The sequence below is a fragment of the Nannospalax galili genome, unplaced genomic scaffold (assembly GCF_000622305.1).
Source record: "Nannospalax galili isolate Female #2095 unplaced genomic scaffold, S.galili_v1.0 scaffold1299, whole genome shotgun sequence".
Taxonomy (NCBI): domain Eukaryota; kingdom Metazoa; phylum Chordata; class Mammalia; order Rodentia; family Spalacidae; genus Nannospalax; species Nannospalax galili.
Genome location: NW_008343660.1, coordinates 790,238 through 846,241, shown reverse-complemented (window position 1 = coordinate 846,241; position 56,004 = coordinate 790,238). Strand labels below are relative to the sequence as shown.

The 56,004-nt window shown below is 42.1% G+C and overlaps 1 pseudogene; it reads right to left on the bottom strand.

Moving 5' to 3' along the window:
• Positions 1-13,601: 13,601 nt before the first annotated feature.
• Positions 13,602-20,132, bottom strand: LOC103739551 (annotated as a pseudogene).
• Positions 20,133-56,004: the final 35,872 nt, after the last annotated feature.

Here is a 56,004-nt window from a genome sequence, read left to right as displayed (position 1 = left end):
TAGGTTGCTTCCATCTCTTAGCTATTGTGAAGAGAGCAGCAACAAACGTGCATGTACAAGTGTCTGTGCAATAGGATGAGTTCTTTGGTATATGCCAAGGAGTGGTATAACTGGGTCAAATGGTAGGTTCATTTGTAGTTTTTTAAGAGTTCTCCACACTGCTTTCCATAGGGGCTGAACCAGTTTGCAACCCCACCAGCAGTGGATGAGTGTTCCCCTTTCCCCACATCCCCTCCAACATTTGGTATCATTTGATTTCTTGATCTTAGCCAGTCTGACTGGGGTAAGGTTAAACCTTAAAGTGGATTTAATTTGCATTTCCCTGATTATTAGTGATGTTGAACACCTTTTAAGATGTTTCATAGCCATGTTTATTTCTTCTTTTGAAAACGTTCTGTTCAGCTCCTTAGCCCATCTTTCAATTGGGTTGCTTCTTGTTTGAGGTGAGGGCGGGGCCAGGACCAGAAGTGGTGCTCCTGGAGCCCAAGAAAGGGACTGAGTTGCTCTGGGTGAGAAGGGTCAGGAAGCAGTATTGGTTCCCCAGGTGTCTGGGGCCCCAAGACTAGGAATGGCGCAGGGCTCAAACTAGGAGTATAGAACGGCGAGCGGGGGTGATGGAAGGGTGAATGTGGCTTAGGGAGTCCCGACGCGGGCACGGAGAGCTGCGCTATAGACTTACCCCAAGAGGCCTGAGGATAGTAGTGCAGGCTCTGATTAAGTTTTTAAGTAGTTTTGTCTGTGGGTATAAACATAGATACTTAGAGAAGAATTTAATGCAGTGTCAGTTTAACTAAATAACAGTAGTACGTTCCCACTTGGGCCTATGACCTTCCCCAGTTATGAGTTGTTTAACCAGGCTTTAATACCATACATGGGTTCCTTCCAAAGGAGGAGGCCTGTAATCCAGTGAGAGGGCAGTTGTTTACTCCCACAGCAGTCATGCCAATATTGCACAAAGGGACACATCTTGATCCATAGTTTTATTTGGTAGGATTCATTTATGCCTTTTTTTTTTTTTTTTTTTTTTTTTTTTTTTTGAGACAGGGTCTCCCTGTAGCCCCAGGTGGCCTGGAACTCACTATGACTCACTAATCTCACTAACGTAGACCAAGCTGACCTTGAACTCACAGAAATCTGCCTGCTTCTGCCTCTCTAGTGCTGGGATTAAAAGCATGCACCACCATGTGTGGCTCATCTATGCCCTTTCTTCCCAGCAGCCCACATACTACCTTCCAACACTTTGAAAGTTAGCCAACAGGGAGGACTTTTCCAGCTCAGTACCAGCTTGATTTCTTTATATCTTGGAACCAAGCTGTGTGCAGGATCTTCTGGTTTTGGTGGATAGCCAAAAAGACTGACAAGAGCCTGTATTGCTTCAGGGGTGGGGGTAGTTGTCTCTGGGGCCTCCCTGTCCAAGTCCTACAGAGGTATCCCACGTCTTAAGAGACTGAGTACTTGGACCAGGCCAAGGGTCCACATGGAGCAGCAGTGAGTGGTGCAGGCGTCCGGAGGCAGAGTGGACTGCCAGTTTATGCATTTTAAAATTTCTGCACCTATGTGCTGTTTTAAAAAATATATTTGCCTAGCCCAAGATAATCATTTTTCTTCTGTTTTCCTAGAAATTAGTTAGTTTGGGTTTTAAATTTAGGTGTAAACTTAAATAATATGGTGTAAGGCAAGGATCAATGTGGGCTTTTTCCTCCACAGCTGTGCAGTTGTGTTTCAGCACCATTTATTGAAAGACTGATAGCCTTTTAGCAGAAATTTATTGATCCTATATATGTGATTGACAGATTGGCTCAAGGAATTCCTTTTTTCTGGAAACTTCAGTTCATGCAGTCTGTCACAGGACTTAAGCAGTATGGACTCAGCCACACATATACGAATCATAAGTCTTCCCACATCTCAGAAAGGACGTATTTGATCATTGGAAGAAAGCTAAGAAATACTTCAAGAGTTGTATTGTGTCCTGGGGGAGGGAAATGGAGGGAAATTTGATAGTCTCTGAGGGATAAATTTCAATTTCTTCTGCCCCTGAGACAGTAAGCATTTACAAGATGTGTACACACACTCATCAACAGAATGCACACGTGGACTGGAAATTCATGTACCTCTGTGTGTGATCTAGGAGTAGAAGCACAGAAGTTGTCTTCATGCTTGCCTGCTCTGTCTTCAACATTGCTCACTGTTCCCATAAGTAGCGAGCCACCTCAGCCCAAGTCAGCAGAAACTTAGACTCGTTTTAAAGCAGGCTTCGCTGATTCTCGCACTTAGGAGCCATCAGATGAGTCTGCTTTTTGCAATATTAGCCGTTTCAACAATCACAATTAAAACTGCATACTGACTCTGTGACTTCAGATCAACAAAACACTCTTGGGAAAGGTCTATAAAGCAAAAAATACACATTTTTTTTCTTGCCCAGAAGAACTGGAACCTGAGCCCGTGTTGCTCATGAAGTTTGTCTTGCTGCTGTTGCTTCTTGGAGCTTCATTGATCTGAGGACCTGCCACTCTGCTCTCTGGATATAATAACCTGTCACAATGACAGATGTGGAGGTGGCTGGTCTAAAATGTGAAGTATTCAAGCTTGTTGTATTTTCCAGACTTCATATGCAAGCAAGAGTCAGGTTCATGAGATGAAACTGCCCCAGCTTAGACCTGATTCTCTGCTTATTTGAGGGTGTTAGGTTCTCTAATTTTAATATTTTTAAAGCCTAATGGAATGTAGAAATGTTAAATATTTGTTACTTAAGACTTCTTGGGGGCTGGAGAGATGGCTCAGCAGTTAAGAGCACTAGCTGTACTTGCAGAGAACCTGGGTTTGATTCCCAGCACCCACATAGCCACTAACAACTGTCCTAACTCCAGTTCCAGGAGATCCGATGCCCTCCCCTGACCTCAGTGCACATGGGTGCACTTAAGTACATGTAAACTATACATTTATGTACATAAAAATTTTTTAAAGATTTTTTTTTAAAAAGACCTCTTACCTTTGTTCTAATTTCTCTTATTTTGCTGACTATTGGAAGCAGAGAAACTTATTTGTGAAAATGCATTCCACCTCCCAAGACTGCCCTCTCAAGCTGATTTGGAGAGTACGTGGATGCTCTTTTCATTTTTTTCTTGCTGAGTAACTATCATTTATTTTATTTGCGATTTGTGGGTGTGTGGTCAGAAAAAAGAAAAGTGAAAGAAGCCGGACAATGGGGATGTGATGACACCCTCTCCGGGCTTCATGGTTTGCAATCAGAAGAGCTAGACTGCTGGTGCTTTCCTTTCCGTCAGCATTCAGGAAGTTGCTCCAGGATGCCCAGACGTGGCTAGCCTAGCTGAAGCTTGCTTTACTAGCAGACAGCCAGGAATGACAAAGACAAGGGAAGCAGATGTGCTCTGGCCCCACCTCAGCCAGCCCTTGTCATAAGCCCAGCTTAATTACCTCAATTTACAATAGATGCAGAGTGGTGGGTTAGATCTGACTATATTGTCCAGGGGCTGGGAATATAGCTCAGTTGGTGGAGTGCTTGGCTAGCACGCACAAAGCCCTGGGATCCATCACCAGCACGAAATAAACCAGGAGTCGTGGTACACGCCTGTAATCCCAGCATTCAGGAAAAGGAAAGCAGGAAGACTAAAAGTTCAAGGTCTTCCTTAACTACATGAGTTCAGGCCAGCCTGGGTGTACTAGCTTCTTTTCTGTTGCTGTGATAAACACTGACCAAAGCAACTTATGGAAGCAAGAATTTATTTGGCTTACGGTTCCAGAGGGATTAGAGTTCATCATGGTGGGGAGGTGTGGTAGCAGGAGGTGTCCACTTCAAGCATGCACAGGAAATGGACTGGAAATCTGGTGTTGTACCTCATCCACTGGACCCCAAAAAGACCACCGAGGACCCAACACACCAAAATGCAAAAGCAAAGGTTTATGGTTTATTCGGGCTTAAGCTCGGGCTCTCAGACCTCACCAACTCAACAGATCTGTGCTGAGAGCCCAGAGTAAGGGAGAGTGGAGCCTTTTTTAGGTTTTAGACAAAGAGAAGAGGGGGGATACCGAAGATACATTTTGGTTGGTTCAAGGAGCCCGTGCCCACCAACATAATTTTAAACTGATTGGATGTATAGTTTCTTATTGGTAGGTGCTATTCTCAGGGCTGTGGAACGTGCTGACTGTTACGTGTGGGGCCAAGGAGTCTCCGTTTTTACCTTATAGGGCAGTTTTTATGCTCGGGCTTGCTTAATCTATAGCTTCCTGGAAGGGGGGTGGGGAATAGCAGGCGGGGGTCAGGGCATGCCAGGGTATGTCTAGGCATGTCTAAAGCAGCAGCCAAGCATTTTACAGAAGCTAAAAGAGCAATTAGTGGGGGTCTGGAGGGATTGGGGGGTAGCGGGTGAATGAAGAGGGTCTCAGGGTTCTACACTGGTAAGGCTTAAGAAGTCTCAAAGCTGGCCCCCAGTGATGTACATCCGCTCAGCAAGGCTGCACCTCCTAACACCTCCCAAAACAGTGCCACCAACTGGGAACAAAATATCCAAAACTTGGAGCGATGGGGACATCCTCTTTGAAACCACCACACTGGGTTACATGAGAACCTGTCAAAGCAAAACCCTGCCAGTTATGTCTCTAATTTCTCGGTATTTCCAGTGTCACCTTCATTCTCCACTAGGCCTGTCAAATGAAGTCAGGTCTGGATGATAAGAATGTATCAACGGGGAAGTAGAATTAGTGTAGGTCTGTTGATTCCTCCTTCAGAACAATCCAAAGTCTCTGACACTTACAGGTAAGTTAGCATGAATTCTTCATGGTCCTTTTGAAAGTCCTGTCTTGATTCAGAATCAGTAAAGCTTGCAGAAGTCTAGCACTGTAAGGAGAGCTGTTATGCTGCTCTGGGCCAAGAGAAAGCCACAGGGTACAATCCCAGGTACCCCATCAGAGCACCAAAGTCTTGCTGTATTAAACCTGAATGACACAAAAGAAACAGCTGCAGAGATGCTCAGCAGTTAAGAGCACTAGCTGCTCTTGCAGAAGACCCAGGTTTAGCACCCACATGGTGACTAACAACTGTCCTTAACTAACTACAGTTCCAGGGGATCCAACCCCCCTTCTGGGCTCTACAGGCATTGCATGACATGGGTGCACTTACATACATGCAGGTAAAACACTCATATACATAAAAAAATTTTTGAAAAAGAAACAGCTGCAGAGATGCTCAGCAGTTAAGAGCACTAGCTGCTCTTGCAGAAGACCCAGGTTTAGCACCCACATGGTGACTAACAACTGTCCTTAACTAACTACAGTTCCAGGGGATCCAACCCCCCTTCTGGGCTCTACAGGCATTGCATGACATGGGTGCACTTACATACATGCAGGTAAAACACTCATATACATAAAAAAATTTTTGAAAAAGAAACAGCTGCTTCCAATCCAGTAGAAATTGAAAGTAATACTCTAATCACCATAAATTATAGTGATTATTTGTATAAAACCATAAATATACACTATATTACAAAATATCCTTTCAGTTCTCTAGGTGTTTCCTAGTCCCCAAAGATTACAGTGAACACGAATCAATCGCCTTGCACAAGGTCCTTTTTGTGATCCTGTGTTTCATATTTACATATGGTAATTTCCCCCTGGTGGCTAGGTAGGGGTGTATCACTGCCTGCTGTAAGTGAGCGTGCATGATACGATGTGTTGTGACAAGGGACAGGCTTTCATCACTTCCCCTTACTTGCTTCCCAAAGTGAGCTTAATTAAAACGCCTCAGAACAAGCAGGGAATTGCTGGCTCTTCCTTCTGCCCCAGGGGCCAGCCTGTTAACTGGGTATGGTTTTAGAACACATCCAGGGTAGCCTGGCCATCCAGTGCCACCTCAGCCAGTAAATCAGTTTGGTTTTTCACATGTTTTAAGAATGAATTTTCATTTTTAAAGTAATGTGTGTACTTAGCTTTTAAATAAAATTTGCTCTCTACAGAATGAAGTGCCCCGCCCTGTCCGTACTCTCAATCTTCAGCCCATATTCATAGATGCTAGGCTTATGCTCTTCGTTGACTCCTGTTTTTGCACATCAAAGATTTTACTGTCACCATAGTAGAAGGTGTAGTTTACACGTCTCCCATTTCCTTTACCACTTTGTCCCATTATAACTAAATCACAGCTCTGAATTAAATCATAGTATTATGCAATATAGTATTCACTGTTAATCCAAGTAATGTGTCACTATAACTGCTGGGGTCTGAATGTGTCTTCCCAAAGTTCTTGTTGAACCTAATTCCCAAGGTGATGGGGATTTCAGAGGCGGGCCCTTTCCAGGTGATTTAGATCCTGAGGAGTGGAGCCTTTGAAAATGGGATCAGTGCTTTTATAAAGACAGTTGGGTGAGCTCCCGCATCCCTCTGCCACTTGCAGACACAGTCAACCAGAAATCTGTTGTCAGACTCATAGCCTGTGATGCTTTGTGACAGCAGTCCAGAATAAGAAGTCTCAATTGGGGAATTTCCTCCATGAGAGTGACCTGTAGGCAAGTCTTCAAAGCATTTTCTTGATTGTTGAATGATGTGGAAGGGCCCAGCCCACTATGGTTGATGCTACCCCTGGGCCGGTGGTCCTGGGTTGTATAAGAAAGCAGGCTGCCCACAGAGGAGAGAAGCAAGCTAGTAAGCAGTGCTCCTCCATAGTCTCTGCTTCAGCTTCTGCCACCATGCCCCCCCATCTCTGTCTGCCCCCTGTTTGCCATCCATTAGAGATGTGAGGCAACCACCTGCCGCCATGCTTTCCTCATCGTTATGAACTCTTTCTGGAACCATAAGCCCAAATAAACTGTTCCTTTTGTAAGTTACCTTGGACATGATGTTTTATCACAGTAACAGAAAAGTAACTAATATAGATGTTGGAACCAGGAGTAGGATATTGCTGTGAAGGTCCTGACTGTGTTGTTTTGGGGAGGATTGTGGAAATGTTTGGAGCTTTGGGCTGGAAAATCCATTAAGTGCTTAGAGTTTGATGGGCTGTTTTATGGGAGCTTGGAAGATAAGAATTCTGAGAGCAGTGCAGATGATGAAGACCTAGCTTGTTAATTTCTGAGAGTCCTAGACTCCATTTGGGTCACTCATGATATTTTGAATTTGGAATCTGTGGTTTCTATTTGGATGGAGCTGAGGAATCAGCTGTGATTAATAAGAGATCAGCAGCGCTGAGGTGAAATCTTATGGGAAGTATTTCCTCAGGGTCAGCACAAAGAATTCACAATGACCAAGGCTACATCTCAAGCTGGATGCCCAAGGTGGTAATATGTGTCTTCCACATGCTACTGGTTTTGAAGGCATGAAATGGTTGTGAAGAACAGTTGAGGCATGGCACCATTTGGCAGAGTTGAAGTCCCTGTAGAGAAGAGGCCATTGATGAAGGTGTGGCCTTTGCTGCAGTGGAGACCCCAGCATATTAGAGATGCCAAGACTATGAGATGGCCACCAAGGTCAGGAGTAGGCATGGAGTAGAGATGGCCTAAGCCTATAAGAAAAGTTTCATGTGCTGTAGATGGCAGAGCCAGAGAAATGGAGCTACCCAAGGCCTCTAGAGCCAGAAAATCATGGTTGAGTCCCAGATGTCAGACATTGAGCTACATTGCTGGGCTTTAGTTTTGTTTAATTGTGCCTGATTCTTCTCATTTGAAATAAGAAAGTATTTGACTTGCTTTTGATTTTACAAGAGCCCATAGTTGAGTCTTTGGATTATTTTAAAGAGGCATTGCACTTTTAGGTGATAGAATTTTTGAAGACTGGGATTTTTAAAGTTATACTGTGTTTTAAATTGTGATATTAATGTGAGATCTTTGAGACAGACAAAAAACAGGAAAGGTTATAGTTTAAAGTGATTGTGTGTCAAGATTGACAAAGGTAAAATGACATGGTTGGCTTTTGATGTCAACTTGATACACCTGGTAAGAGGGGACCTCAATTGGGGAAATTCCTCTATCAGACTGGCCTGTGGGCATATCTCTGAGGCATTTTGTTGTTGTTGTTGTTGTTATTATTATTATTATTATTATTATTTTATTATTATTATTGAGTGATGTAGTAGGATTCAGGTCACTGTGGGTGATGCCACTCCTCAACAGGTGGTCCTGAATTGTATTAAGAAAGCAGGCTGACGACAGGCCAGGGGAGCAAGCCAGTAAGCAGTGTTCCTCTGTGATCTGTGCTTCATTTCCTGCCTCCAGGTTTCTGCTTTGAGTTCTTGCTCTGGCTTCCCCCAGTGATGAACTGATCAGGAAGTATAAGCCAAATGAATCTTTTCTACCTCAAGTTGGTTTTGGTCAGAGTAGGGTCTTTAAAAATATTTTAATGATTTTTTTTTTAATTTACGTGTACAAGTGTATTGACTGTATATATTTAAATGTACCTGTGTCATGCAATGCCAGTGGAGGTCAGAAGAGGATTTGGATCCCCTGGAAGTGAAGTTACAGATAGTTGTTAGATGCCATGTGGGTGCTGGGAACCCAACCCAGGTTCTCTGCAGGAGCAGCCAGTGCTCTTAACTGCTGAGTCATCTCTTCAGTCTCTGGTTAGAGTGTGCTATTACAATAGAAAGCTAACTAGGACAGGCCACTTCCTCCTAGCACTAAATTCTTTTAAATTCCAGGTCCCTTTAATAAGATGATGCTATACAGCAGTTCCTTCTGCATGAAATAACTACCATCATCATGACTTCGGCTGAGCCTGATCACTAAACATAGTCACAATTGGGCTTGTTGACGGTTGTGCTCATTCATTAAAGGAGTGCCAAGCAGGGTCACTGGACCCTCACCTGAGTATCCAGACACTCTTCCCAGCCAACTAGTCCAGCCTTGGAAGACAAAAGGAAAATTAGGAAGAACCCAATAGAGGAATGCTTTTGGAAGCCCTTGTCAAGAAACTCCAATGGACTCTCATATGAACATTTGAAAATTGCCCTGTTCTGACTTCTTTCTAGTTCCCTGTCTAGAACTTGTAATGCTAATTACTCTTGCCTTTATTTCTCCTTCACATCTCCTATTCATGATTCAAGGACTTACTTTTCCCCTTAGAGACAAGAGTTATGCAATTTGGGAGTCTTTTAGATAGACCCACTGAAGGGGTACTCCAACTGCCTCACGCTGCATCCCTGTTCAACATGAGAGAAACCAGAGAGGTGTGCGTCCCTCTTCCCTATTGGCAATTTGGGTAACCCCTTCAGAGGATGGTGTGATAAGAATAGGAATTTGTTATGCAGTTAGGGTAGAAAGACCCCAAAGGAAAGTAGCCAGTTTCTTGGCTAAAACTCACAGTGTCCTTGGGCCTCTTAGCAACCTACTCTGTTCCAAAGGCCAAAAATGTTGAAAACATTTGGGCGCTTTTATCTATTCCTTAAAAGATTTTAGGGTTACCTTTTCAGAGGGGGGAATGTTGGAGAGGAGGGAGTGGGCATGGATTTGATCAAAACACCTTATATACATATATGAAATTCTCAATAAAGTTTTTGTAAAAGTTAAAAAAAATCTGACCAAAAGAAACCACAAAAATATTATTTTATGTGTATGAGTGTTTTGCCTGTATGTATGTAACTAAGTGTCCCATGTGTGTACAAAACCCATGGAGGCCATAAGAGGGTGTCAGATCCCTTGGAACTACAGTTATGGACCATTGTTATCCACTATGTGGGCACTGGGAATTGAACCCAGTTCATTTGTAAGAGCTGCCAGTGCTCTTAACTGCTGTGCCATCTCTCCAACCCCCTTGCCATGTTTTTTTTTTTAATACTAATTGAAGTAAAATTCACACAACTGAAAATTAGTAATCTTGATATGCACTATTGAGTAGCACATCGTGTAGTCATTGGGTTAGGCAACTACCAGCACCAGGTAGTTCCAATACATTTTTACACCCCAAGAAAATATCGCTTGTGCATTAAGTTCCCATTTGTCCTACCTCAGCACCTGGAATCCATAATCTTTCTATATCTATAGGTTTGCCTACTTAGGATATTTCTTTTTCTTTTTTTTCTTTCTTTCTTTTTTTTTTTTTTTTTTACTTATTTTGCCTGCATATATTTAAGTGCACCTGTATCATGTAATACCTGCAAAGGCCAGAAGAGGGTGACATATTCCCTGGAACTGGAATGTTAGCTGCCGTGTACTGGGAACCAAACCCAGGTCCTCTACAAAAGCAGCTAATGCTCTTAACCATTGAGCAATCTCTCCTTTCCCTCAGGATATTTCTTATTAAAGGAATCATAAAATGTAGAACCTTTTGTGTATAGCTTCTTTCACTTAGCATAATGTTTTCAGATTCCCTCATTTCCTAGCATTTACCAGATGTTAAGTTTTGAATGGTTTGTCAAAAAGTTAAGCACAGAATCACCAAGTGAGTGAGCAAGTCTACTCCTGGGTATACATGTAAAGGAACTGAAAATAAGCACTCCAACCCTCCGCTGTGAATGTTCACAGCAGTTCTATTCAGAACAGCCAGAGGTAGAAACAACCCAGATGCCCATCAATGGTGAATGAATTGGAAAAATGCAGTGTATGTTACCAACAGGATGGTACTAAATCCTACAAAGGAAACAAGGAAGGAAGGGAGTTCAATAACAATAGTCATTTCCAACAGCAGCTGCCATCTGTGTCTTCTCCAGCAAACTTCACAGCACATCTTCAGTCCAGCATTGAGAGCTTTGAGAGTAGACTCTATGGAGCCAGGGTCCAACAGCTCTTGTCTCACTCAGAAGACACACTACATACATAGTCAGCTTCATATTGTTTATTCAACTCAATACATTAGAAGCAAAATTGCAGAACCAAAAGATTACTAGGCAGTAAAGGTGAATGAAGTCAACAGCTAGAATCAAACCCTGTTTCAAAAGCAGCTGACTGCCTGGCTGAGCCTTCAATAGAATTTTCTGGTTTACATTGAAGATGAAAGCAAGTTACCATGGAAACAGTCTCATAAAGGGAAATAGGTCCCTCCCTTTGTCAGTTCTTTCCAGAAGGGCAGAGGGTGAGTCAGGAAAAGGCAGGCCAAGGGTCTGCGACTAGTGCAATGAAGTTTCTTCTCAACATTCAAAATTTAACAGTGAAATGGTGTGTTTCACCTCATAAGGAGGGCATTTTGGGTATTTTATTATAAAATCATAAGGGAGCTGTTTGGGGATACTTAAGCAAAATGTCATTTATTGATTTTTTTTTCTTTAATTAGTGGCATGCAAGACTCTCTGGTACAATGACTATGACAGGCAGTCTTCCTGGTCTTGCACCCCAGGGCTCATCCTCTGAGTTAACAGCCTGTTTCTTCTATACCTCTACCTCTACCCTCTCAAGAAAATGGGCAAAGGACTTTCTCCAAAGAAAATACACAAATGGTCAATAAGAACATGAAAAAAGTTTTATATCACTAATCATTAGAAAGAAAGCTGGAGATGGAGTTCAGGCTCCATCTACTCAGGTAGAGTACTTGCCTAGCATCTACAAGGTCCTGAATTCAATCCCTAGCACCATATAAACAAGGCAAGGTGTTGCAAACCTATAATCCCAGCATTCAAGAGGTAGAGGGAGTGTAAGTTCAAAGTCATCCTCAGCTTCAGAGTAAGTTTGAGACCAGCGTGGGCTACATGAGACCCTGCCTCAAAGGAAATAGGAAGGAAGAAAGGAAGGAAGGAAGGAAGGAAGGAAGGAAGGAAGGAAGGAAGGAAGGAAGGAAGGGGGAAAAGTATAAATCAAAATGAAACAGCACAATGAGATGGCAAAGCAGTTCCATTAGGTTCTTAACTAAAACCAGAATTGTTTCAAAAGATTACAAGAGAATGGCCATATAATTCAGAATTCCATTTATGGATATAGACCCAAAAGAATGGAGAGAGACTTAAATACTAGTTTATATACCCACATTCATAGCAGCCAGAGGTATCATCAGCCCACTTATATAAGAAAGGGTAAAACAGGTGGTATGTGTGTATCATGCATATTATTCAGCCTTTAAAAAGAAGGAAACTCTTCGTGCTCCTACAGGGATGAACCTGTAAAATGCTGTAAAGTCTAGGGAAAATAATCAGTTGGAAGAGGACAGATGCCACGTGATCTCATTCAAATGACAGGAGTCAGATTCTATCTCTTTGAGACAGAGAGCAGCAGTTTGTGATAAGAATGAGATTCTGTGACTCAAGAGTTTGATCTAGGGACAAAGGGGCAGTTGTTTCTGCTCAGGACTTCTGAGACCTCCTCTGGGACAACAAAGCCCAGAGGTGACTTCCTTATCACGTCACTGCCCAAGCATCTCTCACCCTCCTGCCTCTCTCCATCTTCCTCCTCCTCCCTCTCCCTCCTCCCCTATGTCTCTCTCTCTCTCTCTCTCTCTCTCTCTCTCTCTCTCTCTCTCTCTCTCTCCACCTCTCTCTCTCACTCTCCTTCTTCCCCTCCTTATCTCTCTCTCCTCTCCCTCCGTTCACTGGCTACTCTGAGCTTCATCTAGGCCTCTACATTCTTCTCCATTCCCAGCCCATCTCGGCCTCCAGGCCCACTACCTTGTTTCCTTCTACTTTGGCTCCTACTGGCTGGTCACACACCACATTGCAGAACCTCTCCTAACTCGTTTTTGCTCGCTCGAAATCACACTATCTCTCTCTCTCTCTCTCTCTCTCTCTCTCTCTCTCTCTCTCTCTCTCTCCTCCCCTCCTTCCTCTATCACCTCACTCTGTTGCTCTCCTTGTTTCTCAGATCAGATCAACCACTTTGGTTCTGCTTGGTATTTGGAACTTTGGCCTGGCAAGGGCCTCATGTAGGAGCTCAACTGTGCCAGTTAGTCTAGGCAGATGCAAAGGTTTGTGCAGGTTCAGGAGCTCATGAAGGAGAGTTAGTCAAATGTGCTAAGAGGGGAGGCAGGGAGGAGCAAGAGTTTTGGAAGACACCTGCCATAATCCCTTAGTTTTTGACTTGCTTTTACAATATTTTATGTATATCTCTAGAAGCCAGTAGGAATGTCATTCTTCAATTTTCTTGTTTATTTAAATTATAAAATTTAAATTCTGAAAGTAATATGAAATACAGAAAACAGAGAACGAAAGAAAAATTAACAATAGTCTTCCTTAAAGCCACAACAATTATTTCCTGTCTTTTTACCCCATAATTTCCTCAAAATGGACATAGTTTTGTGTTTGCTTTTCTTTTGCCCTTAACACAGTAAGCCTGCCAGATTCACATCTCAATATAAATAGCTTTTAAATTTTTTTTTTCTGTATGAACAAAACAAGAATAAAAGCAGATAAAAATCCTCAGTGTACAACTTTAGCTCCACTTAATCCTACCTGTAGCTAGGAAAGGTCACAAGCAGGTTTTCCTGTCGCTGTTCTTTCTCTCTCTCACTCTCTGTCTCTGGGAGACAGAAAGTAGAGCCATCGACTAAATCACAAGTCCTGTCCCTAGTGAGTGGCATGGTTTTCAAGCTACAGAGGAGGAGAAACCACGCTGCAAGGGACCACAAGCAGGTGAGGTTAGCTCACTTTTCCGTGACAAGAACCAGGCTTTGGATATTTAGGAGAATACGCGGATCGAACATATTAGAGGTCATTAAAGCCAGAGGTTCCCAAGCATAATTCCAAACTGTTACTGGTTTTCATTGATCTGTGGCGAATTGAGAAAAATAATTAGTGAGTTTTTCATAAAGCTTAAGTGTATTCAATTGTTAAAACCTGAGTTTCAGCCAGGAGTGGTGGTTCCTGCTTCTGAGGCAGAAAAATCATCAGCCTAATGAGAAATCAGCCAGTGAGAAATCATCTCACAAAAGAAGCTGAGACAGTTCCTTGTTTTTGGTGTAAGATATTTTTGTGCGATTGTGTGATTCTGGCCATGGATTTTTAATTATTTTAGTATTGCTCATTAGCAAGGTAAAAAGATAAATTCTGAAAGCAAGGTTTCAGTTGCACGGAATTCAGCAAGCTTAGTCTCAGAGTCACTAACATCAACCAGCAAATCCTGTCCAAAATGTGGGCTTTTACCCCTACAGGGCCAGGAGGAGATAAAGACTGACCCTCTTGGAGCAGAGTGGCCTGGGTGCTGAGTGCCTATTGTGCTCATCCTAGGAGCTCCCCTTCACAAGGTTTCTCAGCAGGTCCTGAAACAGCTAGAGGAAAGATGTGAGGAGGGACACTCTAATGTCTCAAGTATTTCCCTGGGAGTTCTTCATTTCAATGAGTGGGATATTCTCTAATTAAAATGCCACTACATTTTTTTTAAACAAATTGCCATCTAATTTCCCTTTGATCCATTTTTTCCACTTGGGTTGCAAGGTTTTACAGAAATTTCCCAAATGCTTTGAGTCTGCAGTAATTTTCTTTCATTCTAATTAAACTTCAAAGGATAAAACTGAAAGCCTCATACCAAGCTAAGCCTGTTTTCCCCTACTCAATAAACATTTTGGGTGGCATTTACAAGGTGTCTGAAATTGTGTTGGGCGTTAGAGATCAAAAGATGGATAAACACAACACATCTTCTCTACGGCTTCAGTGTGGCCAGATGAACACACCGGAAGCACAGCTCTGCTTCAGTGGCAGAAGTGTCACCACAAGTCCATTTCACTTGGGGCTACTGGGAATGAGATGGAGCTTACACATGCTTCCACAGTAAAGGTTCGGAGAAGGGGCCTCATTGACTAGTGTGGGGATGGGTAAGCTTGGCTGACGCAAGGAGGAAATGTCCTATATTACATGTGGATCTTGGGATTCAAAGGTTTACTTTAACCATGTACAAAGAAAACAACATCTCTATGCAAATAAGTTTGAATTTAGTGTGTGTGTTGAACACACACACACACACACACACACACACACACACCTACCCTTAAAGGGGAGAGCTAGGGTTATCTGAAGTTCTAGGCAGTGGCTCGGGACCCCTGGCCCTCTGAGGACACTGTCCACAGCTTCTCAAGCTTCAATGTCCATAGAAATCACTGGCCATCTTGTAAAAATCCATACTCTGATTCAGTGGCTATAGAGTATTATTAACAAGTTCCAGGGCGGCATTTGCATTGCTGGCCCACATGACACTTATCCACTTATCCACTTGCTCTACATCTCCTCCTCCTCCATACACACACACACACACACACACACACACACACATACACACACACACCTTGATAGAAACCATCAAGGATTTGATTTCAGCTCACTAGTCAGTGCAGGGGCTGCTGGAGGACCACACTCAGAACCTCCCAATACCTGAAGTGCAGGGTCTCAGCTGTGGAGTCTAGGCAGGCCCTGCAGGGGCAGCAGAGAGGACTGATAATACCTGACTGGGTCCACTGAGTGGGCAGGTGGAGTGGGAAAGGAGGATGTAGAAATGGTGTGATGGGGCTACATGCTGCAGGGCAGAAGCTAAGCACAATATCAAGGGGCATGAGAAGGACCTGGGCACTTGAGCAAGAGCAAGGCACAGTCGCTAAGGACACTGAGCAACGACTATATGCAAGAGACTGAATTTATTATTCACCCAGGTGACACATACCATTTTTAAAGTCCTTACAAACAGACTAGACTCTCACCAGCAACTAGAAGCTTAAAGCGTTGAGCTGTTTGGTAAGCAGCCCAATCTCCCAGCTGGTGTAACCACACTTCATCCCACATCTGCAAGCTCTGACAGCTCTGGTCTTTCAGGTCCTTTCTATGTGTGCTTTTTTTTTTCAGGTTTGCATATATGTGACATATAGAAAGCTAAGGAAAGGACCCCAAATTTAACAGAAATGTCTGTACAATTGACACAGTGGGCTGATGAGGACAGGGGAAGAGGCTGGAAAACCCATACCCAACAGGTACAAAAAAACTTACACAGTAGCTTTTGCAAGGATGGCATAGCTCTCTGCCCAGGGCTGGGAGGCACTCCCGGGAGCTCAGTAGCATAGGCCTAGGGCTAACAGAGTGAAGGGGCACCAGTTTAAGTGGAGGGAGGCCTAGGAGGAGGCCTTGAGACCAGCTGTAGGCTGAGCAGGAGCTCGGCAGCTTGTCCTTGCAGCAGCCGAGCTCCCTACATGTGGATGTCCTGTTCTCATCAGTGTAGGTCACCACTGCTACCAGCAGGCACAGGATGAGTTTGGTGTGGTCTTGGAAGAAGTTGATCTGTACTATGCTATTGCTGAACTGTAGGATGATGGTGCTTTGAGTGTAGAACCATGTTTGCAGGTCGGGCAGGCGCAGGTCCGGCAGGAGGGCCAGCTCCTAGTCTTCCAGAGGAGTGATGTTGGCCCCTGCCTTCAGCAGGTGTTGGCTTATGTGATTGCAGAAATACCTGAGGAGTGTGATCTTACTCTTCACGGAGGTGGAGTGGGGGACTCATGGTGAGGTAGGACTCTGTGCCATCCCGTTCTATGTACTGCAGGCTGTCACTGTCCTGGGGGTTGCAGACAGGATCCTTGGCTGCTTCTTGCCGCACCAACCCTCGCTCAGAGGGTTTGTAGCTGTTGATGCTGTTCAGTGGCTGTAGCAGGTCACTCATGACACTCGACCACTTCACTGGGCTCCCGAACTACTGGTTCTTCCTTTTCCTGGGGACACTCAGGCTGGGGGTTCTCCCGTGCCTTTACTGAGGACCGGGAGAGGTTTCTTGCTGCTGGGGTCCAGGCTGCTGGGAGATATGGAGAACCTTGGTGGGACAGTGAGAAGGTAATTGGGGGACCTGGAGGGTTGTAGCCGGAAGTGAAGAACTCGTCATTGAGCAGCTCGTGGATGGTGAGGCGGGCGATGGGGTAGGTCTGAAGCATCTTCTGGATGAGGGAGGCGGCCAAGGGTTGATGTACTAGGAAATGCTGTACTCATTCTTCCTGATACAGAGGTAGGTCTCTTTCAGGCATGAGGTCTCAGAAGGTGGTTTGCCCACCAACAAGGTATACATGATAAACCCAGTGGACCACACGTCCACCTTGAAACTGTGCCTACCTTTTTGCTCAGCACCTCAGGAGCTATGTAATTAAGAATGCCGCATAGCGTCTTTTTCCGCTCCGGTAGTATTCCACTTGGGTTGCAGTCCAAAATCCCCTAGTTTCACCTGCAGATCCTCGTTCCAGAAAAGGTTGCCCAGCTTGACATCCCTGTGAATGACCCAGCTCTGGTGCAGGAATTGGCCGCCCAGGACGATCTGCTGCAGGTATTAGCAGGGCCTCCAGCTGGGTCGGCTCTTTGCTCCCCTAGTGCAGCTCCAGGAGAGACCATCTGCAGCAGAGCTCCAATACCATGAGCACGAAGTCCTGGAAGCCTAGGGCATGCTGGTGTGCGAGGTTTTGGTGGAGTCCGAGACTGAGATCACTTGGTGAAGCTGCCTTTGCCCCCAAAGTGGCCTCATATAGACTGCTCCTGGCATGGGTCCATTAGGACCTTGGGGATCTCAGGGTATTCTCACAGTCTAGACCACGAGGTGGGGGTCTTCTCATGGTCTAGGACAACCACCGGGTCTTCTCATAGTCTTGGCATATGCAGAAATAAACAAACTAGTTGGTGGACGTCTTCTAGCTGTCCTGGATAGAATTTTTGTCAGAAATGGAATCTTTACCAAAAAAGAAAAAAAGAGCTGAATGTGAAGCGCTAGCCTGGGACAAAGTGCCTAGAGCACAGGACTGAGCAATAGTTACTAGCTGTTCTTTACAGTGGTCGGTGCTGATGACAATGGGTTCTGAAAATGCTAGTCCAAAATCTGGCCCCCTGGCATTTGAGGAAAGAGAAGCAGAGAGTGGTCCCTGCTTTCCTCTCCTCTCACTACTGACACAATCAATGAATTTTCTGACCCACTAAAGCTGGTTGCAGCACCCCATTCCAGAGGGATCCTCCCTATTCCCACAAGAAAAGAAGCTGAAGACTGGAGCCCCTTTGCCCACTCATTCATGACCATGCACTCTTCATGAAACCTAAGCATAAAATATAGATTTTCCTATGAAGGCTCATATCACGTAGAACTTAAATGAATTCGTATGCTTTTGTCTTGTTAATCTGTCTTTTGTTGTGTGAGTCTCAGGCATGAACTTGGCAAGGGGTGGCTATTGTTGAATGTTGTTTCTGTGTACTGTTAGTAAACTACCAGCCATATGAAATGTTCTGGAGAAGTGAAAGTCTAAAATGAGTCTGCCAATTTGGCCAGACAAGCCAGCCTGCATGCCACGGTGTATGATAAAGAAACCTTCGCCTTCAGGACTGTGTATCAGTCACACTCGGGGATCAAAATTCAGCTTGCATTTGGGCCTTGTTTATTTTTACTTCTCCCTCTTTACCTAGCAAATTCAAATTTTGTGTTTCTAGCTGAAGACCGTAGCTGAAAACCCCATCGCTTCTCAATACCATTCCCAGTCACTTAGTCTGTGAATGGAGACAGTCCCACCTGAGCTACTGTCCCAGCACCACTGCTGTGAGGGCCAAGAGAGGTGTGTGGGAAGGGGAAAGAGACTGCTAAGACAACCAGCCCACAATCCCGGTATTTCTCTGCAGACTTTTTGCCACTCTATTCTAACTTGGGACAGTGTCTCATGTAACCCAGGCTGACCTTGAACTCATTATGTAGCCAAAGATAACCTTGAACTTCTGATCCTCCTGCCTCCACCTTCTTAGTGCTAAGATTACAGGTGTGTACCATCACATTGAGTTTTATACAGTGCTGGGTATTGAACCCAAGGTTGTGTATACTAGGTAGGCAAGCTCTCTACCAATTAAACTATACTGTCAGCCCAGGAACTAAATTTTATGAGCATTTTATTACTATACCTTCTGTATTTCCATTAAACTATCTCTGATCCTTTGAAGAACCAGCTTGCATTTATTTTTATTCATAAAACAGAAATCTACATAGAACCTGAAAACAAAATTACATGTGTATGCTATTAGTATATGTGTGTGTTTCTGTATGTGTTTGTGTGTGTACCTGTTTGTGAGTATGTTTATGTCTGTGTGTGTGTGTGTGTGTATGTGTGCACTAAATTTCTCTGTTCTAAACTCAAAGGACTACTTGTCAAAGTAGGTGAGACTTTTGTACCATTGGTTTAAAAGATTATTATTTAAAAACAGAAAGTGCCTGGAGCAGAGAACTGTAAACCATCCCTCACAGTAACTCAAACGCAGGAAGTCATCTATTTCTTGGAAATTTAGACTTTCTTCTAGTAATTTAACACAAAAATGGGCCTGCTCAATCTGCTGTTCACATTTTGGTAATTTAAAAGGACATCACAGAACTTTATTTTAATGGTAATTGCAAACTCATGCAGAAAATGTAAATGCACATTTCATGATTAGCTTGCAGCATAAACTATGGCTTCTATTAATGTATTCCAATTTGTAATTCTTTTCACAGTATGAGATTTGAAAGCTGTGATTAAAATTAATTAGGTTAAGTAAAGTTTATCCCCCCTGAGCACTGCTATTGGGAACAAGCAAGAGGAAAATGCGAACTACATCTGTCTCTGCAGGAAGCTGTGTCTTCACAAGAAGTCGGCTGACTTCTTTTCTCCCCACAGAGGCTACATGCTGCTTATTTGGCATATCTCAAGCACCGTGTATCTCCTCAAGGAGCTAATTGAACCATTAAACTCTTCTTTGCTGGCTCACAAAACTATACAGGCTGTGACTATATCACTGTCAAACAGGGATATTAGGTGAATCCATCAACCATTTAAACACAATAAGCTTGGGTAAGACACATACACCTGGCAAGTCTCTGGTAAGAGAGGACGCATCAAAGGTGATAGGGACTGGACCAAGGTCTTTCTGGGGTGCTTTTCTTCCATCTGCTCTTTTTACACTTCTACAGTTAACCGAAACAGAACACAGTTTTAACCTATGTTTCACTTTAGTTTTAAAGTCACTACCAATTCTATTTTGATGGGCACTAAGGCGGAACTTAACATCTCCAGAAGGGAGTCATACTCCAGTAACAGAGAACAGATTTGGAGCCTGAGTGTGCACGCTCAGATATCAAGGGACAGACATCCTACTTCTCACTGAAGCCTCCAGTAGTCGTGAGGTCCTTTTCCAGGTACCCAGCAACTTGTGTGACAGCTGCTCCACTCTTTTCTTCTGGCAAAGTAGTTTCAGTTCGGCTCCAGACCTTAGAAACAGATGAGGGTGTGAAACACACAGCCCCTGTTGGCTGACCCACGCTCCGGATCATGATGAGCCCTGTCCTCTGTGACTTACCTCTCCTGGCTCTCCACTCTGCTTGACTTTGTCCCAAAGGTCCTAGCTAATAATGTGTCATGGTATGTACTAACATAATATTGAGAAACCTGTGTCTGGACATTTGAAATGGCCCCTCTTCCAGTGCACTGAGGAGAGGAGTACATTTCAAGTTCTATAGTTCTGTCTCAGATGCTAGGTGAAGCACTAGGCTCTTCCTTGCTTTTAAAATGAGTACTTCTGCCTACCAAATGTGATGTCTCTCATATGCAGCCACATGAAGGACCCCAGGCTTCAGGAGACTAAATTCAGGATAAATCCTCACTCCGTGTTTCTGTAGGTGCACATATGAGTGTGCGGAGGTGCCTGTGTGTGAGTGTGAATAAAACATACGTACCTGCCTTTGGAGACCAGAGGTCAGTATCGTTCCTCAGGAGCTGTTCACTTTGTTTTTTTATTTCATTGTGTGTGTGTGTGTGTGTGTGTGTGTGTACTGAGGTGTGAGTGGCTGTGCTCTCCTCTGCTTATACGTATGGAGACCAAAAGTCGATACCAAGTGTCTTCCTCCATTACTCTCCACCTTCCTTTTTGAACTATGGTCTCTCATGGGGGAGCTTGTCATTCTGCTAGACTGGCTAGCCAGCTCTGCTACCATGTCTGCTTCTGTGTGGGTGCTGAGGATGGAAACTCAGGTGTCCTCGTGCTTGTACAGCAAGTGCTTTACTGATAAATCCTTATTTTAAAGTGGATAGAAGCATGAAATGAATCCCTTTCTGTTCTCAATGACTAGTCCAAGGAAGCTTAGCTCAGCCAGTTCTCACTACACGCTGTTTGGGTACCTGAAGAAGTACCCGCCCTGCAGCCAGACATCTCCAGGGTCTTCCTTCCCTCTGCCTGTCAGTGAAGAAATATGTCTTAGCTGTTGAACAGAACATTTAGGTAAAGCTGTTCAACAAGCTCTCAATGAACTTGAAGGCTCCTGTCCAGAAAAAATATTCCTCGGTTTACAAAACAGGGCACTGGACCATGCACAGCACCGCGAGAGGCAAACACGTGCTGAGTCAGGGGAAGAACTCAGTGCCCCGAGTTACAGGTTACAGGGAACTTTACAAACAGGCTTAACTTGTTTGTTTGTTTGTTTAATGTGTATGTGTATATGTGAGTGCATGTGTGCCACAGTGTGTATGTGGTGGTCAGGACCATTTTGTGGAGTCCGTTCTCTCTTGCGGTCTTTACATGAGTTCCAGGGATCAAACTCAGGTGGTCAGGCTTGCGTGGCAAGTGTTTTCCCCACTGAGTTATCTAGACATCCCTGGGCTTAGATTTGTATAGCAGTAAACATTTGTCTGTAAGCGTATATAGTAGTAAGAATTTCCTTATAATGTTCATACATTATTAACTCTTGGGAATGATTTTTAACCTATCACCTTGATACACCACCCAAATTTTGTGTCTCCTGAGATTGGCCCATTGTGGGGTACAACTCTGGTTTAATTGTGGCTGGATTAAGAAGAAAGTTGCCCACAGAGAAGCAATCTGATAGTCTTAGGGTCAATAATTCAAGGTAACAGGCCCATGTTTAAAATCCAGTCTGCCCAGATAAAGAACATTTTCTTGTGATTCAGAAATTAATGAAGGATATTTAAACATGATCGTGAAAGTAAAAAGATTAGAGAACACCAGGCCAAGTAAGCAAGCATATCACTTGAAGAAGAAAAAAGCAGCTTCGTATTCAGGGTCTCCTGCTCACTACACAAGCCCTCTGCTACCAGACTACCCGGTGACAACGCGCATCCTTGGGATCATTGACTTCCAGTTGCTTTAAGAGAACAGAACCCGTAGCCACTCACTCCCCTTAGCCTCCTAGGCTGGTGCTCTTCTCTGACTCTCACAAACTTTTCAATGCTTTGGAGAGGTTATGAAATTAAAAATTAAAAATAAACATTCAAAGCTCCAAATAAAATGTCTGTCTTCTAAATTTTCAAGAGGAAGACTGTTGTTGCTAAAAACTGCACACCACGGTCTGACTAGGATCCTAACAGGAATGAGCCTTACCTTCTATAACCACTAGGTGGCAGTACAAGCACAGACTTCCAAAGGCTGGTTCAGGACACCCACCCAAGGCCGTGACAGAGCCTTGCTAACTAGGCCAGGATTTGTCTCCTGTAATTCCAGGGTCCTGGGGTGGGTTTCAGGTTTCAGGGTATTTGGCCACCCGGTGGGGTTTCTTCTTCGTCCTTTATCCTTGCAAGAGAGATAGCACCGTGATTTCTGGATAACTGAGTATAGTAATTGGGAGAAAATCTTGACTCCACAGTCTTTGGACAAGTCAGTTCCATCCTTATGAGCAGAGACACTCAGATGTAGGACAGTCCTGGGGCCACCAGCATCCTAGGCAATTCCCTGTTGTGAGCAGCACTTAACAGAAAATTGTGGGTCCAGAGTCAGGGAATTTACTGGGAGCAAATTTACTATTTGATTGATTGATTGATTGATTGATTGTTGATTGATTGAGAGAGAGAGAGAGAGAGAGAGAGAGAGAGACATATGTGAGGTTGCCTGAGGAGGCCAGAAGAGGGTGTTGGATCCCCTAGAGCTGGAGTTACAAGCAGTTGTGAGTCTCTGAATGTAGGTCTGGAAACTGAACTTGGGTCCTCTAGAAAAGCAGCAAGTGTTCTCAACTGCTGACCCATCTCTCTAGGCTCCCCATCTGGTTGCAGAACTTCCTCATCCCAAAGAAGAGCATCTCTGGGGATAACAGCCTGAACAAAGTCATATTAATATTATTATGCACTAGGTACACAGTAGGTGCTACTTTATATAGACTACCTCAATCAATCTCTATAACTGTAAAAAGTAGGTATTGTTATTGTTCTGATTTTTTTTTGTTTTATTTTGGTTACTTCTAATCACAAATGCATTTCATCTATTTTCATTTTCTTAACTTTTTTTAAAGTTTTTATGTAATTTTTTTTTGTAATTAAAAAGTTTGTATTCTTTGAGAATTTCATAGCATATTTTGATCATTTCCCCCTCCCCCAACTTTTCCCATATCCACCACTACCTCCCTACCCAACTTCAAGTGCCCCCCCCCACTGAGTCCAATTTGTGTTGCTCAAATATTCATGGGTGTGAAACCTGTCCTGAATTGTGACTGATGCATGGGGATCGGAGGAGGGAGTGTTTCACACCCTTAAAGAAAATGGACTCTTCTTCTTCCAGAAACTATCAAAAGCCAATAGCTCCTCAGCTAGGGGCAGAGGTTTGTACCATCTACCTCCTCCATGATGGGATTTTGTCTGGGTTGTGTTTGAGCAGGTCTTGTGCATGCTGTCACAACAGCTGTATGTTCGTGTGTGCAACAGCCCTACTGTCTGGAAAACACTGTTGGAGTTGTCCACCACCTCTGGCCCTCACAATCTTTCCAGCCCCTCTACTAAAAAGTTCCTTAATCCTTGGGGGGAGACATGTGATATAGACATCCCATTTAAGGCTGAGCACTCTGCAGCCTCTTATTCTCTGCACATTAACCAGTTGTGGGTATCTGTGATAACTGACTTCTACTGCAAGAAGGAGCTCCTCTGGTAAGGGTTGAGAGATGCACTAACCTATAGCGGTAAGTCATAGGAGTCATTTTAATTCTGTGTCCATTTAGTAGGATAGTAGCAGCAGATTCTACCCTAGAACCCATTCCCCTCCCCATTTAATCCTTCCTGTACCATTGCTCCTTTGCTCCCCTTTAGATCACTGTGTTGTATCTCCCTGCCCTTGAAAGAGTTCCCCTCCCCATGGCCCCTTACTAGTTTACTAACTTCTAGGGGCATACAAAGTGACACACACAAATCTAAAGATTCAAAGCTAACATTCACATATGAGAGAAAACATGTGATGTTTGTCTTTCAGGGTCTGGGCTACCTCAATCAAGATCACTGTTTCCAGTTCCATCCATTTACCTGTGAGTTTCATAATTTTGGTTTTTTAATTTTTTTAATTTTTTGAGAATTTTAAATTTTGAGAATTTCATACATGAGTATGAGTATCTACATGGTTACTACCCTTCCCTCTCCCTGCCAAACTCTTCCCACATATTCCCAACTCCCTCTCAATTTCATGACCTCTTCTTATTGTTTTACACACACACACACACACACACACACTCATCTCATGTTCATCTGAGTCCATTTAGTGGTGTTCATGTGTACATGTGTTTAGGGATGACCATTCAAGATTGGATACCCTTTCAGGGAGCTGGTCCCCAGAGAACACTGATTCTCCCTCCCTCAGCAGCCACTGAGTGCCTGTAGCTCTGCATCTGGAGGTGAGGCCCTGTGGCATTTCCCCACCCACGTGGGCATGTCAGCTGGTATTGTCATCATTTGCAAATCTTGTTCAGGCAGCCATAGTGCTGGGGTTTCATGGGTGCAACTTCCCTGTCATGTCTAGAAGACACTAGCATCAGGTGTCCTGGTTCTCTGGCTCTTAAAATCTTTCCCCCTCTCCTCCATGTTCCCTGAACTTTAAGTGTAGAGGGTGCATTGTAGATGTATCGTCTGGGCCAGGCACACCATGGTCACTTATTCTTTCCATTTTGCAGCTGTGGAACTTTGTAGTAGTCTCCATCTCTTGCATAAAGAAGTTTCTTTTGATGAGTGGTGAGAACTGTACCTATCTGTAGATATAAGGATAAGGATTTAGAATACAGTAAATGACATTAGTTTGGAAAAGTGTCAGTAATAGATTTTCTTCTAGGGTCTATGACCTCTGAAGTCATGGATATTTGGGTAAGTTTATGATATGAGGCATGGATTCTCTCCTATTGAGGGGGCTTTAAGTCCAATTAGACAGTTTTGGTTCCCTCCAGTATAGAAGTGCCATTGTTGCACCATTAAGGATCTATTTCTGGGCTGGTCATTGCCTCTGATTTATAGGTTTTATAGCTGGACGGGACTATTGGTTGGTCCTCCCCCTTGGTTGTTTACACAGTACCTTCAGATACCATTAGAGCTACTTTTCAGAGAGGAGGCTTCCGGGTCTGTTCCAGCTGCATTCCTTCAAGTCTCGTGTCTGAAATGTGTGGTGTCTTCAGCAACATAGTCTTACCTTCAAGTTCTGGAAGGTACTGTGGCAATAGCCTATATCGTTTTGGAATCTCTTGGACAACAACCCTGACCAACAACTTGAAGGGAGGTTTTCCTTTTCTTGGATTTATGTAGATAGTCTTCAGCTGTGTGTGCACGCGCACATACACACACACACACACACACACACACACACACACAAGTTTATCAAATAGTACATTTTCCCTTGTCTTCTTCAGACATTTTTAGTATTAGTTATCTCTCCTACCTCCCTCTTCCTCTGCATTACTCTGCCTCCCTCTTCCCCAGTTAAAGTACCCCCTCCTTCCATTTTTCCCATTTCCCCTGTGATAGTGCCTGTGTCCTACTAAAATGTCATAATAAACACAATGGAGTTCTATTCAGCTGTAAAGAAAAATGAAATCATAAAATTTTCAGGTAAATGAGCAGAACTGGAAAACATACTGAGTAGGGTAACCCAGACCTACAGTAAATGTCACAAGCTCTCTTATTTGTGGATCCCAGCTCTAAATCTTGAGATGTGAGAACAAAACCTGCAGTAACCACAGAAGCCAGGAAAGTGCTGATTTTTAAATGAAGCTGAGGAGTAAACATGAGGAGATCTTGTCCAGGCCCTAGAATTTGAATCCACATCTATCTGATTGAAAACTGTAATTTATCTTGGTATATTAGTGTTTAATACATTCTGTGACAGTATCCTGTCTACCTCTGCTATAAAAGGGAACATGCCCTGGATTCTAATTCATAATGCTTAGGTGAGGTCCATTTCCACCAGAATGGAGTCTATGGAAAGTTCTAGGGAATTTATGCTCAGTGAAGGCTTGGTCAGATGGGCCTATACTGAAGACCAAGGAGCTCAACAAAGGTCAGATCTCATCTTGACCAATGGGGAGGCTTGCTGTGGTCCAGATGAAGAGATGAGGCTGAGAAATGTAGCAAACACCTGTGGGGATGCTCTGCACTAGACAGTTCTGTCAACTCCATGTCTCCTTTGTACCTCTGACTTTACTTATTAGATCTCAGAATCATTTTGTTTACATCTTAATATTCTTCCATGGAAAAACATAAGCTTGGAAAGCTTAGGGTGTCCTTCCCTCCCCTCCCCTCCCCTCTGCATCTTTGAGGGAAGTCAGGCAGGAGCTCAGGGCAAGAATGTGGAGGCGGGAACTGGAGCACAGACCTCGGAGAAACACTGCTTACTGCCTTGCTCCTCTGGTCTCTGCTCAGCCTGTTTTCATGTACAACCTAGGACCACCTGCCCAGGGGTGGTATCACCCACAGCGGGCTGAGCCCTCCCACATGGCACAACAGTCAAGAAAATGCCTCATGGCCATGCACACAGGCCAGTTCCATGGGCACAGTTCTTCAATTTGAGGTCCTTCTTCCCAGATGCATCAAGTTGACAACTGAAGCTATCCAGCACATTGCCAAAGATACGAGATACAAAGGTAGTCTCTCACTGTGGTTCAGTCCACTGTTCAGTCTTCTGGGTCTTTGATGGTTTGTCTTTTGCCTCTCCCCTCTCCTCTCCTCTCCCTTCCCCTCCCCCCTCCCTTCCCCTCCCCTTTCATTTCCTTTCCCCTTCCCTTTCCTTCCCTCTTCCCCTTCCCCCTTTTCCTTCCCCCTTCCCCTCCCCCTCCCCTCCCCTTCCCTTCCCTTCATTTCTTCCCTACTTCTGATCTTCCTGCCTCCATCTCCCTAGTACTGGGACTGCAGATGTATACCATCACATCCAGTTTACGAGGTTCTAGGGTCAAACTCTGCAGAGCCTCATGCAGAGCCTAGGCAAGTACTCTACTAACTGAGCTATATCATCACTCCTCTTTTCTTTTTCATTTATTTACTTCCTTTTTAATTGTTTTCATTCTTTTTTAATTTTACAGATTAAAAAATTGGGATCCTTACCCTACCCTGGGTTGTCTCTTAATGTCCTTCGGGTGAGCTCCTTTGGGAGCGGTTGGTACACTGCCATCTAGTGGTCATTATAGCACATAGTCACTGACTTTTCACCCTGAGAACACAAATTGTTGGACACTGTGTACCTGCGTGCCCCAGAATGTGTACAAGCTCAGTTAGCTGCCAGCAGCAGAGTTGTGTTAGCACGAAAAGATGCAAACTAAACCTGTTTTAGAGCCGTGTGGGCTGAATTGAAAGCAAGTGTGTGGGGTCAACATTATTTTTTCCAGTATCCACCACTGAAAGGGCAGGACACAGATACGTTCATGCTCAGTAGTGCTATCGGTTAACCAAACGAGACTTTATAAGGTAAAGTCTTCAAGACTGCAGTAGAACCAAATGTGTTCATAATTTCACAGTGGAAGACATTCCTCCAGACTCTGGGAGGCTCTATCATTCTTTAAACAGGGTAAGTTTGCCAGAGCCTGCCGCTCTTTAAAAGGAGGCTTGCCTTTTAAGTGACATCCTTTAGACATGGCCTGTCCCCAGCACTAGGACCCATCTCTGGCCTGTCCTCCACGGCTGCTGCAGAACCTGGAGCTGTCTCCTCTTGGCCCCCCTTGATTTCTGCCTCCAAGCTAACTATCCATATCACCAGACAAAGTAAACAAAAAGTTTCTGAATGCAGAGGAGGAAAGGAGGGGGAAAGAGAATATGAGGAGATCAGAAGGGGGACCTGAAGGGAAGGGAAAGGGGGGAGAAGCAAAGAGGAGAGAATGCAAGGTGCCCCTAGGCCAGGCAAGGTAGACAGGAGACAACTGGTGGCTTCTTAGAAGATCCACATGGTGCTCTGCAACTCACCTGAGTCCTAGAAATTCAGTTACTGGACACTGCTACACAAGCAAGAGGTCTCAAGCTTGTGAACAGTGGGTTCCACAGGCCAAGTGCATCAGTGCTATTTGAAATCCGAAACACCTTTATGCATAAAATCATCACGGTACATTGCTTCAGCTCCCAGGCTAGCTCAGGGAACTGATTTAACCTGTTCTGAATTTTTGAACTGTAGTTCTGACCTCCTTTGAACCATCTGAGCTTCTCTTCGGTTGAGCAGAGAGTGAGGATGGGGAGGTTTTACAGAAATTGAGTCACTGATTCCTTTAATGATTCTCATTAGAAACCCTTAGCACATTGGAAGAGTGCCTGCAAGAGACAAAAGAAATAAATCCATCTAACTACAATTAATCATTTGCTAAAAGGATATGTTTTAAAACCCCCAGAGAAGGCAATAACCAACAGTGAAAGTCCAAGGACAGAGTTGCTGTCTGGGCTTCGGATGCCCAGGGCTTGCTTTATTGTTTCCAAACTGTCTTTGACTACTCAGAAGACAATGTAGTCCCTTTCAGCCTCACACTTTTGGGTCCAAGCAGGTGCTCAAGAAGCATCTGAGGAGTTAAACCACAGAGGTCAGGCATAATCTTTCTTCCACTCGTTCGTTATGTTTTAATCAAGTGCCAACTAGGAAGTACTAAGTACTGGGATCAACAAGGCAGACTGAGGCCTTGCTTTTATAACTTGTGCTAGGCTGAACCATTGGCTCTCCAGAAATGTCTATGTCCCACTCCATGGAATCTGTTACCTTACATGGCAAAAGAGATTTTGCCAATGTGATTAGGCTAAGGATCCAGAGATAGAGAGGTTCCGGGGGTTATCTAGGATGGCCTGAGGGACCACAAAGGGAGGCAGAAGCACAAGCCAGAGTGATGCAGGCCAAAAGTCAAGGCAAATGGGCAGCATCAGAAGCCAGGAAAGCCAAGGAAACATGATTCTGAGAGCTTCTGGAGAGCACACTCCTGTATACCTTGATGTGGACCAGTATGGCTGTCTTGGAATTCTAACTTCAGAACTATAAGATAATGGATTTGTGCAGCGCTTAAAGCCTCTGAAGTTATGACTTGTTACAGGGAGTGCGCACAAGATGAGGATGGCTGTGGTTTATTGAACAGTTTAATAGACAATCCCAAAGAGATTCTGTGCAAGGGCATGTGTAAGTGTGGCTGGCACTTATGCAGAGGGGCTTCAGGGTTGGCTCCTTCCACTGCCAATCACAGCACGTACTTGTGTGAGGTCACACCTTCCAGGTCATACATGAATCCATTTTGCAACTTGCAGGACTGAGTCTGAAGACTTCAGGTGCACTAGCAGAAGGCATTTAGGCCACAAATCTTTCCCCACAATGACAACTTATACTCCCTCAATCGGCAAACAAGTCCAATTTGGTCTCCTAGCCATGGCTGGCCTTAAAAATAGAAAGGAGAATATATTTGAATTCCCTTTATATTATTTACATTCCCTCTCTCCAGTGGGGAAGCCCGGGCACAAATCTAGTCAAGTTCACCGCAACACCCAAGAGCAGGAACTCCAGCTCAGTTCTTTTGACACATAGACCAAGAGGTTTTTGTGGCCTCTGCCTATGGTTTCCCACAGTGTTAAGGCAGAGAAAGGGAGGAGGGGGGGGCAGGTTGCCTGAGGGTGAAGGGAGGAATTCTGGAGCAAAATGAACAGCCAAAACCTGGGGGACCAGAGTGCATCCCGTTTTTTAAATTAAAACTCGGGGGAAAATTTGACAGTAGGACAAGTTTCATTTTGAAACTCATTTACCCCTGAAAGTCAGAACAAAACTCCAAGCCCACAACAATCAAAATAAAAACAAGTTTTCACAAGCCTGTTGCAGATTTAAATACAGGGTTCAGACATCCTCACCTCTGAATTCTTGGTTTTTTAGAACTTTTTCAAGCAAGAATGCCGAATGAGAGAAAATCAGTTTGTGTGGGAGGCGGAACACAAGTGGGGTGTGTGTGAGTGTAGGGGACTACTTTGGTTGCTTTGCCCCATGCAACTATCAGGATGTCTTAAAATACCACTGTGGTCGCCTACACTAGCGATATTTTCTGTTGTGGTCAAAAGCAGCTGACTAAGGGTTCAGATTTGCTCCAGGACATTGAGCTACCACATGCCAGCACTCTGGTGGGCCTGTGCCTTTTGTCAGCGTGGTTGGCCTGGCTTGCCTTTGTGAGAGCCTCTGCACTTGGACACAGTGACATAGTGGGAAGTGTGTTAAAACTGGAAATCAAAGTCTTCTTGCTGTGGCAGGGAACTATGTGGTTGGTCTAGAACTTACTATATAGACCAAGCTGGCTCAAAGTGGCAATGATTCTCCTACCTCTACCTCTGAACTGCTCGAATTACCTGTGTGTACCATCACACCTGGTTTTGCCATTTCCTTCTAATTATCCCACCTCACCTTTGAACTTAGGAGAAAGAAGCAGGTGAGAGTGCTCTGGAAGGGGCTATGCCCTTGGGGTACCTGTTTGGAATCACTTGAGCTTTGAGCATGAGGTCCCTTGGAAAAAATCTCCCCTCAGGTCCCTCTGTATGTCCAGAGGGCTCTGAACACAGCCATTTGAATTGCTGAGCAATTTCATATTAAGGCACGAACAAAGGTAGCTGGGTGTTAGACTTGTTACTGGTAGGCTGTTTTCCAGCTGCTTTTTTTTTTTTTTGGGGGGGGGTCTTTTTGAGACAGGATTTCTCTGTAGCCCCCGCTGGCCTAGAACTCACTATGTAGACCAGGCTGGTCTTGAACTCACAGAGATCTGCCTGCCTCTGCCTCCCAAGTACTGGGACTACAGGCATGTAACACCACACCCAGCTCACAGCTGCTTTTAAAAGCTGGGCTTTGCTTCAAGTCACACACCTCCCCTCTACCTGCTGGCTTGCTTGACCCCAATGACACCCTGATGACACCACGGTAACACACTGTCACACATCTTCTCTCAGCTCACTGTGTGTCTAGCATGTGAACTGCCATCAGGTAAAGGATCATGAGGGAAAGTCACCAACCTCATCAGCCCTTTAGCTGAGTGTGTATTTCTAGGGATGGTAATTTAAATAAAACAAAGATGGATCTTGTGTTAGTCACCTTTTTGTACCATAATGAAACACCAGGGGCAGAATACCTATGAAGCAGAGATTTACTACGTCAGTGTCTCAAAGGCTGAAGTCCAAACAGGATGGCACAGGCTCTGATGAGTGCCTCCTTCCCTCTCCACCCCCCACGGCAGAATAGGTAGAGCCAGACTCTGGTTATAACCAGCCCTCTCAGCCTTTCCTTATTTTATTTTTGTAGTCCTCAAGATTGAACCCAAAGGTCGATGTACAAGCTAGGAAAGGGTTCTACCACTGAACTACACCCCAATTCTGTGTAACAGCTCTCTGAAAAACTATCAAAGGGTTCTAGGTGACCTATCTTAATCTCTTCCAAGGGCATGTCCCAGTAGTCTAGGACTTTCCAGTAGGCCTTACCTCTTAAAGGTCCCAATAACCCTCACTGTCGCACTAGAGACCAAACTTCCAACACCCAAATGTTGGTGTGCAAGGCACACAACATACAAACTGTAACAGGTCTGCAGACTGCTGTGTGAAAGATGAGTTCACAAAATGAGCAATAAAAATCAACTGTAAAGTCATGTAATCCAAAAAGGAAACTCGTTAAGTCAAAACTCTTAGAATTTTGGAAACCATTTAGACATTTATGCTAAGGAAATAATCATATAAAATTTTCAAAAATTGCCACAGGATGTTTATTAGATATATAATAATGAAAAAATATAAAGTCTCATTTTAAATACCCAATAGACTATTGGTTGAATAAAGTATGTTATAACCATATTATTGCCATAATCAGTAAACAGCATTATTGAATGCCTTTTAATGTGTATTACTAACACATTTATTTAGTTCTCAAAACATGCTAGGAAGCTAAACTCAGCACAAGGTATCTAGACAGGTAAAGATCACTGACATGACCTCTGCTGGTATAGTAAGATGAAGATGTCCCCCTGAACCTCAGGATATATCCCCCCAAGATTCTTGCCCCCTAAACCTTGGAATAATTTCCCCAAGACTCATGGCCCCCAAACCTCAGGATATTTTCACCAAGTTTCACACCTCCCTGAACTCCGGGATGTAGCCTTATTCAGAAAGAATGTCTTTGTAAATGTAATTACCTATAGATCTTGAGATTGGGTCATTCTAGATTTAGAGTGGACTTTAAATCCAATAAATAGTAAGGAACGAAAGAGTGATTTGGGGCTAAGTGTATATGTAAAGATGGAGGTAAACATTAGAGTCATCACTTGCAGGCCATGAAACGAGAGGACCCCTGGTGTCCCTGTAAGGCCAAGAGGGCCTGGGACAGCTTTTCTCTGGCTACAGAAGTTGCCAGCCTGCAACACTTAGAGTCAGACTTCTGACTTGAGAGCTACAAAAGAATATATTTCTGTTGTTTCAAGTTACCTTGTTTGCGGTAATTAGTTATGGTAGCTGCAGGGAAAAAAATAAAACCACCCTAATCTGTACCCAGGCCAGTCTCCCACCATGCCAGTCTGCCTCTCACAGCATGGCACAGAACTATATGTAAAGTAGCACATTTGTGTAAAAAACTGAATATATGCATAGAACAGAACTATGGAGCAAGATGCTTATTTCTGGGTGGTGAGATCCCAGATGGATTTTAATTACCTTCTTTTTTCTTATCTGCATTTTCTTTTTTCAGCGCTGAAGTGCAGTGCTTTTCACAGTAAGATACACTCTGAAATATGTTAGGGCAAAGGAGAATCATGCTACAACTTACTCTGAAATAGCTTAGACAATATATATGCTGTGAGAAAAAGAACGAGAGAGCAAATGTGGGGAAATAATAACCATTGAAGAATCTGAGTGAAGGATATAAGTAGAGAGAGAAATAATGCTTAAGTAGTGTTTGAAAAACCAAAGAGAAATGTAATATTCAACAAGCCTACTGAAATACACATATAATATAAATGTGAGTGCATGTGTATAGCTGATGGCTATATGACAAAAATCACAGTGCCAGGCAGGGGAAACGTCCCTTCAAGTTGTTGGTCAGAGTAGTTCAAGAGACTCCCAAGATAATACAGGCTATTACCACAGCCTTTGATTGTTTCCCAGAGCTTGAAGGTAAGACCCTATTGCTAAAGACATTATTGCTGTGATACTTCAGACACAGACTTGGAGCAATCGAGTTGGAACTGACCTGGAAGCCTCTTCCCTGAAGACGAGCTCTCATGGTATCAAATCATCCTACATAAGCTGCCAACAGAGGAAACCAATCAATGGTCCTACCCAGCTGTGAAGTCTATGAACCACAATAGTGGCCTATCCAGCAAATTATCTTTACTGGTGCAATAGTGGCACTTTTATCTTGGGGGTAATCAGCAGTTGACTAATTAGACTTAAGGCCAGCTCAGTGGGAGGGAAATCATATATGGAACTGTGAACATAGCCAAGTGCACATGGTTGGAGAGGCCCTAGACTCTGAAGAAGAGCCTACTTCTGTCAGTTTCCGAGACCAACATCGTTTCTTACTGTATTCTAAATACGTATTCCTGTATTCACAGATAGGTGTGCCTCTCACCACTCATCAAAGAAGCTTCTTTTTGCAACACATGGAGACTATAACAAAGTTTCACAACTGATCAGAATACAGAGAATAAGTGTCTATGAGGTGGTGTCCACCTCTAAGTGATACAGCTACAATGCAGCCTCTATACAAAAGGCTCAGGGAACATCACAGAAAAGGTGACCAAAAGAATGTAAGAGCCAGAAGGATAAGACACCTGCTGCTAGTTAATGCATTCCAGACATGATAGGGAAGCTATACCTACAAAATCTCCATAGTATTACCATACTAACAAGACATGCATAATGACAAAACCAACAGGCCAACATGGAAGTGAGTGGGGAATGCCACAGAGTCCCACCTCAAGGTGAAGAGTTACAGCAATCAATAGCTGCTGAGGGAGGGAGAATCAGTTCTCTCCGGGGATGAGCTCCCTGAGAGGTTATCTAAGTCCAATTGGGCAGCCTTAAACACAGGTACAAACAGCACCACTAAATGAACTCGGTGTAATATGTGTGTGTGTATTTAGGAATGTATGTATGTACATGTAACAATAATAATCAAAGAAGAGGACAAGAAATTGAGAGAGAGTGGGGGGACATGGAGAAGTTGTGGGGAACTGGGAAAACACAAAGACAATACTCGTGTACGAAATTCTCAAAAACAAAAAAATTTAAATAAATAACTATAAAATGCAAAAATAAAAATAAGTAAATAGTTCTCATTATTTTTACAGCTCTCCAGTAATTCAAAAATTATTATAAAATTTTAAAATTTCCAAAAAATTTAATAGGAAACAAATCTCAGCATGGAACAGACACAGAGTTGAAACAGAAGGCCTGAAGATGTAGTTGAGAGGGGGCACATTTACCTGGCTCACACAAAGCCCTAGGCTCAACCCCCAGCGGCATAAGAAAACAAGAGCAAAGATAAACCGAAACAACTTTATAAATATAAACACCAAGAGCTCTACCAAGAATGTTCATTTGAAAAAGAAAAGTAAGTATTTGTGTTACAGCAAAGATGGCACTCAAAAGTTAAAAATGAGGGGCAGACAGATGGCTCAGCAGTTAAGAGCACTGGCTGCTCTTGCACAGGACCTGAATTTGGTTCCCAGCATCCACATGGCAGCTAACAACTGTCCATAACTCCAGTTCCAGGGGATCTGACGTCCCCTTCCAGCCATTATGGGCAGCAGATGTAGACATGCATGTAGTGCACATACATCTATACACGCAGACAAAACACTCATACACATAAAATAAAAATAAATCTTAAAGACCTTAAAAATGTTGAAAATGTAGGGAGCACAAGGAGGAAGGACCAAGCAGGGAAAGTGTTCAGTAGTAGAGCCCATGGCCTTGGGTGGTTGAAAGACAGAGAGGGAGAGGAAGAGCTACATAGAGACAGACAGAGGGAAGGAGCTGACAGAAGAAAGTAATTCCTCAAAGAAGTGTTTACTGAAGAGGCTGTGAAGCTAGGACAGACCAGACAGCCACCGTCGGCTCTCAATGCCAGTTTTTACATGTAGTGTAGACTGAGTGACCTGGGTAAGACGGGACATGAACGTAGGGCTGAGGGTCCAACTGACCTGAAGAAAAGGGTCAGGGACCCAGAAAAGCTATGGAGCTTCCACTCACCAAGGGACCATTATATCACTGGCGTCTCATTTTCCCATGGGGTGGGCATCAGTGAGCACCACACAGATTGCATATTTATAACAGTATAGATAGAGACAACCCGGAAAACAGTTTTATAGTCTTTTAAAAATGTAAATCTATTAACAGACCACTTGGTATTTTTGCTTTAGTGGGACAGAGATTGTAATTATGTGCCAATTTTAAAGCTCACTTCCAATCAACATGTCTAGTTCCCCATCTGGGAAAATATAAGGAACAGCATGTCCACAATTTGGACTTACGAAAAAAGGGGAGAAAGTCACATTGCTAAATGGTGCTATTTCATAAGGCTCATTTCTCTATAGTTAATTTCTTACACAGATCAGTGGTCATTATCTGTGGTTATTGCAAAAATGAACCTCGTGTCACGGTTTGCTATACGATCTTGTGCAGAGAAGTACCTTCTGAAGAACCGTTTGTTCTTTTCATTCTGTGGTTGGTGAGGGCGAGGGCTGTGCTAATGGGGCTGGTTTAGGTGAAGCCACAGCCTAGCTCTCAAATATGGTTTGACTAAAGCAAATTAAATGTATTATGTGCGCTTAATTACAAAGAATAATAAGATCACTTTTACTCCATTCTTGTTTCACATCAGCATACTTTCATCACAAGGTTTGTTAATTGTTCCAATTTGCAGTACCAAGTAATTTGTGCCCAGTAATTCCGTAAATGTTTGTAGTTCTGGGTTTGGATAAAGTCATTGCACTTCACAATGCTTCTAAGTAGCCGTGTGTAGGGAAGCAATCCCATAAAGAGCATGGGGAGCTTCAATATTCTGTTCTGCTGTCATGCATACATATCCTGTGTCCCTGGAGAGATAGTGAGCACTACAACAACGAGCTGCTACAGAGATCCCACCCACGGACCAATCGCGCAGAGCCTAGCAGCCAGAGGGGGATTCTGGATGGGAGGCTGGTTGTATGCGTGTGTATATGTAGATGTAGGTGTGTGTGTGTGTGTACCAATGTATTTAAAATTAATTTGAAGTACAAATAGGAGGATTCAGTTTTAGCCTGACTTCATATGGAAAAAAAAAGCAACTTATTGTCAAGATTCCAGACCACCACCCACCTCCACTTTAAGTTCTTTTGAACCCTTTTTTAACCAATTTTATTATCACTTCCTCATAGAGCTGAAAGTGTTTCACTTTAGGTCCTAAATCTTTCCCAAGTAAAGCCTCCTTCCAAGGCCTCCCTGACATTTTGGACTTATAGGGGTTTTTGTTGTTGCTGTTGGTTGTTGTTGTTGTTGATTTGAGACAGGGTCTCCCTGTAGCCTTAGCTGGCTTGGAACTTGCTATGTAGACCAGGCTGGCCTTGGTCTCACAGATTCACCTCCCTCTGCCTCCCAAGTCTTGGAATCAAAGGCATGTGCTACCAGCTCAAGAGTAGTTCTTAAATCATTTAGATGAGCCAACTTTAGGTACATATCTAAAAACCCATGATGTGATTAAGGTGTTTGTGTCTAACCAGACCACTAGATCCATAATCCTGCAGAGAACTGAAGCTGTCTATTGTTGTGATTTTAGTTGGTTTGATATGTACTTTATTAGCTTTTGCTTCTGAGAATGATACTCAGACAATTGTCTTGTCTAAAACAGCTAATATTTTCATTAACTTGGTGAGACTATATTTTCTTCTTAAAAATGGATTTGTTACTGTGTTTGTGCATGATGTATGCGTGTGTGTGTGTGCGTGTGAGATAGGTCAGAGGACGACTTCGTAGAACTTGTTTCTCACCTCCCACCTTTAGGTGTGTTCTGAGGAGTGAGCTCAGGTTGCCAGGCTTGTGCAGCCACTGCCTTTATGCCTGCCCAAGAGTATGTTTTTTGTTTTTATTTGAATTCAGTGCACTTACTTTTCAAATAGTCTCTGGTCTGAGTTTCTTCTTATGAAGGAGACAGGAGCCAGAGCCTTGCAGTTCTTTGTATAGCACCATTTGTATCTAACAAATTTTATTTTGCCCATTGCCAGAGGAAGTGTTGCAGGATTTCCATACAGAGAGATGGAACACCATCAGCCAGGATGGTATTTGTTCATGTTGCCCTGGCTCAGTGGATTCACACCCAAAGGCTGGGTCTGGAGTGCAGGGAGGTGTTGCCTTATAGACCCTTCGCTAGTTTCCCTTTACTTTTTTTTTTTTTTTTTTTTTTTTTTTTTTGGTCTTTTTGAGACAGGGCCTCCCTGTAGCCCCAGCTGTCCTAGAACTCACTATGTAGACCAAGCTGGCCTTGAAGGAGCAGAGATCCGCCTGCCTCTGCCTCCCAAGTGCTGGGATTAAAGGCGTGCACCACCACACCCTTTACATTTTAGTCTCTTTGTCTCCCTTATTTGGTAACATACATTCTGATTGGGTGTTTTATGACACGGGCTGTGACAGGGCTATGCATTTGCACATAGACACTGATTATGTTACTGTCCCAGTTACTTTCAATTGCTGCGATAAAACACTGATCAAAACCAACTGGAAAGTAGGCTTTTCACTAAAATTTCATTATTTCAAATATTTTTCTGAATCAAAAAGAAATATTTAGGATAGGGAGCTAGAGAGATGGCTTAGTGGCTAAGAGCACTGGCTGCTCTTGCTGAGGACCCAGGTTCGATTCCCAGCACCCACACGGCAGTTAACAACCATTTATAACTCCAGTTCCAGAGGATCTGACATTCTCTTCTGACTTCCTTGGGCATTGTACAACATGGGTGCACTTACATACATGCAGGTAATACACTCACACACATAAAATTAAAATAATAAATAAAAAAGAAATATTTAGAACTAAAAAGATACTGAAAAGAGTGGCAGGGCTGGAGAGATGGCCAGGATGGTAAAAGCCTTGGCTGAGCAATCTTGATGACCTGAGTTTAGTCCCCAGAACTTATGGTGGAAGGTAGAACCAACTCCCTAAAACTGTTCTCTGATCTCCACACAAGTATCAAACCTTCCCCCCACCATATCTCACACACACACACACACACAGGAAGAAAGAAGAAAAGAAAGAAGAAAGAAAGAAAGAAGGAAGGAAGGAAGGAAGAGAGAGAGAGAGAGAAAGAGAAAGAAAGAAAGAAAGAAAGAAAGAAAGAAAGAAAGAAAGAAAGAAAGAAAGAAAGAAAGGAAGGAAGGAAGAAGTTAGGGCATAAGCCTACGCTTTGGCCACAGTTCTGGTTCTCCATTTGAGGTTAGAGAACATCCCGTACTTCAGCTTAAACTTCTGGGCACCGTTTGAGGTTTGGGAGCACACTGAGACTTCATCCTGCATACAGTCTCAGCACAGCTCTTCCTTGTGTGTTTTACACCCAAAGTAAATGCAGCAAACTGCCCTGGTCCCTCCCTGTTTGCATCTCTTTTCTTTTTCCTTTATATTCTATCATCTTTCTTTTACCTCTTCCAAAGAACACGGGCTCCACTAATTTATAGAATCTCTGTGACTCAAGCTCCTGAGAGATGAGACTGTTCTACACGATTTGAGTATATATCTTTACCCATCTCTTTTCAGTCTACCTCAAAGCAAAGTTCTCGTATCTGGTCACTACCCCACCCTTTTTCTTTGTTTCTATCATTTCTCCTTCTCTACACATCTCGCTCCTCTATTTCCTATCTGGAAACCTAATACAAAACTTCCCACTGTGATTCTTTCTTTCTCATTTATTTTCTCCACTCTTTTAAAAATATTTTATTATTTTCATTTTATGTGCATGACTGCATGTGTGTAAGTGCACTCCTGTCATGCAATGGCTGCAGAGGTCAGAAGGCTGCATTGGATCCCCTGGGATTGGAGTTACATATGGCTGTTAGTCACTATGTGGATGTTGGGACTCAAACCCGGGTCCTCTGTAAGCGGAGCCTGTGCTCTTAACTACTAATCCATCTCTCCATCACTCTTACCCACAATAACTAATATATCAGTACACACAATACTACTGGTGTCTGTATTAGTTACTTTTCTGTTCCTGTGATAAAACACCAAGAGCAAGACAACGTATAGAAGGAAGAGTTTATTTGGCTTTTGGTTCCAGAGGGAGTTCATACTGGTAGGGGAGGCATGGTGGAGCAGGAGGTTGAGGGATCACATCTCCAAGCAGGTACCGGAAGCAGAGAGATTAACTGGAAATCTGGCAAGGCTTAAGAACTCTCAAAGCTTCCCCCCAGTGACTTCTTAACCTCTAGCAAGGCCACACCTCCTAAAACCTCCCAAAACAGTACCACCAAGTGGGGACAAAATGTCTAAATACATAGAGCCTGTGGGGGACATTCTCTCTGAAATCAATGCAGTGGTAACCCTTTACTCCCTCAAGCTATTGGTACTTAAGGAATGACTGTTTTGTTATCACCTGACTATATTCTATTTTCTTGGTGAGTTTACTACTAGACAGTGCCTGTAGTTGTAGTTTCAGGCAGTACTCAACTTGCAGTGGAGATCTAGGTACGGAGCCTGGTGCCTTGAACAACAATCTAAAAAGAAAGATGGCGTTTCAGCCCAACGACAACCTAGTCTTTCCTGAATGGTGCAAACTTCTCTACTAAAAGGTGGCCTGAATTTAAAAATACTAACAACAAAATTCGTAACTAATGATCTAACTCCAGATGGGCAGGTACCAGCAAAAAACCACAGAAACAAGACACACCAAGACAAGGGCCAGCAAGAAGGTTCAGTGGGTAAAGGAAGGCACCTGTCTCCAAGCCTAACAGTCAGATTCTGATCCCTGGGACCCTCATGGTGGAAGGAGAGAACCAACTACCAAATTGTCCTCTGACCTACACATATATACACACAAAATGAATGAATAAAATGTAATATTTTTTAAAAGCAAGACAATTTGTCTCCTCCCAAAATGAACAGTCCTATAGTAATGAAAATGACCTAGATGAAATTCTAGATACACAGTTCAAAAGAATGATTATAAATATGTTCAAATGATTCAAAAAGGACATGTCTATATTCCAAGAAAACACAAACAGCTGGATGAAATAAGAACATAAATCAAGGTTGCAAAAATAGAATTCAATAAAGGGATTAGAAATACTGAAGAAGACAAAAAAACAGGAATGATTATGGAAATGAAAAATAAATAGGTCAAAAAATTCAGTTGAAGGCCTTACCAATAGAGTGAATCATGTGGAGGTTAGAATTTCAGAGCTGGAAAACAAGGTAGAGGATTCGTTACTCAGACAAGAGCAATGATAATTTTTTTAAAGGATATAAATTGGACATTCAAAAATTGGGGAACCATAAAAGGAAAAATTATGAGCAATGGGCATAGAAGAACGAGAAGAGTTTCATACCGAAGGGATAAGAAATCTGTTTGAGTCATAGAAGAAAATTTCCCCAAAGTAGGGAAAGAGATGCCTGCCCAGATACAAGTGGCCTATAGAACATCAAACAGACAGGACCAGAAAAGGAACTCCCCACATCTATTATAATTACAACACTAAATATACAGGACACTGCAAAATCCATACACGTCAACACACAAAGAAGTACATTGAAAATTGAAAGAGAGAAAGGTTGTTGTGTAGCAGTTTCCTCTGTGACGAAACCTTCCATCTTGGAAGGAAGCCTGTTAAGATACAGGATGTTCTGAAGGGAGGTGAAATCATACCTTCAGGGAGTCCCTGAAATTGGCCCAGTTCACTAGGCCCCTTCCTCCCCAAGCATATATAAGCCCTAAAGACTGCTGAGAGACACCCTCAGATAAGCTGGACTGCCTGGAAGAGACACAGACCAACTGAGCTGCTGGGAAGAGACACTCTCCAACCCGTGGAGCTGCCTGAAAGTTGTGCAGCGTGCTCCAGTTTCCTGCTTTTGTGCACTGTTGTCCATGCTGAGGTGGGCTTGTGCTGAAGCAGCTGTCCTTGAATGTTTCTGCTCCTGTAAGTTAACCCTCACCCATACTCCTGTAAGCAACCCCAATAAAACTCATTGGTTCACCAACTTTGACTTTGGTGATATCCTTACTTTGTGATTGATTTCCTGTCTGGAGTAGGTAAACGTTTGTTCATGCTCAGCCCTCCCACCCCCCCAGGAATAGTGTCACACAAGGGCCAAATCATATAAGGCAAGTCCATCATCATAACTGCTGACTTTTCAATGGAAAATTTAAAAGCCACATGGACTTGGAAGATGTATTTTAAATTCTAAACAATCATAATTGCTTACCCACCTGATATTCCTGGTGAAACTACCTATCATAATTAAAGGAGAAAGAAAAACTTTCCATGATAACAGCAGGCCAAAGGAATTTATGACCACCAAGCTAGCTCTCCAGAGGATGCTAGAAGGAACACTTCTGACTAAAGAGAAAGATAAACATACCCAAGAGGCCATAAATAAGGCTATGACTATTGTTAAACAAAATAAGACTAAGAAACACCAAAAACTACAGAGCAAAATGACAGGCATCAAATACACATCTTTCGATAGTACTAATGACCTCGATTTCCCTATAATAACACAGACTGGAAGGTTGGATTAGAAAACATGATCCTACTTTTGCTGCCTCCAAGGTATGAACTTGCCTGAAAAGATAGATACTAACTTAGAGTGAAAGTGAGGAAAATAAGACATTTCAAGCAAATAGACCTAGGAAATGAAGAGGTGTCGTTTCAATATCTAAAAAACACTTCAAACCAAAACCAGTGAGAAAAGATAAAGAAGGTCACTTCATACTGACTAATAGAACAATCCATCAAGGGGTCATTACAGTGATAAGCATATACACCTTGGACTTAGGTAATAAAACAAAAAAAATGTTAGATTTAAAACCATAGATTAATTTCAGGATAATAGTAGTAGGTGACTTCAATACCCAATTCTCACCAATTCACAGGTGCTCCTAACAAATAAAGAGAAATATATGAATTAGATGATGCCATAAAACAAATAGATATAACGGACATCTACAGAACATTCCATTCAGACACTGTGGAATACACACTTTTCTAAGCATCCCATAGAATACTTACTTACTTTCTTCCTTCCTTCCTTCCTTCCTTTCTTTCTTTCTTTCTTTCTTTCTTTCTTTCTTCTTTCTTTCTTTTTTCTTGTTTTGTTTTGGTTTTTGATACAGGATCTCACTGTGTTGCCTTGGGTGGCTGTTAGGTTCCTGGCAGGCTCCTAAAATGGCAGCACAGCTTCCAATATTCTAAAATGGGCTTAGCCCGGGAAAGTCCCTCTGCTTATCTAGAGACCAACCAATCCCAAGCTAAATTGCCCAGCCTACATCATGGAAAGTTACTGAAGCACCTAACTGCCTATAAAAGATGCCTGACTGCCCCTGCTGGTTGCTGTTTCTCTGTTTCCTGAGAGGTAGCCCAGCGGTCTGTTTGCTCTCAAATAAACTGCTGTCCCCCACCCCCTCCATGAGTTGTCTTGGTTGGTGGTCTTCACTGCACACTTCTGTACAGTAACCTGGAACTTGCTATGTAGACCAGGTTGGCCACAAACTCATAGAGACCTGCCTGCCTCTGCCTCCAGAGTTCTGGGATTTAAGGTATGTACCACCATGTCTGGCCTAGACCTTCCAATGAAATAATTCCTACTTTATATCACGAAGCAAGTCTTAACAAATATAGGAAAACTGAAATGATTTCTTGCATCCTGTGTGATCACAAATGAAAACAACATGAAGGGAAACTCTGGAATATACACAAACTCGGGGAGATTAAACAATATGGACTGATGAAAAAAATCAAGAAGGAAAATTTAAAATTCCTAGAATCAAATGAAAATGAAAACACAACATACCAAAAGCATGGATGTAATGAAAATAGTTCTACCAGGAAAATTTATAATTGTAAACTGCTTACATTAAGAAATTAGAGAAATCTCAAATAAATAACTTAATGATACAACTTAAGGCCCTGGAAAAAAGAAAAAGCCAAACCCCAAATCAGTGGACAGAATGAAATCATTAAGATCAAGGCAGAAATTAATAAAATAGAAACAAAAAATTACAAACAATTAATGAAATAAAGAATTGGCTATTTGAAAACAAACAAAACTGACAAACCCTTAAACAAGCTAACCAAAAGAAAGAGACGACCCAAATTAATAAAATTAGAGACTGAAAGGGAGAGATTACAATAAATACCAATGAAATCCAGAGAATCATTGGCTCTTTTTTTAAATTTATTTTTATGTTTTATGTGTATAAATGTATGTAAGTGAACCCATGTTGTGCAATACCTGTGGAGGACAGAGGACGGTGTCAGATCCCCTAGAACTAGAGTTATGAATGATTGTTAGCTACCATGTGAATGCTCCCCAGCCCAAATCATTAGTTTTTATCTTAAAAATATATATTCCACTAAATTGGAAAAATATAAAAGAAATAGATGAATTTCTAGATGTATATGACTTACCAAAATTACAAAAAAAAAAAAGAGAGATATACAGTTTAAATGGATCTATAGCAAACAGTCAGATTTAAGCACTCATTAAAACTCTCTCAACTAGCTGGCCATAGTGGCACACACCTTTAATCCCATGAGGCAGAGGAAGGTAGATCTCTGAGCTCAAGGCCAGTCCATACTACACAACAACAAAGTTTCCAACACTGAAGAAATTGAGGAAGGCCCTAGAAGATAGGATGACCTCCCATGGTCATGGATCAGAAGAATTAATATTGTGAAAATGGCAGTCCTACCAAAAACAATCTACGGATTCAATGCAATCTTAATAAAAATTCCAGTGTTAATTCTTCACAGAAAAAAAAATCTTAAAATTCGTATGGAAGCAAAAAAGACCGCAAATAGCCAAAGCAATTCTAAGCAAAAAGAATACTGTTGGAGGTATCACCATACTTCAATTCAAATTATATTACAGAGCCATAGTAATAAAAACAGCATGATACTGGCATAGACACACGGATCAACAGAATAGAATAGAGGACCCAGATACCCAAAAATCAGCCATTGGATTTTTGACAAAGGTTTCAAAAAGATGCATTGACAAAAAAGACAGTCTTTTTAACAAATGGTGCTAGGAAAACTTGATATGTGCAGAAGAATGAAACCAGATCCTTATCTCTCACTCTGAACAAAACTCAATTCCATATGTATCAAGGACCTCAATTCATTGTACTGAATCCATAGATTGTTTTGAATGTAAGACCTGAAACTCTGAAACTGCTAGAGGAAAAAGTAGGCAGTATACTTCAAAATATAGGTATAAGTAAAGATTTTCTGATTAGGACTCCAATTGCTCAGGAAATAAGACCAATAATCAACAAATGGTGGTCTCATGAAATTAAAAAAATTTCATACAACAAAGTAAACTGTCAATTGAATAAACATTCTGCCTATAGAATAGAAGAAAAAATTTGCTAGCTGTACATCTGACAGAGGATTAGTATCTAAAATATAAAAAGAACTCAAGAAATAAACATCAAGACAAGAACTCAATTTAAAAATTGGCTATGGCCAGGCATGGTGACATACACCTTTAATCCCAGCACTCAGAAGACAGAGACAAGGCAGATCTCTATGAAATTGAGGCCAACATGGTCTACAGAATGAGATCCAGGCCATCTGTGACTTCAGGAAGTCCCTGTCTCAAAAAAAGGGGGGTAAGGTAAGGGCTATGGAACTGAACAGAGAATTCTCAAAAGAAGAGATGTAAATGGCTAATAAACACTTTTTAAGTGTTTAACATAGGAAACTGGAGAGATGACTCAGCAGTTAAGAGCACTGGCTGTTCTTGCAGGGGACCCAGGTTTGGTTCCCAACGCCTATATGGTGCTAACAACCATTCATAACTCCAGTTCCAGAGGACCTGGCACTCTTTTTCGGACTCCGTAGGCATTGCATGCATGTGGTGCACTTACATATACATGCAGGTGGAACTCATAAAATAAAAATAAAAAAATAGCGCTCCAAGGTCGACTAAGTTCCAGGAGACTATGGAGCACCTCTCAAAATGTCCTGTAATTGTGGTGAGTCACCTGTCTTCTTGATCAAGGAGGCTGAGGAGACCCCATGAGATGGACTCGAACCAGTGTACAGTCTACAAAGAGGAGGGTCACCACAGAGGAACTATTTCCTCCATGCTTCCAAGTGAAGCCAGCCATGGTTGAGCAGGACTTTTGACTTAGCTTCACATAGGCAGAACTGGTAAAAGAAAGGAACCAGGGAATCCTCCCAAACCCATGTGACTGCTAAGGAACAGATCCTCCAACGACCTGAAGAGTAAAAGTAAATTAGTTTATTTGGGCCAAGTATATGGTCTTAAACACCCAAAAGGAAAGTATAACCAAAGATTAAAGTGATTTCTTTAAGAGTTCAAGGGATTACACTTCCCAGACATTAGGCTTAAGTCCATATAAAAAGTTATTTAGCTAGGCGTGGTGGTGCACGCCTTTGTTCCCAGCACTCGGGAGGCAGAGGCAGGCAGATCTCTGTGAGTTCAAGCCCAGCCTGGTCTACATAGTGAGTTCCAGGACAGCTGGGGCTACAGGGAGACCCTGTCTCAAAAAGACCAAAAAAAAAAGTTATTTAGACGTTTTTCATTGATGATTTTGTTTCTAAGCAGAAAGTGCTCCTCAGAGGTAAGACTTCAAATCCTGGTCTGCAATACTGTAGTATCCACCTGTAGCTAAGGGAGATAACCCACTATTGTTCTAAAATGATGGATAAATTTGTTTCTCCCTCTATCTTCTGCCTTTGAGAGGGAACTGACACTGATTCTAGCCACTCCAACAGCTATCAAAGTGCTTGAAAACAAATCTTGAGTCCATCACTCTCGAATCCAGCCTTGGCAGACAAAAGAAAAATGAGGAGGAACCCAATAGAGGGATGCTTTTGGAAGCTCTTATCAAGAAATCCCAATGGACTCTGATGAACATTTGAAATTTGCCCTGTTCTGACTTTTTTCTGGTTCCTTCTCTAGAACTTGTAATGCTAACTACTCTTGCCTTTACTTCTCCTTCACATCCCCTATTCACCATACAAGGACCTTCCTTTCTCCCTACAGATAATAGTTATGCAATTTGAGAGTATATTAGATAGACCCGCTGAAGGGGTACCCCAGTTGCCTCACCTTGCATCCCTGTTCAGCATGGAAGAAGCCAGAGCAGTCTGCATCCCGATTCCCTATCGGCAATTTGGGTAACCTCTTCAGAAGATGGTGTGACAAGAATAGGAGGTAGGAATTGGCTAGGCAGTTAGGACAAAAAGACTCCGAAGAAAAGCAGCCAGTTTCTTGGCTGAAAATCAAAATGTCCCTGGGCCTCTTAGCAACACACTCTGTTCCAAAAGCCAAAAAAGTCAAAAGTATTTGGGAGCTTTTATCTAATCCTTAAAAGATTTTAGGGTTACTTTTTCAGAGGGGTGAATGTTAGAGTAGCGAGTTTCCTTCCACCTATAGTACAAAGGCCAGGAACTATTTCTTTCATGGAAGGAAAGAAGGAAGGGAGGGAAGGAGGGAGGAAGAAAGAAAGAAAGAAAGAAAGAAAGAAAGGAAGGAAGGAAGGAAGGAAGGAAGGAAGGAAGGAAGAAAGAAAGAAAGAAAGAAAGAAAGAAAGAAAGAAAGAAAGAAAGAAAGAAAGAAAGAAAGAGAAAGAAAGAAAGAAAGAGCACACGAAGTTGTCAGTAAAAAAGTGATGGGGAGCTATGGGAGGTGTGGGAGGGGAGGGAGTGTGGATTTGATCAAAACACCTTATATGCATGTATGAAATTCCCAATAAAGTATTTTTTAATAATGTAAAAAATAAGAAAGGGTTCAACATCATCAGCCACCAAAGAAATACAAGCTAAAACTACTTTGAGACTACTGGGGAATTGAGACTACAAAGGAAACTGTTCATCAACTGAGGAGGCAGCCAAAAAATGAGAAAAACTTTTGGCCAGCTATACATATGACAAAGTATTTGTGCTAAAATATATAAGGAAGTCAAAAAACTAAACACCAAGAAAAAAATCCATCTAATTAAAAAGTGGTCTATGGAACTGAACAGAGAAACACCACATACATTAGTCACAGGACATAGAGAAATCAAGTTGGTACTGATCAGGAAGCTTCCTCCCTGGTGGCTAGCTAGTTCTTATAGCATGGAAAGGTGCTATGCAGGTTGTTCTGGGTGGGGAGATCCTCAACAGCTGTGAACCCTGTAAACTGCAATAATGACTTTTGTGGCAAGATAGTCCCATGGGTACAACAGTGGCACAAATGTTATGGAGATAGCCAACTGCTTTCTGATTGGATTTAAGGCTTGTTTCACAGGAAGAAACATACACCTGGGAGTGCAAATCTGATCAAGAAACCATGGTTGGAGGCACTCCCAGGCCCCAGGTGTGAACTTATTACTACTATTCTGCTAAATAGACATAGTATTAAACTGCCTCTAAATTTGTATTTTTCTGCCTATAGATTGGTGCAGCTCTAAGACCTCATCAGAAAAGTTTATTTGTGCAGTGAGTGGATTGTGCTTAACTAGAAACTCAAAACTGGTCAAAGTGCAAAGAATAAGCGACTGTGGAGTGCTTTGTGGATTTGTGGAATCACAAATGGATTATCTATATCACATCCCTGCCTAAGGCTCAGGAACCATCATGGAAGAGGGTGAGGGAGAGAGCCTATAAGAGACAGAAGTCAAGGAGGACTGCCTTCTGGACATGACAGGACTGCTGCACTCATGAACTCACAACAGACATGGTTACTTGCACAAGACCTGCATCCCTAGAAACCCATTACTTTTTAAAGCTAATTAAAATATATAACCTAGGAAAAGGGAGTTTGGACAGAGGTACTTTCAATGGGTAGGCAACACTTCCTCCAGGAGACATGAGATTATTAAACAAAAAACTCAGTACAGGGTATGGGATACCTCCCTATGAGATACTAGGTGGGGATACCCCAAAGACCCCCAAAAAACACAGTCTATTGCCATTGCTTTTGGTTATCCATTATAACAAGATGATAAGACATTATTGCTGAAGACAATACACACTTTGGTTTTAGGACACAGAGAAACCAAACTGACCTAGAAAATTCCTCCCTGATGGCTAGTTTCAGTGCCAAAAGGTTCTATGTGGGCTTCTGGGGAAGAAAAATCATTAATGGTTTTACCCAGTGGTAGAATCCTAAATGCTACAATATCAACTTGCCAGGCAAGATATGTCCACGGGTGCAATAGTGGCATACTTGTTATGGGGCAATCGGTTGTTTTCTTACTGGATTTGCTCTATAAAAGGGAATTCCTCTAGTACTGTAAACCTGGCCAATACACTGGGAAGGACATGGGCCCTAGTCAGAGAAACTTACTGTTGATTTGGTCAACAGACAAGTTGTTAAACTACCTTCTAAATAAATTTATGTTTATACCCATATGTGTAGTGCTATTCTTGGTCAAAGAATTTCTTCTTGAAGTGGGTAGCAATGCAGAGACTCATAACAGGTCAAAATGGCGAGACTAAGTGACTGTGGAGTGCTCAGTCCTAACTAGGACAGCTATACGAACCTCCACAAGGCTCAGGGAACATGGCAGAGAAGAGGGCAGAAAGAATGTAAGAGCCAAGGATTGGGGGGGAGGGCTGTGAAAGGCTGATGACCATTACACTCATGAAGTCACAGCCGCTTCGGTCATCTGCACAAGATCAAGTCGGCCAAATTCCAGCATGAATGGGACAGGGGTTTCTGAGGCACCTTCAGAATATAAGGAACTATTAGGTAAGGAACTATTAGCAACTGATGGCTGCTGGGAGAGGGTAATCATTTTTCTTTGGGAGGGTGGCCACTGGTAGGTTGCCCGTGTTCATACAGACAACACTAATTGGATTCAGTGGGTTATAAAAAACAAAAGAGGAGTACACGAAGGAACATGTGTTGGGGAGCTCAAGGGGAGAACTGGGGATAGACATATATGGAATTGTCAAAGGATACATAAAATATTTAAAAATAAATAAGTGGCCATACCAAATATACATGGAGAATGGGAAGTTAAAAGAAAAAACATTTGGTTGCTTTCATTTTTAAAATTGTTTTTTTACAGTTATTTATTTACTGTGTGTGTGTGTGTGTGTGTGTGTGTGTGTGCATATGTGTGCTAAGGCACACATGCCAAGGTCAGAGGACAACTTATGGGAGTTGACTCTCTCCTTCCACTGTGTGGGTCCTTGGGATTGAACTCAGGCTGTCAGGCTTTACCTGCTGAGCCATCCTGCCACCTCTGGGTGCTTTCTTAAAAATATCTACCCTATGATTCAGAAATTCTAATCTTCTGTAATACCCCAAAGGAATGAAAGCGTGCTTACACAAACACTTGTATGTGATTTTCCATGAGAGTATTTCTCATAGTTATCCTAACCAGCAGACAGAAGCCAATGTCCCTCTCCTGGTGAATGGATATTGTCATGTATTTATACAATGGACTATTAGCATTAAATAAGTTACTGGTAAGTGGTATAATATGGATGAACCTCAAACATGATGCAAGATGAAATAAGCCAGACACAAAAGACCATAGGTTATATAATGCTGCTCAGATAGTTTCCAGGAAAGGCAATCACTGAGTTAAAAACAGATTAGCCTTTGCCTGGGGCTGGAAAGAAGGAGTGGTTGAATGGGCAAAAGGGGACTTTTTTCTTCTTTGAGATAGACATACCCTAGAATTTTATTGGAAGAGTAACTGAAGGAAGGAATAATTGGAATACCTACTTAAAGTTACTCCAAATCACTGAAACATATAGTTGTAATAAATTTCAGTGTATATAAATTATACCTAAAAATACATTCAAAAGTCAACAAGTTTGGAGCTGGAGAGACTACTCAGAGGTTCAGAACACTGGCTGCTCTTACAGAGGACCTGGATTCAATTCTCAACACCTACATGGCAGCTAACAACCATCTGAAGCTCCAGTCCAGGAAATCTGACACTGTCTTCTGTCATGCATGTGGTGCACTTACATACATGCAGACAAAACACCCATACACATAGAAAACCCAGGTTCTCCCAAATGGGCAATGGAGTGGTATGTGAGTGAGTGAATCAATCAATTAACAAATATTTCAATGTATTTAGGAGATTGTATTCAAAAAGATGCATGTACAGACAATCATACCATGTCTCTTGTTTTTGCCTCCATTACACCTCAGGTTAGCCATCTCAAAGGTGGCAGTTAAACCTCAACGTCCTTAACTTATCCCCAGTGTTCTGCTGCCCCTATTTCTCTTCATTTTAACTACCCCTAGACTATTCCTCTTTCAGCTAACTAAGGCTATTTTGCCCTTAGCTTTCTTAGCAGTCAGAAAGGACGGGCCACCATTTCCTCTGACTCATCTGCTTTCTTTTCCACGTGGCAGGAGAATAAAAGAGTTTTCAGTCACATTACATGTCTCTGTGTCAGCAATTCAATTGTTCCCTTAGCAACCATCGCTTTACTGCTGGCTTTCCGAGACATGCTGCTCTCTCAAAGAGCTTAGATCACGAAATAGCTTGGTTTGTGCCAGAAGCTGTTTTCTGAAAAGGCCAGTATCTCTTCAAGAGCAAATTATTTTTTTAAAATATTCGAACACAGCATACCATTTTTAGGCAAAGGTGACAAAGAGGGTATCAGGGAGGAAATGCTGTCTCTGAGGCTCCCCTGGCTTCACTGATAGATATGCTGATTGCCGCCACGCTCACTGATCCTTCCCATGGACATTATGGGTCACAAGGGAAATCAGGAGTCCAGAGGAGGGGGAACGACACAATGCAAGGCGAGCTAGTGATTCTGCTACGAAGCGAGGGATTGAAGCATTATCTGTGTACAGAAAGCGTACAGGTTTTTCATTTTTTCATCTCATTCTTCATGGGAGTATTCTGTCCTTCAAAGAACAGTCATCCCCCGGTAGTCGGACAAATTGATTGTAGGATTCCCCTTTCCCCAACATCAAAAGCCATGAATGCTCAAGTCCTTTACATAAAACAGCACAGCATTTCCACGGAACAAAGCAGCCTCCTGTCTGATTTAAATCATCTCTAGATTACAGATAGTACTTAACACAATGTAAACACTTGCTTTACTACATTGTTCTGAGAACACTGGCAAGAAAAAAAGCTGCTCTATATCCAACACATTCACACCTTTAAAATTTTAAATACTTCGGATCTGTAATTAGTTGGATCTGCACTTACAGAACCCACAGATGTGGAGGCTCAACTGTCTCTACATCCAGTGAAAACAAAGACCAAGGGATAGCTCACAAGCAGGGTTTCCCCTTATTATTCCACAATATCATTTATTTTTCTAAGAGGATTTGTGATTTTTTTTCTTTAGAAAAAAGTCACATATTTTATGCTTCCCACTGTCTTAGAAGCCAGGCTATCTCAGAGTGTGGAGACCATGTAAGAACTCCAAACAGAATAATCCCAAATACCGGGAGAATTTGGAGTTTGTAATAACTCTATGTGCTGTCCATCTCTAGGAATTAAATCTCTTAATAACAGCTAAATGGCTGTTTTTGACTAGTAAAGATGAAGAGGAATTTAAATTTTTTATCATTCGAGAATTTCGTACATAAAATTTCCCCCATGCACATTGACATGCCCACTGGTGGTGTCATCATCATGCAGGTCTTATTTAGGCAACCATATTCTGAGATTTCATGGGTACAACTTCCCTATCATGTCTAGAAGACTAGGAGCAGGTGTCCATGTCTTCTAGCTCTTATAATTTTTCTGCAACCCTCCCACGATACTCCCTGAGCATTGTGTGTAGAGGTTGTACTGCAGATGTATCAGTTGGACTGGGCATGCCATGGCCGCTTATTCTCTACATTTTGTACAGTTGTGAAACTTTGTAATAGTTTCTATCTGCTGCAAAAAGAAGCTTCTTTGATGAGTGGTGAGAACATAAGGATAAGTATTTAGAGTACAGTAAGAAATTGCATTGCTTTAGGAAAGCGACACTAGTAGATTCTCTTCTAGTGTTTATGACTGCTCCAGCCACGGACATTTGGTTGTGTTTACAGTACCAGACATAAATTCCGTCCTACTGTGTCTTAAGTCCAAGTAAATAGCTGTTAATTATCACCAAGATATAAGTGCCACTATTGCAACAATAGAGATATTTTTCTGAGCAGGCCATTGTTGTGATTCATAGGCTTTACAGCTGGGCGGGACTATTGATTGCTTTTCTCCCTTGGCAGCTTGCATAGCACCTTCAGATACTATTAGAGCTAGTCCTCAGAGAGGAAGCTTCTGGATCTGTTCCAGCTGTTTCTCCATGTCCTATGTCTGAAGTGTGTGGTGTCTTCAACAATAGGGTCTTACCTTCAAATTCTTTGAGGTAACCAAGGGCTATGGCAATAAACCCACACTGTTTTGGGAGTCTCTTGCACTACCCTGAACAACATCACTCTTGGACAACAACTCAAAGGGAGGTTTCCCTTATCTGGTACTGGGATTTATGTTAGATAGCCTTCAGCTATACACAGGTATACACACACACACACACACACACACACACACACACACACCACATTTTCATTTGTTGAGGGACATTTAGGTTGTTTTCATTTCCTAGCTATTGTGAAAATAACAACAATGAACATGGCATACAAGTATCTCTGTAGTAGGATATTAAGTTCTTGGGGTATATGCCAAGGAATGGTAAAGCTGAGTCATATGGTAGACCTACTTTTAGTTTTTTTGAGAATTCTCCACACTGATTTCCACAGTGACTGCATCAAATTTTGCAACCCCACCAGCAGTGAATGAGGGCTCCTCCTTCTCCACATCGTCACGAGCATTTGTTGTCAATTATTTTCTTGATCATAGTCATTCTAACTCAGGTAAGATGAAATCTTAAAGTAGCTATAGTTCGTATTTCCTTAATTGACAAGGATTCCAATTGAGCACATTTCAAGATATTTCTTAGCCGTTTTTATTTCTTCTATTGAGAACTCTATGTTCAGATAAGTAGCCCAATTTTTAAATTGGGTCATTTGCTTTGTTCTTTGTTTTTTGAGTTCTTTATATATTCTGCATATTAATTCTCTATCCATGTGTAGCTGACAAAGACTCTCTTACTCTGGGCTTCCTCTTCACTCAGTTGATTGTTTCCTTTGCTGTACAGAAGCCTTTTAATGTAATGAGATCCTGTTTGTCAGTTGTTACCCTTATTTCTTTAGAAAATTTTTTCCTGCACTTATATCTTGTAGGGAACTATGTTTTCTTTTACAAATTTAAGCATTTGTTTCACAGTAGGTCTTTGATCCATTTGGAGCTGTTTTGTGCAGGGTGTTACTGGTATATAAAAAGCTTAGTGATTTTTGTAAATTGATTTTGTATCCTGCAACTTCACTGAAAGTGTTGGTCAGTTCTAAAAGTTTTCTGGTGGAGTTTTTGAGATCTTTATTGTATAATATCACATTTGACTTCTTTTTCAATTAGTGTCCGCTTTCATACCCTTCTCTTGCCTTATTTCTCTAGCTAGAGTTTCAAGCACTATTTTGAAAAGGAGGGAGGATAGTGGACAGCCTTTTCCCATTCCTGATTTTAATGGGAATTCTTGAGTTTTTCTCCATTTAAAATGATGTTGGCTGTGGGTTTGCTGTATATGGCCTTAATTATGTTGAGATATGCTCCCTCCAGGCCAATTCCCTTAGGATTTTTTTAATCATGAAGGCATGTTGAGTTTTGTCAAAGGCCTTTTATGCATCTACTGAGATGATCCTGTGATTTTTGTCTTTAAGTCAGTTTATATGACTTATTACATTTATTGACTTATGTATATTGCACTGTCCCTGCATCGCTGGGATAAAGCTAACTTGATAATGGTGTATGATCTTTTTGGTATGTGCCCATATGTAGTTTGTAAATATTTTACTGAGAATTTTTGCATCTATGTTCATTAGGGATATTGGTCTATAGTTTTCTTTTTTGGTTGTATCTTTACATGGTTTTGGTATTAGAGTGATGCTGGCTTCATAGAAGGAATTTGGGAGCTCTCTCTCTGTCTCTCTCTTTGAATAATTTAAGCAGTATGGGTTGTAGTTCTTTGGAAGTCTGGTAGATAGAATTCTACTATGAATCCATCTAGACCTTTTTTTTTTTTTAATTCAGAAGACTGTGTTACTGTTTTAATCTCCTCATTTGTTAGGGCTTGTTTAAGTCATTGCTTTCTTCTTGATTTAACTTTGGTAATTTGGTTAAATCTAGAAATTCTTCCATTTCTTTCAGGTTTCTAATTTAATGGAGTATAGGTTCTTAAAGTATTTCCTTATAATGTTTTGGGTTTCTTTAATGTCTATTATAATGTTTCCCTGTTAATCTCTGATTCTCTTAATTTGGGTTTCCACTTTCTTTCTTTTGACTAATTGGCCTAAGGATCTGTCAAGCTTGTTATCTTTTCAAAGAAACAGCTCTTAGATTTGTTGATTCTTTGTATTGTTTTCTTTGTTTTTATTTTCTTGATTTCTGCTCTGATTTTTATTACTTCTTTTCATTTACTGGATTTAGATTTTGTTTGTTCTTGTTTTTCCAGAGTCTTGAGTTGCATCATTAACTCATTTATGTGTGCTCTTTTTTACTTTTTTAATGTAGGCACTTAGAGCTATAAACTTCCCTCTTTTGACTCAAGATTTCTCAGGTTTTCTTGTATTGTGTTTTCATTTTATTTAATTCAATGAATTAAAAAATTTTCTTTCTTGACTTCTTTGTTGACCTATTCATCATTCAGTAGCATTTTGTTTAATCTCCATGAGTTCATGAAATTACTAGGGATTCTTTTGCTGTTGATTTTAAGCTTCATTGCATTGTGGTCAGTTACGATACACAGAGCTATTTCAATCTTTCCTGTATTTGTTGAGACTTTTTTTCTGTGTGTATCAGTAGATGGTCTGTTTCAGAGAAATTTCCATGGGCTGCTGAGTAAAATGTATGTTCTTTAGTGTCTGGTAGGATATCCTATAGATATCTGCCAGGTCCATTTGATATATGATGTCATTTAATTCCAATATTTCTCTGATTATTTTTTGTCTGGATTACCTGTCTAGTGAAGAAAGTATGGTATTGAAAACACCCACTGTTACTGAGTTGGGGTTAATCTGTGTCTTGAATCCAGTAGAATGCTTCTTATGAATTTGGGTATGCAGTTCAGTGCATATATGTTTATGATTATAATGGTTTCTTGATTGATTGCTCCCTCAATCAGCATGAAATGTTCTTCTTTATCTCTTCTAACTAATTTTAAAGTCTATTTTGCCAGATATTAGAATAGCAACACTTGCTTGTTTCTTGGTTACATTTTCTTGGAATTTTTTTTCCACCTTCTTACACTAAGGTTGTATCTATCCTTGAAGGTAAAAATAAGTTTCATGTAGGCAATAAAAAGATGGATTTTGCTTCTTAATCCATTCAACTAACCCGTGTCTTTTGGTTGGGGAATTGAGGCCACTCATGCTTAGTTACTATTAAAAGGTATGTATTTACTGCTGTTACTCTTCCTTTTCTGCTTGTATTCTTAGTCTTATTTTGTGTTTCAGGAATTATAGCTTCATTTTTTCTTTCTGCAGCCTGTTAGCTATTCCTTTCTTCAGGCTGTAGTATTGCCCCAGTTTTCTCTGCAAGACTGGTTTGGTGGACATGAATTATTTTAGCCTCTTTATATTCTGGTAAGTTTTTCATTATCTTTCAACTATGGCACTTAGTTTGGCTGGGTATAGTAGTCTGGATTGGCATCTGTGGTCTTTTAGAACTGGGAATAGTTTGGTCCAGTATCTTCTGGCTTTCATAGTTTGCA